The 72,089-nt window shown below is 41.4% G+C and overlaps 1 protein-coding gene and 1 non-coding gene across 2 annotated transcripts; both read left to right on the top strand.

The window, feature by feature from the left end:
• The first annotated feature begins 13,391 nt into the window (after window positions 1-13,391).
• KIF5B (kinesin family member 5B) lies at window positions 13,392-52,455 on the top strand. Its single transcript, XM_074358405.1, has 26 exons — window positions 13,392-13,940; window positions 20,386-20,473; window positions 27,516-27,589; window positions 28,580-28,684; window positions 29,160-29,208; window positions 29,718-29,773; window positions 29,858-29,945; window positions 30,112-30,236; window positions 31,188-31,292; window positions 31,579-31,724; window positions 32,402-32,550; window positions 32,992-33,185; window positions 33,996-34,064; window positions 35,131-35,337; window positions 37,183-37,326; window positions 40,861-41,049; window positions 41,693-41,810; window positions 42,327-42,388; window positions 42,482-42,591; window positions 43,462-43,563; window positions 44,567-44,627; window positions 44,736-44,807; window positions 44,980-45,084; window positions 45,949-46,165; window positions 46,684-46,834; window positions 49,984-52,455. The coding sequence occupies exons 1-25, from the start codon at window positions 13,815-13,817 to the stop codon at window positions 46,812-46,814; spliced, it is 2,892 nt and encodes a 963-aa protein (XP_074214506.1). The 5' UTR covers window positions 13,392-13,814; the 3' UTR covers window positions 46,815-46,834; window positions 49,984-52,455.
• Window positions 52,456-59,485: 7,030 nt separating this feature from the next.
• LOC123618003 (U6 spliceosomal RNA) lies at window positions 59,486-59,593 on the top strand. Its single transcript, XR_006726343.1, has one exon. It is a non-coding gene; the product is annotated as a U6 spliceosomal RNA (small nuclear RNA).
• Window positions 59,594-72,089: the final 12,496 nt, after the last annotated feature.

A 72,089-nucleotide genomic window follows, 5' to 3' on the forward strand; every position in this document is an offset into this window, starting at 1 on the left:
ATATATATATATATACACATATATATATATATTCTTTTTCATTATAGGTTATTACAAGCTATTGAGTATAGTTCCCTGTGCTATAAGGTTTTGTTGTTTATCTATTTTACATACAGTAGTTTATATCTGCTAATCCTAAACTCCTAATCTATCCATCCTCCAATTCCTTTCTCCTTTGGTAAGTTTGTTTTCTACGACTGTCAGTCTCTTGTTTTGTAAATAAGTTCATTTGTATCATTTTTATAGATTCCACATACAAGTGATATCATATGGTATTTGTCTTTGTCTGACTTACTTCACTTATTATGATGATCTCCAGGTCCATCCATTTTGCTGCAAATGGCATTTTTCATTCTTTTTTATGGCTGAGTAGTATTCCATTGTATATATACTAAGTGTTTTAAAGCATGCACTCCTGACTTGATGGAAAAGTCTCATTTACCATCATTCCTGGCACGTTTAAAAACCAATAACCAGCTGTTGATTGAGTGTGCTTGGTGCTACCTAACAAGGCCAACGTTTTGTGTGTGATCTCACTGAACTCTCTAAATGGCCCAAAGGGTACGAATCATTCTCATTAGACAGATGAGTAAACTAGAGAGTTTCAGTGACTTGAGTAAACTAGAGAGCTTCGCTGACTTACTCAAGATCCTACAGCAAGTAATAAGCTTCATTCAATAGGCTTTTGAAACCAGCGCTAGGAAGACCTGGAGACCCAGGCTCTTTCCTTTGAATAAGAGCAGAAGCCCCCCAGGAAGCACATGTGGACCTGGAGACACCACTAAATGCTCTGCTCTTCCTACTCTCCCCTCTACCCCCCTAAAAAGAAAGACCCACATCCATACCATTTGCAAACACCAACTGGATACTAATTGTAATTTCACATTTAGATTTTCTTTGATGTGTGACTTACAAACCAGTAGGCTAGAAACTGAAACTGGATCAGCGACTTATTTTGTTTAGCATGGTGATTTTTTTTATATGGAGTTTGAGATTTTACCCAGCTTCCACCAGACCCTTTGGTCTTGGACTGGGCTGTTTTTCTCATGTATGTTCCCTGTTAGATAACTAATCTAAATTAAAACTGAATACCAATTAAAATGATAATATCCCTGGAAGAGGCTAACAGCTCAAACTGTTAATAGTATTGTGACCAAGTTTAAAATCCTCTACTGAGCAGAGGTTTTGAAGGAGGAGAGGACAGCTGGGTGAGGAGAGGAGACAGAGGAGCTGGGACGGGGCAATCTCAGTCTTTCCATACCTTTATTCCAGTTTTTCCTGACTCCCTCATTCTCTCCATCTCTCAAAGCTTCTCAAGCAGGAATCTGTAGCCAGTAGTTTCCCACTAGTTAGCATTCATTTCTTTGGAAAATTAACAACAATAACTAGATGATAAGGAAATAATGTTCCACAAGAGTCTATAACTCAGATATGCTGAATGCCTCAGCCTCGTAAGAGTTCATTCCTGTTATGCTGAGACACGTGGGGTCTGAGCCTCCATTCTGTGTAATCAGTGGAAGTGCAGCACTCTTATTATTAATAATAATTAACTTTCATTGTGTACCTACTATGAGCTGGATACTTTGATCTTAGTTTAAACTGGAACAAACAGATGCACCAGTACGTCTGCATCAATGATCATTTTCAAGGACAGAAAAGAGTAAAACCACATGCAAGAAAGAAACTGAAATGAATCCAGGCAACCTTATTTTAAATGCAGCAGCACTATGCACAATAGGCAAGACATGGAAGCACCTAAATGTCTATCCAGATGACTGGATAAAGAAGCTGTGGTATATAAATACAAAACAGAAACACACATAGACATAGAATACAAACTTGTGGTTGCCAAGGGGGAGGGGGTGGGAAGGGATAGACTGGGAGTTCAAAAGTTGTAGATACTGACAGGCATATATAGAATAGATAAACAAGATTATACTATATAGCACAGAGAAATAAATACAAGATATATATTGTGGTAGCTCACAGCAAAAAAAAATGTGACAATGAATATACGTATGTTCATGTATAACTGAAAAATTGTGCCCTACACTGGAATTTGACACAACATTGTAAAATGACTATAACTCCATTTAAAAAATGTAAAAAAAAAAAGTTGTGGTATATTTCTACAATGGAATACTACTCAGTCATGAAAAAGAATAAAATAATGCCATTTGCAGCAACGTGGATGGACCTCGAGATTGTCACACTAAGTGAATTAAGCCAGAAAGAGAAAGAAAAATACCATATGATATCACTTTTATGTGGAATCTAAAAAAAAAGAAAAAAAGAGTACACTAATGAACTCACCTACAGAGCAGAAACAGACTCACAGACAGTAAACAATCTTATGGTTACTGGGGAAAGAGGGTGGGAAGGGACAAATTTGGGAGTTTGAGATTTACAAATGTTAGCTACTATATATAAAAACAGATTTTTAAAAAAGTTTCTTCTGTATAGCACAGGGAACTATGTTCAATATCTTGTAATAACCGTTAATGAAAAAGAATATGAAAATGAATATATGTATGTATATGCATGACCGGGACATTTTGCTGTACACCAGAAATTGATGCATTCTAACTGACTGTACTTCAATTTAAAAAGTAAAAATAAAAATAAATGCAGTCAGGAAGCCCTGAAGGGGAGATCTCACTCACTGCAGCTTACAGACCCCAGCCTTCTGACCCAATCACAAGCTGCCCACTGCCCACAGCCAAGGAAGACCCAGCACACCTGCCCCCATCTCCTCCTTTCCTCTCTAAGAACAAGCCCCTCCTGTGTTCTCCCTACTTCACCACTAGTTTACTTGTCCCAAATTGCAATTCTCGGCTGTGCCTGAATAAACTCGTTTTGCTGATTATTTTACCGGCATGGCTCTTCTGGTCAACATTACATTATCCTAGAGAAATCATATTTCTTTATAGAAAAAAATTGAAGGACTCAGATTTACAGGGACATAGCTCCCACAGTGAAGACAAATGTTGGAAATACTACTCAGAACAGTGTATCTCCTCCTTTTCTTGGATATTTCTATTACAAAATAGGCCCTTTCTTTACCAAAAAACCCATTGACATGTTTTTCCAAGAACAGGGAACAAGAGAACAGTCTGCCCTCAGAGATAAGTTCAAGCCACCTCCTCCTCCTACAGCAACAAGAAACTGAATCACTGAAATTATAAGTATCTCACAGTTTAAAAGATCCCAGTGACCCAGATAATCAGGGTAAAGTTATCTGAGCTCCTTGCCCTCTATTTGGTCTGAAGTCTAGAGCCCAGGCTTGAGAGGAGCCCAAGCTCCATTTACCCAGACCAAGCATTCAACTATCCTGTTTGTCATGGTCTTAAGAGATCACTTTAAATACCAACATTTCTGAGACATAGAATTGAAAAATTCAGTTGTGATAACAGAGAAACTAGAAACTTACTATAAAATTATACTAATTATAAAAGCATAGCATTGTATTTACAGAAAAGCTTGTGGATGTCTGAAATTTTGGGGGAAGTGTACCAAAAAGAAGAGGGATCAATGGATGGATGGAGTAATGGACAGCTGGATGGATACGTGACAAAGAAAGGAAAGTGTGAGTGCACATAGAATCTGCCCAGCAGCTGCTCAGCTGTTTGCGATGAAATTCTTTTGACTTTGCTACAGCAAAGTAAATAAATTTAATTTTTATTTTTTTAAAATGTGCTTTAAATTTGAAAATTAAAAGTGAAGGGTGGGGAAGAGAAATCACTGAGTGGTAGGGCATGTGCTTAGCGTGCACGAGGTTCTGGGTTCAATCCTCGGTACCTCCATTAACCGCAAATTTAAAGGTGAAGAATTGTGCTAATATATTAATAGTATCTTTAATCATAGAGAGCCCAGATACACCAGAAATTCACACAACACTGTAAACTGGCTATACTTCAATAAAAAAATAAATAATTTTTTAAAAGATACAGAGCCCAGAAAACAAACCTATGCGTATGTCGGATCTCAGTGTACGACAATGGCGATGTAAATTAGTGGAGAATGATTACTTAACAAATGGAGGTGTGAAAAGTTGTCCATACAAAAAATTGCTCCGTCTCAATTAGGCCCCGAGTCTAGTCTTTTGCATGGAACTGCTCCAGGCCTGTTTTTCCTCTCTGCTGTAGCCCCAGTGGCTGGTGCCCACCAGGTGGTCAGTAACTGTTGGATGAAGACCTCAGTCCTGGGACATACGCTGTGGGTTGGGGGATTCCTATGATCCAGGCTGTTGCCAAGGGTTGGAGGTGAGAGCCGGGGAGCTGAGTCCTGAATCCACCCTCTTTAATGTTCCTCCTCAGCTGAGTTAAACCAGCTGCTGCACTGACTCCTGATGGCAAATAAACAGACTCAGTGATGAGTGACCTGATGTTGTCCTACCATCATTCAGGGGCTGGCAGAGCCCCCTGGAAGAGCTGCAGGAACAGAATTTGTGACTGTTCGCTATTCCTCAGGTTACTCATTACAGGTGGGACAGGTGAGTAGGATTTGAGGTCGGCAAGGAGGAAATAATAATGTAGAAACAAATAATGGACCCCAAGTTACAGATTGCATGTACATAAAAGAAATACCACGGATACGTGTATTACAGACATATGCATCTATGTCACATACATACATGTGTGCGAGTGTGTATGTGTGTAAAGAGACAGCAAAGAATTCTATTATCAGCCCAACTTGGTCTTGCACACGTTTTCCTTATGGGCCTGGAAAAGGAAAGTAAGCAATTTCACAGAGTCAAATTTGGCAAAAGATACTTCGAACTACTTTCGCGTATTGATTCAAAGATTCTGTAGTCAGGACACACACTGTACTCTGATGCTGATAAGTCATGTGCTTTTTCTCAGCACACCAATGATAAAGCAGAAGTAAATTATAGATACTCTATTACGGTTCCCATTTTGACCTGCTAAATCAATTAAAGTGTGTTTTGTTCCGTTTTACCGTAAACATTAGTAGTTTTATTTTGGTATAGTCTAACATTGTTGTAAGTCTTCTAAATCTTAAAAATCAAAGGAATAACCCGAATAAAAGTGCTTTATAGATCTTTTGGTCTTCCTCAGGTATAACATAAGGGAAGATGGAAACTTGGCAAATATTCTATGTATTACTGTGTGTGACATAGACGGTATGTGACATAGATAACTAACATGAAAAATGTGTGCTTCCATCAAAAGAATGGAGGCACTTTGTCTTTGCTACATCAATCAAATATGTTAGCATAGTAACTCTTCCCTTTATTTTAATGCCTAAATCCAAATAACCTTTAGAGTAAATCGAAGAAGATGAAGTTTTAAAAAATGTTAAATACCAGAGATTCCTCCTATCAAAAATCTTTGTTTTTATTGTTGATTTCAATGAAATGACACACTTTCCTTCTAGTGGTTTCCTCATTCATCAATAGTAAAGTCAGCTCTTTAGTCCCATGAGCATGAGAACTACCAGCTGCAAACGAGCTGAGTCCAATCACCTTTAAAAACTTCGAAGAATCACATCCATTTCAATGCTGTGAACATAAGATTTGGTGCCCTAAAATAAAAAAAAAGATGTTTGGTACCTGATAGGTTCATCTAGCCAACAAGCCATTATGACACTATTTCACAGTCGGCATTATTTAATTACTACCCATACATGATCTATTTACAGTCCCAGGATCTTGAAAAAGACCACATCCCTTATAAAGACTGTTTATACAGCTTTGCTATTTGTAAGTCACTTGATTACTCTGTGTATTTGTACAACTGAAACCCACAGGTGAGGCTGCAATTGTCCTGAATAAGGGAGGGGACTCCTGCAAAAGGCTTAACTAGAATAGACATGTTATAGCATGATTAGGATTAGGGGAAGGGAACCTTCACCTTCTTGACTTAAAGATTCTCCACCTTTAATCCTGCCTCCAACTAAGATGCCTATGAGAAAATATCAGGCTTTTTATTTTTAATTCTTTTTTTTAATAGACTTTATTCTTTCAGAGCAGTTTCAGGTTCACAAAGGAATTGAGCAGAAAATACAAAGTTTGCACATAGCCCTCCCCGCCCACACATATATACTCCCCTACCCTCAACATCCCTCATCAGCGTGGCATATTTGGTACAATCAATGAACCAACATGGGCACATTATTATCAATCAAATCCATAGTTTACATGAGGATTCACTCTTGATGTGGTATATTCTATGGGTTTTGACAAATGCATAATGACATGTAGCCACTACTATGGTATCATACAGAATAATTTCATTGCCCTAAAAATCCCTTGTGCTCCATCTGTTCATTCTTCCCTCCCTCCCTCTCCCCAAACCCCTGGAAACCATGATCTTTTTTTGTTTCTGTAGCTGTGTATCAGGCTTTATTCTTGACCGTGATCATAGTTCAGGGCCTCCAGATTAAGAGCGAAAATTTCCATAACTTTCTGAATAGACTTTGTCCTGATTTCTAATCTCGTGGAGTGACAGTAATGAATAGAACTGAAAAGCAGGCAGTAGTGACATATCAAGGTTCCAGTTTCCAAAGCTTCTTCAACACTAAGAAACACACTTGGATGGAGCTCATTGTGCTGAGCAATTAGAAAAGCTGGAGGTACCGGAACTCTGCGAAGGTGTTCACTGAGAATGGATTGCCAGTTGCCTGCCTTGTAATTCAGCTACTTGGACACTTGGTGTTTGTTGTGTTTTTGATAAAGAGCAGTTGATGGAAGGGCATAGACTGATTGTTCTTACTATATTAAAATCAGGTCTTTGCAGAAATAGACACTATGAAGACAATGCCCCGGGGGAGGGTGTAGCTCCGTGGTAGAGCATGGGCTTAGCAGGCATGAGGTCCTGGGTTCAATCCCCAGTACTGCCATTAAATAAATAAATAAATAAGACAGTGCCCTGTAACACTGGTGTGGTGGACACTGTGGTGTGCCACCAAGCTCCCAAATTCCCCGTTTATGCTGAGGCTGATGGTGCCTCACACATCCCTGGGATTGCCTCCACAGAAGGTAGCTGCCTCACCTAAGACTAGGCCCCTTCCCCAGGGGCAGCCAGCATCCAGTGATTAGTCCCTTGTCTCAATCAGAACAACTCTGCCGGGCCATCTGAGCCCCAGAGCTTTCCCATAAAAGGCCTCGGTTGCAACTGCATCACAGGCCAGCTGTGCTTCAGCCCGCTCCCCTCATTCCCGTGCAGGCAGTGCTGTTGAGAACACTCCCCAGTTAACCTCCTGCAAGCAAACTTCTGCCTCACAGACTTTCCCCCATCAAACCCACCCTAAGACTTACGGCAAATTCTCTGGTAGGATTAAAGATAACCATTTTTATGTCATTGTAGTTTATTGCTTAATTAACTTGGTTTGAGTGAATGGACTGGGTGCAATTAAATTCCTGCTGGTTTTCCTGTGGGTCAGTCTGCCTAAGGCTAGGGGTACAGCGTTGGTTGTTTATATGTTCATTTGAAAAGGCATCTCAGTGGGGAGGGTTTAGCTCAGTGGTAGGGTGTGTGCCTAGCATGCTCAGGGTCTTGGGTTCAACCCCCAGTTCCTCCATTAAAGATAAATAAATAAAAACCCAATTACCTTCCCCACCCAAAAAGCACCAGGAAAAATTTAAAAACTGTAGAATATATACAAGTCTGGTTTTTTTGAAAATAGAATTAACAAGCTTGGCAAATCACAGTAAGTGTATGAATAAATAGGAAGGACTCTTCAGTTTCTACTTTCTCAATTAGGTGCATTTTCCTTATAAGGCAATTAATTGTGAATACTGAGTGACTTGCTGAATAAGAATGAAACCTTGGGCACTGCAGAAAGGATCAAGATGTACCAGGTCAAATCATTTGGCCCAACGTTCTGGTGAATTTTGTGAAAGATCTTGAGTGTCATCACTGATATCAACTTCCAAATACCCCAAAATATGCACTCTTTTGTGGCCTCATGGTGCTGCTTTTACAAAACCTATCCCTGTGACTTATGTTAACCACCCCCGCCCCCACCGCTGGACTAGGACTTCGTCTGGGGGAAGTTATTCACATTTGTACCCTCCACCTCCTAGCAGAGCACAATAATTAATAGGCACCTATTGAATTCCAGTTTCAATCAGTACAGGATTTATTAGCACTTATGAGATCCTGGGCATCAAGCTAAACACTGTTTGAGAAAATGAGTCACAGTTACCACCCTCAAGGAATTTATTATATTTCTGGGGTTATAAACACTAACAGCCAGAGACAATTTAATAGTGGCCGATTAAATATTTATATTTATCTTTGATTTCCTCTGATGCTCCACTAAAGTAACAGTACAGAAATACAAAACCCCTGAAGCCACACGTGTAAAGAAAACTTGAAGGAGGATCATCAGCAAAAAGGATATGAACAAAATGCTGTAAGTGTCTACCTGCCTGAAAAAGCCCAGAGAAGGCTAAAACCTCAGCTTGCAGGGCAGAAAGCCAGGAAGTCAGTCAATTTTCCACACAGAATACCAGAAAGCCTGAAGGACGGTAGACGCTAGGAGGCAGGGGTGCAGGGTAGAGGTGACAGTAGGGAGATTTAGGTGAGAGTTTATACACAGAGCTGCTGAAGTGCAGTTCCCCCAAGCAAAGTCCCAGAAGGTGGCCACTTCCCCAGCACAACAGAGGGAAGGCAGTCACCGGGCAGAAGTCGAACCAGAGAGGCTGTGGATTCAGGGACACCAGACTCAGCTGAAGAGAGGGGTGAGTTGCCTTACTGAAAACAGGGAGATAAAATGAAAGTCTATGAACTGAATGTTGGTATCACCCAAACCTACTCACTTCAAAGAAAAATGGCCACCAGACTTATGTTCGCCTCACAAGAAACTGGGGGATTCCTCTCTTGGGAAACTAACCAGTCCAAAAGAAATGTCCATGTAAAATGACGTTTAGAATTTTTCTGATGAAGTTGCAAGGTCCTGCCCAATCGCACGGTGGTGAAACCCATCAATCTACAAGCCCTATGCATATGTGCACAGTTTCTATGTGTTTAAGTTTCTCACACAATCTATTAGAGTAACAAGGGCCACCACATATTTGAGAAAATCATCTAACATGAGCGACAGAGACCAAAACAAACCACAGAGAAAATCAGGAAACTGAAAAACAGAACAGATCCTTAGAATGATAAGATACGCTCTATGAAGCAAGAACCAATTTCACTAAAAACATCCGTCTAGAGAATAAAAATTCAGGAAAGTATATATCTATAATAACCAACAGAAGGGTTGAAAATAAAGTTAGGAGACTCTCCCAAAAACGGCAACAAAAGCCAAGGAAACGGAAAATAGGAAAGAAAAGTATAGATAAAAAGATACTGAAAGCTGCCTGGAAGAAAAGTGCAGATCACATACAAATGATCAGGACTCAGGAGGAATTAGACTTCCCATATGCCTTCAAAATATGAAGAGTAGCTTTATACTGCTGGTGGAGATTTGGACTGTGTCAGCAGTAAACAACTGGGGGGAAGTGAGGCAATTATTAACTCCAGAAAAAAACAAAAAGTTGTACAAATGTAATCATAGTACACTATGTGGCTAAGCCGTGAATAACAATTACTTAGAATGTATACTAATTTTATTCAAGTTCTTTTTTTTAATTGAAGTATAGTCAGTTTACAGTATGTATCAATTTCTGGAGTACAGCATAATAGTTCATTCATATGTATACATATGTATATTCATTTTCATATTCTTTTTCATTCTAGGTTATTACAAGATATTGAATATACTTCCCTGTGCTATTCAGTAAGAACTTGTTTATTTTATTGTACACTAATTTTAAAATGGTGATAGAAATACATTGGGAAGATAAAGGGAAGAAAATGTATGTGTTGATTCAGATGAAGGGCAACGTAAGGGAGTTAAAACTTCACTTAATAATAATTAATAATAAGTCAAGAAGCAGCAGTAAAAGAATGTTATTTAGAAATATGGAGGGAAATACCAGAAGAGATTGTTCAAAGAGTTAAAGTGATTGCACTGAGAAATGGGGATTGGACTGAGTGGAGGAAGAACTTCTGGTTTTCATTGTTGTAGGATAATTTTACTTCTAAACTATGAACATGTGCTATTTTGATTAAAATGTTTTTTAAAATATGCCCTAAAGAATTAAACTATGATATTAAATAGAGCGTGGGGGTTTTCTGTCTGATTAACAAAAGAATTCTATGCTGAAAAACCATCTGCAGAAGGTGGGACTTGAAGATAGATGGGTAGGATTTAGATGGGCCTAAGGGATAGACATTCAGGGTTGGATCAACATGAACTTGAAATTAGCAAGTTATAAGGGGGGACAGTGAAAAAGCCAGTTGCCAGGAGCCAAGGAGCTAAGTTTTGAAACAGTGGGAAAATCCTACTTAAGAAGAGGTCAGATGATAGAAGGCCTTGGGATTTAAGCAGAGGAGTTTGAACTTATTTGAGAAAAAAGGGAGTTGTAGATTCTTGAGCAATGAAATGATGTAATAGAAGCAATCTTTTAGGAAATTTAATCTGAACCTTGTATGAGAATGAGTGGATATGGGAGGGAATTGTTTAGTTTCTTTTCATCATTCCAGCCCCTGCACCTCTTGCAGTGCCTGGCTCATAGCCGGAGCTCAACCCATATCTCCTGAATGATCAAACGTGAAAGAAACTGGGAGCTGGTTGAGGAATCTAGGCATGAAGAAGCAGAGCCACAGACTAGGAATGAGTAGTGGAAATGGAAAGGGACAGGTGTCCCCTGTACACAGTCCAAAGAGAGAAAGACTATAATTTCCATTTCTAAATGCCCTTTTTTTAAAAAAAAAAAGTCACTTCACATCAAATATGAAACAAATTTTCTATACTAATAATGATATACACAGTAGCTATATTCTTAGACTCTCTCCAACTATTTATAGTTACTCTCAAATACAGTCCAATCTAAATACATTTATTATACATAAGTAGTATTTTATAGGATGATTACCAGGAGACAAATTTTAAGTTCCAAGTTTTAGGTTATTATTTCAATTATCTACTGCCATGCAACAAATTTTCAAAATGGGATAGCTTAAACCAGTCACCATTTTATTACACCTCATGATTTCACTGGTCAGGAATTTGGGCAGGCCTCAGCTGGGTGATTCTTCTGCTCTAAGGGTGCCAGTTGGGATTACTCACTGGTACTCAACTGGTGGATGTGCTGGTCTGGACAGTTCAAGGTGGCTTCCCTCACAAGTCTGGCCCCTGGGTGGGGACGGCTGGAAGGCAGGGATCAGCTGGGTCTGTAGACGCCAGCACTGTGTTCTCTGGGTAATTGGTTTTCCTATGTGGCATTGCAGAACCCCCTGGAAGAAAAACTGAGATGAACCATTTTTTAAAACCCACCTTTTGTTTCCCTGTGAAAATTTTTCTTAAACCCTATTGCCCGATACTCGTCACTAGTGTGACAGGACCATTTTTAGAAAGATTTTGTTTTCCCCATAGCTTTCTTCTCCATCCTGGTTCTGGGCTCTTTGGGCTCCCTCACCCAGAAGAAGTGTGTATGTCAGATCTGAAAGCAGAAGGCGCTTGCAGACACTTCCTTTTCTGGATTTTGTTTTCATGAAGCCTGAGCTTCCAGGATCTGTTGTGCAGGAAGAGTGAAAAGGCAAGAATTGAAAGGCAGGAGCTTCCCTGCTTATCCCTTCCAAGCACCTCCTTCCCCTCACCACACCCGTGGAGCCTCCTGAGTCACTTTTTTGGAACCTCTACTCCAGAATATGAAAATCAGTGTTCTAGATCCATCATTCCTCAGATCTTCTGAGTTGGGGAATGGTGGGATGAAAGTTGAGGCTACAGTGTTTCTCCTCTGCATGTATAGGGGATGAGGGAAATAGTGGAGTTAGAGGTGATCGAACTTCTTAAGCCTGGGAGTATGCAAGAATGCTGATACTGGTCATCAAACTGGAGAGTTGAGTAGGTGAACTCAGTTTTGGCAGGGAGCAGCGGATAATTCATTTCATCTTTGGAATGCTAAACATGAGGTTAAGGTAGAGCATCCCAAACAAGGTGGCCTAAAGGCAGCTGGGGAGATGGGAATATCACACAGTTGAAAAGGTCAGGGCTATAGATAAGAGATTCCAACAACTGTTGAAGAAGTGGGCTCAGAGAGAAAAGGGCAGAGGGCTGAGGTCAGAGCCCTTACGCGATCCCGCTACAAAGGCTGAAAACTGGTGGTTCACTTGCCACAACAACCTCCTTCTTTGAGTGCCTACTGCTCTCTTACAGAAAACGCTATTCTCTGAAACCACAGACGGCCAGGAACTGCCATCTGAAATTACATCAGTAAGATCCTGGAGGGATATAAGACATGGATAGGTAACCCTGATTGACTTCAAAGTCAGGTGCTGAGCTTTGGAAAAGGGGTTTCTGAAGACAACATTCCACATCTATCTTAACTTTGTAGTTCCAAGGAAACAAAACCTTGGGTCCATTTGCAGTCCAGACCTGATGTTACACACAGCTCTGCTATCAAAACACAACTTCATTTAAATTTTACCTAAACTCCACACTTCCCTCCAAGCCCTGGAAAAACTCCAGCTTCTTCTTTGTTTGGTGATATGCCCCAAGGTCCCTTAGATGTGAGCTGTCTCCCTTTGCACGGGATCAATAAATCCGAATCTGGGGACTATGCGTTCATTTCCGGAGGTTTTAGGATTCCTGGGCGAGGACGGAGGACACTGAAGGCTTTCACAGTACAACCCTTCATTTTACAAGTGAAGACTGGGGACCAAGAGAAGGGTTCCTCATTGTCTCTGCAGCTGTTCTTCCGCAGCTTGGCAGAGGCTCTGTGGTATCCATCATCTAAAATAAGGAGGCGAAATCAGCTGTGGAGTGGTTTTCCTTAGACATGGAACCCACAGGTTTACCCAGGCCTTTTAAGGCCGTTCTTACAGCCGAGGTCAGTCGTTGCTCTGGTGTGGAGACTGATGAGTTCCATAACTGGGACCTCCAGCTCCCTGGGGGCCTTCTGCCTCCTCACCCTACTGTTTCCCATTTCTTCAGCACCTTCTATTCCGTAGGCGAAATTTCCCTTTTCTTTCTTAATCTGGTCCCCACTCGCTCAGGAAGGAGCAGCCTCTGGAACCAGAGAGCCACGTCCCACCCGTCATTCAAATCTTTCTTTTTCTGGCGAAGCCCTCGAAAAAGCTGGGCTAGGAATCAACTCATCTTCAGATTAAACAGAAAGCAAACACTTCGTTACGGGAATACAGTATCTGACTTGGACTGCGGCACGAGTAGTTCCGACTAAGCCCTAGCTCCCGGGAGCTCCTGGGACCGCGTCCCGGGCGCGGCGCAGCGCGGCGGCGGGAAGGGCGGTGGGATGGGCGGCGGGATGGGCGGCGGGGCCGCGGATTGGTCGCCGGGGCGCCGGCTCCGCGCGTGCGCATTGTGCTTTCCGCACAGCCCATCCTGCCGCCCACCACCCATCCGCGGCCTCAGGAGCTATCGGGCGGCAGCCGGCGAGCCGACGGTGGGCCTGGCCTGCTCTCTGGGAGGAGGAAGGAGGGGCCGCCGTGCCGGTCCCCAGAACCCCGCAGCCCCGCAGCCTGCCCTGCCGGCGAGGAGAAGCTGAGAGCCGCCGCCGCTCCGCCCGGCGCCGCCGCCATGGCTGCCATGATGGGTCGGAAGTGAGCCTGCGGGCGACGGTGCCGGCGCGGGCGCTGCCCCCGGGGTCCCCGCCGCCCCACCCGTCCCCGTCGGGGAGCCTCGGCCCCCGCGACCCCTGCGAGCCCGGCGCGGCCCGCGTCCTCCAAGCCTGAGCGGCGGGGAGTGGCTCCCGGCCTCCGGCCCCGGCGGCCAGGAAGATGGCGGACCCGGCCGAGTGCAACATCAAAGTGATGTGTCGCTTCAGACCTCTCAACGAGTCCGAGGTGACCCGAGGCGACAAGTACGTCGCCAAGTTTCAGGGAGAGGACACGGTGATGATCGCGGTGAGTGCCCGCGCCCCCGGCCGGCTGCGCCCGGAGTTAGGGGAAGTGGGGAGGGGGGCCGGGAAGGAGCAGGGGTCCCCGGCCTCCCAGGGGGTCCGGCGCCCCCCACCCCGGCCTGCAGGCGGGGGACGCAGGCGCGGGCTCGGTCCGGGGCACTCCCGCACCCGGGGCGCCGGGGGCGCCGTCCGGGAGCGCAGCCACTGGTGCGGATGCTGCCGGAGTTTAGGGCTCCCCCCAGGTTTGCCGAGCGTGAGATAGGCAAGATCAGATCCCGGCCCGGGACGTGGAGCTCTGAGGCCAGCCTTTCTGTGCCTTAAACAGTCAAGGTGCTTGGTCTTAGGGAAAGTGAGCCGTGTTGAACCCTATTGTTCCCCCCGCGGGAGGAGGAAAACTACCGAACAGCCGCAGTCGTCCCTGTACCTTCTCCCAGCCTGCCCTTTGACTTTACAATTGCAAATGGCGAATCGAGGACTGTAAAAAAGAAATGGTGAGGTTTCTTTTGAAATAGGGGCTGTCAATTTTGTTTAATCTTCCAACGGATCTAGGCTGTTCGCATCGGGCTGAGTAAGTGCTCAGGGAGACCCATTGTCTCATTCTCATTGGGTTTTAAGGGGTAACCGTCTTGGAAAGACTGTTAACTTTTTGTGTGTACATCAGAGTATTATAAAGCCAAGCTTTAAAAAAAAAAAAAGATAAAGTTTGACCAGTGGACTAGGTTTCTTGTATTAGGTTCTTACATTTACAGTTAAGATCTACCTTGAAGAAAATTGATTTTGATAATCCCGAGGACGGTGAGAGATTGTCCTTGTAGTATAAAACATAACGTGACTGGAGTTGGCTGATCATTGTCAGGGAGACCAGAAAGTAAAATTGGTGTATAAATTTTTTTTTTTTTGAGATCTGATCTCCAGTATTGAAAGGTCTCTGAAAAGGACATGCCCAGTTCAACGAGATTAAAATAGATAGTAAGATACTGCCTGCAGAACAGTGGATTGTGACTAAAAATTAAGTTCTTCTTTCTCGATAATGCCATTTGGCAGAACATGTAAGACAGCACTGAAGTTCTTTAGAGTTTATGTGAAAGTTTCCAAAGTTCAGCTCTAGAAAATGAATGTCACAGCTCCACGTTTGCTCAGTTGGATTTTGGCAAATAAGTCACTAGGTTACTAACAACTGCCAGCTACCACTGTGTGAGGACTGTCAGGCTGGTTCTTTGTTAACAAGCCCACCAAAAAACTCTTGCTGTAAATGATATTATGATGAGGCCAAAAAGTTAAACACAAAAATAGTCATCCTTCTCCTCTAGGAGGGTACATTTTACATGGAATCAGAGGAAGCATGCAAGGCCTGGGTTGTAAGTTGGCAAACAGGAGGCTACTAGTTTCTAACAGTTTTTGTGATCACTCAGCCTCAACAGTGGTGGACACATCAAAGCTGGTTTTCTTGAATAAGAGTGTCTTCTTTCTCCAGAATTTGTATGTGTGCATTTACACAAATCTATAAGCATTATCAAGATTTATTTGTTGGAATGGTACAATTTAGGATTCACAATATGTTTTACAAGATTAGGTTAGAAAGTAACCTTCTGATGCAGGCCAAATGTGACATAAAATATGAGGAAAGAGTTGATAGGAAAGAAATAATTACCACAGGAAGCACGGTTATTCTAGGTGGTTTCCTTTGGATGAAGTTATTTTAAGTTTCTTACATAATTTTCCTTAGTAATGTAAGTAAGTTTAAGTGATAATATTAGGAATCATAGAACAGTGATTGAGTCATGCATCAGTAATGAACAGGTAGTTGGCCTTTAGATAAACTGGTAAGCATTTGTCTGTTTTTTTTTTTTTCTTTTTAAGTGTAAGCAAAAATACATTACAGCTGTGATATAGCTTTAAAAAAATGTAAGGCAGCATGTTTAGTTCATTACCTCCGAAACTGATCGTTTGCGTTATAGTGTGTCATTACTCTGAGGTCTCTTTTTTTCCCCTCAGTTTTAAAAAATGCATTATTTTAATTTTTTAAAAGCTGTCTGGAAATTTTTACAGGTATCAAGGAGGAGCAGAATTAGAAAATATCTAGGTTAAAGCGTATCTAGGTTTGTTTTGTTCATTTTGCTGGATCCTGATCCTGATTCAAGGTAAATAACTTAAGAAGGAATTGCTGTGAAGCAGCATTTAAAACTGAATTGTTTTAAACAATTTTAAAACATTTTTTGTATGGCCTTCTGGTTAAATCAAAATTTAAAGAATAAATATTTTAGTTTACAGTGTTACTGAACTCTAATTAGTGCTCATGTAGAAAATAATTTTTAAGGATTCTGATTTCATCTAAGTTCAGTTTCCAGTACTTTGTCCAGATATTTTTCCTGTTACTCATTTAATGAATGATTTTAGTATAATATAACCCCATGGCAGGCAAATCTTGTAATCTTATAATGTTTCTCTGTGTTTTGCGGCCTTTGTGTAGATTTTTTTTTTTTTTGTAATTTAGTGCTTGGTGAAATGTAAATATTACATATTGAATGAAATAAGTGCTTTATTTTTTGAAGATCTTTAAATGACACAAATAGTATGTTTGCTTTGGTAAGCAAACCTGTTATCCACAAAAGAAGGGAAGACCTTTTGAAAGAAGGGAAATGCCTTATGTAGTTCAAATGAGCTTGCTGAAAACACCAGGGAAAAAAACTGAAAACATTACCCCTGTATCTGTTTATGCATCAGAAAAGTGGAACAGGCACATTTGCATCGTTAAGTATCTTTACTAATCGTCGTTCCTTATATGGTGTACACTGCGGCGGCGGCCAGAACCAAAAACAGGTCGTTGTAGTTGATTGAAATTAGACCCAGTTCCCTACCTACAACAGCACAACACAATTGCCCCTTTCAAGCGAGTGGTTTGGTGTTTTATCCTAATTACCTTAAATATAAAAACTGAAAGAGGAGCCACCATCACAGCCCTTTACACCTGTGGAACGTTAGGCCTCAGGCAGTGTCTCCACCCATGTGGTGTATGATCTGAAAATGACTATTCAGAATTCCAGAGAAAAACATATTCCTGCCAGAAGAGTGTCCTTTGTAACCAGCTTTGGATTCAGCCTGATGCATGCAGATTCAAGCAGGAATCATTTCACTTATTCCTGTTTGGTTTTGTCCCCTTGAAGCGTAAGTCAGATGTGAATACATCTTGTGACTTGGAGTGTCTTTGAAGATGTATAAGAGTAAAGGCTGTGTAATGTACATTTCAAAGCCGAGAACCAGGTTTTTAAGACATAGATGTCCAGATCGTGAGTTTTCTTTTGTTTAATTTACTTGAAGGATTATTAGTTAAGGGATGTGTCTTAGTTATAGACCATTAGAAATAGTTTTGTTTCACAAGTCTGATTTTACATCCCAGGAAGCCAGGATCAGTTAGTAACTTTATAGTTAGATCTCTACTCAAAACATTTGTCTTACCTAAGAAAATTATTTTTAGTCTTAGAATTAAAGTAAAACTAATTTGTCAACTTAACACCAAGCACTTAATTTTTTAACAGTGATATACCTTAAAAATCACTCCATCCCAGTGTAGTTATTTTTATGTTTGCATGATCATCCTCTTATCTGAATAAGGTTAATGGTATTTGCATGTTTGCTGTGAAGCGATGCTTCTGGTAAACAGCTGCAGAATGTGCTTTTGAGGAGGCCTCACTGTTACATTATTTTGGGCGTATCTCTTTCTAAACGGTTTATGAGCACTTTTTTTTAATTGATGTAAAAATGAAGGCAGATCTTCAGTAGTGTTTGTTCTTTTTATTCTTTAAATGTTTACTTTAATGAAATATTATCTGACTGACTTTGGAGGGATGCAGTGGTCATACTATTACCTATTTTTTATTGATTAACTTATTTCTTGCAAGCAAAGTTAGAGTTAATGGTGAGGCCTTTAGCGCTAGGGGCTGTCTCCATTCAGTTCAGCTGACATCCCTCGATCACGTGCATTAGATCCCAGTGTGCATCTGCTTTGCTTACTGGTCTAGACTCCACCCAGCCTTCTCCTCTGTTATTATTTGAACCCTACACTCTGTACTAATGAAGTATCATTTCTAAAACTACATTATTCATTCCCAGTATCTGATACCTTGTAGATGCTAAGTAAATGTTTGCCGGGTAGATGAAAAGGGAAAATTACTTCTTGCGTAGAAAGAGTATTAGCATGGTTTATCTCCTTTATTTTGATTACGCTTGTGTTTGTCTCCAGAATTGCTTAGCATGAACACATTTTGTACAATCTGTAAAACAAGAGATTGTCTTTTATCAGCCACACCTGTAGATTTGAATGTTAATGTCTCAGAATCTTAGCAGGAGGATCCTTTTCTGTATGTTGTAGCCAGAGAATAATCAGCCTACTTTTAATTGATGCCAAAGTGAGGTCATCTGAGTATGTCCTTCAGGAACGCTTTCAGCTGCAGAGGGAAAACAAACAACTAATAGTGGTCTAAACAAATAAGAGGTTCTTTTCTTGCCCAGAAAGCCCGGGGATGAGCCTTTAGTTCCACTTGCTGACGCTGTCACCCTCTGTCATCCTTAGCTACTGACTTTTCATGATCATATTTGTCACATTTGCAAGATGGATGCTCCCGTTCCAGACATTCATTCCAGAAAGGAGAAAGGGCATCTTCAGCTGAGATGGTCCTTTAATCAGAAGAATAAACCCTTCTCTGAACCTCCCTGCAGACCATCCCTTATGTCACAGTGTCTAGACCTGGGCCACGGGGCCGCTGGTTGCAAGGAGGCTCCGCTGGTGGGCGGTTAGCTTCCAGCCCGTCCAGTGGGAGGTGGCAGGGGCATCGGGAACACAGCCCTTTGGGGGGGTTTGCTTCGTTGTTGCTGTTGCTCCAAGCTTTGGGAGGGGAATTGTGGGGTATAGTTTCTGAAAAGTACAGTCTTTTTTCACTAAGACCTAGGAGTATTCTGGAATGTTGAGTTGTTTTGGGGCCATGATTGTATTTTATTTTAAGGGCCAGCTTCCTCCCTTTCCTTTGGAAGAGACTAGAGTGCAGGCATACGTTTGCTTTCAATATCGAGACGCCCCCTCCCCTGCTTCCCTCTCTCATCTTGAGATGTCTACATTCTCTCTTAGATTGCTAGCTTGTCCCTGCCAGCACTTAAACCTGCTTGGGTCTTGCCCATCGTAAAAAAATACCTTTCTCCCAGCCAGATTTCTGCTCTACTTGGTTACCTCCTATTCTCTTTTCAACTCTTTCCAATCGGACCTTTGTCATTGGGTACTTTTCAGTTTCGTCTTGACGTCTCAGCTGTATGTGACATAATCACTTCCTCCTTGAAAATTCTTCTTTGACTTGTGTGGACATTGTACTCTGATTTCTTTCATTTCATGCCTCTGGCTCCTTCTCAGGCTACATCAGCAGTTCTGTAAATGTGTCCCTAAAATGGAGTCCCCAAGATCTTTTAGGGGCCTGCAAAATCAAAACCTTTCAAAATAATACTGATATTATTTCACTGTGTTGGCATTTGGTCTTCGCTCCTTCATTTCAAACTTAACTCCCTTTGATTTCTTGAGTGCTGCAAGCTCCTTTCAGCCTTAGGACGTTTAAGCATGCTGTTCCCAATTCCTGGATGACTTCTCCCCACTCACCCTCCCTCTTGACTAACACGGAAGAGAGTGACAGTGAGCTGGGCACCTCTTGTTCTTCAGTTCTTTACCGGCCCTTCTCCAGAGTGTTTCTCTGGCACCCTTCCACTCCCCTACCCCGGCTCTCCTGCTGGGGGCTCTCAGCACTCCCCCAGCACAGTGCCCGAGTCGGCGTTCTCGTCACTTGGTTGCTTGTCTGACGTCCGCCCGCTATTACTTAACGCTCCACTGACAGGTGGAGTGCGTGGGCCTTGGCCCTCATTCTGGCATGGTGTCCAGCATCATGGGCACTCCGTAAATACTTGGTAAATGGGTGAAATGATTGAAAAGCTGTTGCAGTAGACTGAAAAGCTGAAGGGAATAGTGGAGGGAGCCTTGAACCAAAAGACAGGAGATTTGGCTTTGAATTTTAAATTTGTCATTAACAACTTTTGGACCTTTGGGGATTCGAGTTCCTCATCTGCAAGATGAAATTGGTTTTGAAAATAGACTCTCAATACCTGCCAGAAAAGACACCCAATAAATAAAAATTCACTCAGCAGTGCGAGTGCCTACCACAGCAGTGCTAATTGCTGTGCTTTGCCCTGGAAAGACACCAAGGACGAACACACACATTCTTGGTTTTGTGGAGTTTATTCTCGTGGATTTGTGTTTGGGCCCTAAGGTCCTTTCCGCAGAGATTCTATATGTGAAGTGATGCGTATAGTAAGTATCCTATTTTTAAGGTTCAGTGTATGATGACTTCTTTGAAGGAGCTTAGAAGTGTCTGTTCACGTTGCACTGTGTAGTTGAAACCCTTGTCTCTGTTTTTCAGTCCAAGCCTTATGCATTTGACCGGGTGTTCCAGTCAAACACGTCTCAAGAGCAAGTGTATAATGACTGTGCGAAGAAGATTGTTAAAGGTAAGCATGTTGAACCTGCTGGGTTGTCCCAGCGATAAGTAGTTTGTGGTCTTTCCAACGTCCTTTTTCATTTTACTCTCCCTTTCTTTTTAGTTAATTGTGAAAGTTGTTTAAATAATGAGAAGGTCGAATACAGTTAGTAAGCTTGCTGCTCTCATTGCATGAACTAATTTATGTGCGACACCTAGCGAAGGGTGTTAAGAAAATTGTAGTGTCACACACGTGTACTTGGAAGGTGCCAGATACTAGACGTGCCCAGCAGAGGTTCTCAGGTGGCAGTGCTAGAAATACAGCAGCAGGAGGGTGGAAACAAGATGGCCGGACGAGTTTCTGCGAAGTGGTAGGAGACGGCGGCCTGCCCTACTCCCGTTCCGCTGTGATTCCTTCCCCAGGGACTGGGCTTGTCAGTCAAATGAGAAACCTCTGAGGAATTTAACAAGGGTGAGAAAAGTGTGTACGTTCCAGTTATAAGTACTGGTAACTTATACTAATGTATTTTTCAGGTTTATATTTTCTGAAAGCCCAGAACCCTAGAGCTGAGAGGGTGTTAGTGGTTATCTGGACTTACTTCCAGTTACTCCAGAAATATCTTAAGTCAGAGGGATCTTACGATAAAATAGACATTATTTTGTGAGATGATTTATACCGCTTCTTTTGACAGTTCTAACTGCTAAAAAGTACTTCTTAGATTGAGGCAAAAATCTGTCTTGTAGTGTCCACCAGGATAGAGGGGTTGGGCTTCAGTGTGCAAGTGGAGAGGTTAGGGCTGAGTAGGAGCATGGGCACTGCATCCAGTAAGAGGAGAAAAAGTAGAGTTTATGGATACAAATAGGTCCATGCATGTGATGGAAGGAAAATGTACATGTTCTTTGGCAAGGTTGGCATGTTACAGTCTCAGTGGGGTCAGAGTCTTATTGGAGTTGGGGTACGAGAAGGAATAAACGGACGTGGGTACTTGATGTTAGGCAGGCCGTGCAGTTAGTGATGGGAAGGTCTAGAGAGTGACCGTGGAGCTGGCATCTGAAGGAGTAAAGGACAAGATTGTGGAGAGAATCAGGTCGAGGGTCTGAGGGGCCAGGGTGTCATGTAGCAGTGGGATCATCTACTGCCTGGACGTTGAAACGACCAGCATGACAACTGGAATGGAACTGGCGAGAGCGGACTGGAGGGAGAATTACACGTGATTCTGTACATGATCTCGAGAAAGGGAGGCGGGCAGTGTCGTCCTGTGTTGTGAGCCTGACGGAGCCATCCAGTGGCTCTGTGCATCCTGGAGCGTGATGGTACAACGTTCTTTGATTCATTGTGCTTTTGTCATCACTACAGGCTGAGATTACTTCAGCTTTTTTAGTAATATAAAATTACTGATTCATGAATTCGTGGGCAGTTTAAATGTACAAATCCTTTTCACATCTGCTACAGCCAGGGTTACACCCCAGTCCACACTTGACTACTGAGTGCAAGCCTTTAAAGTGCAGGTTCCATTGTGTTCCTTTTAGCTCGTGCTCATATTTTGAGTTTTGTTTTCACAGTTGTCTTACTAGGGATCTAAGTTGGCTATCAGCATGTTTTGATAAGTCTATTATGGTGTCAAGGATATTTAAGTGTCTTTTTAAGGTTTTTATTTAAGGACATTGAATAAGGTTGTTGGTGATTATTAAATCACACTGAGTATTCAGCTGACATCAGAGTCTCTTACTGTCCAGTCGTCTATACTTCTTAGCTTGTCAACATATGCACAAGAAAATGATGAAAAACTTGAATCCTTTTGTGAAATCATGGTGCATGACTCTCGTATTCCCCAAAGTACCAGTTGAGTGATCCAAGCAGGCAATGGGGTTAGCTTTCCTTAGTGAATTGGTATATTTGTCTGAGGTTCCCAGAATCCGTCATTTTTCACTTTTTGAAAACGAGTATAACATTTACAAGTTAGTCATCTTTTGTTACCTCCATTCTCTGTGGCTTCTGTGAAATTTTTATCCGTGGGATGTAATCCTCTCACAACTAGGAACTTGGGCTCATTTAGAAACGTTCTTTGGCCGTCCGGCCCACCTCAACCCCGAAGTCGGCCCATCGGTGTTTTTCCTGTTGTTCCATTTTGAGGAGAATGGTGTAGATGGTAATACATCATTAGTTAACATTTTTTGGTCTTTTCTAGGCAGTGCAGGTCTTACTCATGATTCTTTTTCTGAATATTTTTAAAGCTCTCTTTAGGGCCTTAGTTTTTGTTTATTTGTTTTTGTTTTGTTTTGTTTTGTTTTGTTTTGTTTTGTTTTTGTAAGACTTGCTGCTCCCAGGCTTTTTCTTTTCTCATGTTGTTCCAGTGGTTTTTTTTGCCTTGTTTGTACGTCCTCAGATGGTTTCTCAGCAACCACCTCACACCTTCCTTCCTCAGAACTCTGAAATCTGTTGTCCTGAAGTCCAGGGTGCTTGTTTCTACTGCCTTTTGTTCTGTTTCAGGTGACATCATTTCTAAGATGACATCATTCTTGTTGTGAAATTTCCCTCCTTTTCTCAGCAGTTTGGTCCCTTTTACTTCACCAGCAGATTCCTGTTTTACTGTTTGGAGCTGGTTCTGAGGCGCGGCTCCCTTCTGTGCAGCACGTAAGCCCAGGCTCTGGGATCAGACGGACCTAGATTGAGGTCTCGGGTCTTCCACTTTCTGGCTTTGTGACTTTTACAGTCACCTGACCTTTCTAGTCTCCATTTCCTCTTCTGCAAAATCAGGGTACTGTGAGTATTTTAAAAGATGATTCATGAAAAGGTTCTTTACCCAGGACCTGGTATGACCTAAGTATGTAACAGGTGTCAACTGCTGCTTGTGGCCTCTGTTTTCTAAGAAAGGAAATGATTTTCTTAGTTTGATCAACCATAATCGTACTTGGGATAGCTCTCAGCCTAATTTTCACTCTGCAAAATTAGACTTCGGGTGCTGTTACAGTAGAAGGTGTCCGTCTGTCTGTCTGCAGGTTCTGTGCCAGCTTTGTCATTCGTAAAAAAGTATCTGGCTGACTTTCTCCTCTTACCTTCACCCAAATGCTCTGCCGCTTTGGAGGGGCCTGGGTATAGTACCCAGCGGGACTTGCCCCGGGCAGGATGTGAGTGTGGCGGGGTTACCCATAAAGACATAGATTTAAGGAGAGTGATGGGGTGGGGGCTAGGCGATGTGTGAGGACAGAAAAGCAATTAAAACTACGTGGCAGGTTGGACTTGGGCCCCTCGTTCGCACACAGAGCAAATAGGATGTGGTTACAAACTGGTGGGCAAGGATCGGCAAGATGGTGGGTGAGCTGGTATTTCTTCTGAGATGTGGGTTTGATGAGTGAGCTGCCAGGGATGAGCTGAGAGCAGCTCGTGTGCCCGGGGCCTGCCAGGCGCTGAGGCCGCTTTGTTGCAGATTCCCATACAAGTACAGAACTTATATACAGGGCTAAGACTTCCTTTTCATAGACTGATTAGATAGATTTTTTTTTCTTTTGAACATGTTTTATCCACCTGTATTCTGTTTTGAATTCTGAACCTGAGCGGTGTCTGTAAGTTGGTTTCCCTGGTATAAAGTAGGTGTCATTTATTCAGTGTTTGCTGGATGCCAGGTGTCATACCAGGCCTCCATAGGGTCCCCAGTTTCACCATAGCTTCCTGCCTGGGACTGTCTGTCACTGTATCCACCTTAGTTTTTCCAGAGGTAGCCTGCCATACTGTGTTGAGGTTAAGAGCTTGTCTTCGGAGCCAAGACTGTCCTGGTTTGCATCCCGACTCTGTCTTCCTAGGTGTGGAGCTATAGGCAATTTATTTAACCTTTTTGTGCCTCAGTGTCCTCACCTGTAGAATGGGACTAAAATAGTACCTTGCATAGGGTCTTGTGAGGATTAGATACACTGATACATGATAAATTATCAGAGCCTGGCACATTGCACATTCTCAAATGTTAACAGTAATAATTTTATATGATGACTTCTCATTCTCACAGCCTTCCCCTAAGCAGGCATTTTCCTGATGAGGAAGCTGAAGTTCAGAGATGAAGGGACTTGTAGAAGGTGATAAGCCACTGTCTCACTTGCTCAGTATGTTTCCTTGTTTACAAAGTATGAAAGAAGTAAGATGGCCGTAGTTCCACCTCTGTTTCTCACAAGAACACCAAAAGTATGTTGTAAAAGGAGGGGGACACTTTAGAAAGATGCTGTGCGTTAGAGTAATAGTCATTCACCAAGCATTTGAGACCCTACTAAGTGCCTGGCACCACGCTGGGATTTTACAGGCTGGTGAGGAAGGCAGCCAAGTAAATTGGTGTCTGCAATACACGGTGGTAAGTATCATGGCTGAATGCAGGGGCTGTAAGACTCTCACCTTGATTCGTTTGGGGGTGGGTTGTGAAACTGGGCTGGAGGAAGAAGTGAAGCCTAAGTTAAAGGATGCACGAGAGTAGGAAGGAGAGTGAGGGGCACCCAGACGGGTACGCATGGGCTGAGGCGTCCATGTGGGAAAGTATTGCATGTGTGGGGAGAACATACATTACAGGTGACTGAACTTGAACCATATGAGATTGTCAGATTCAACCATTTTTACCAGCAAAGCCAGCAGTGTGAGGGGAAGGATGGTGGGAGATGGAGCTGGGAAGAAGGCAAACAAGAGCCAGGTCCAGAAGTGCCCGGTTTCATCTGATTACAGATGCGTGCTCTCTAGGATTTTAAAAAAGATGAGGAGTATTTTTATGTGTGTGTGTGTGTGTGTGTGTGTGTGTGTGTGTGTTTTTAAGATCTGTACTTTTAAGGTATGTGCATTTCATTCTACATAAGTTTTACCTCTGAAGACTAAAACTGCAGAATATTGAATTGTGGCTCATGGTGTAGGCATGGTGAAGTGTTTAGGTGGAAGCGTGTTGAAGTCTGCAGTTTACTCTGAAATGCATTAAATAAGAGGGATGGATAGACACATGATTAAGGCAAATAGTAAAATGATGGAATTCGTTTAATTGAAATATAGGCAGTTTACAATGTTGTGTCAGTTTCTGGTGCGCAGCGCAGTGCTTCAGTCGTACGTGAATACACGTGTGTTCACTCTCATGCTCTTTCACTGTGAGGGGCTACAAGTTACCGAATACAGTTCCCTGCGCTGTACGGTATAAACTTGTTTATCTGTTTTGTGTGTACCAGCCAGTATCTGCAAATCTCAAGCTCCCAATGATGAAATGTTAATGATAGAACCTGAGTAGTGGTTATGGGGTGTTCACTGTAAGATTCATTCAGTTTTTCTGTAGGCTTAGACTTTCTTATAATAAAGTCACCATGGGAAGCAGGAGTCAGGAATGGTTTTGAAGGTACATAAGGGATTATTTTCCTAATTGATGAAAGTGGTCTTCCTTTCATGACAACATGGCACCTCTAGAAATCACCTAATCATTGTTACCTCCCCTGCACCCAGAACCGAGAGCCTGGGTCCTAGTGCTGAGTAAATACTGGAGTGTTGAATATTCCATAACCTCTGATCGTATACAGTTTTTAAAGTTCTGCTTGAAGTCCCAGATACAAATGTGCTGCATACATTTATTATCCTGTGAGCCGTCACGTGACAGGGCTTCACCTAACACACACACAGTGTGATGTCATGTAGATTGTGCGTCAGTACGATCTCGGGAAAGTCGCTTAATCATTCACCTACCGGTATTTATTAAGTGCTTATTGTGGTAGTTGCTAGGTAACCAGATCATATCATGAATGAACATTTTATGTATAGATCTAACAAAAATTTGGAATTCATCCTTCGGTTTTGTGTGGTTGATTAAAAGATCTTAAGCAGGGTATATTACACAGACATACCGAGAACAATTATGTATAAAGAAAGTGAACTGGAGAGGGTGGTGCTTTTTTTCTCCATATAATTTCTTCTTCAGAATTACTGACAGATTATTGCAATTCTGTTTTAAATGTGATTCTTGAAATTATTTTGCTTCCTGTCATAAAACTGAAAAGATTTAGAATGAAAGTTTCAAATTTTTAGATCTCTTAAAATCTTCCCAGGGAAGTTTCTCTTTCCTATTAGTATATGTTTCTGTAGCAGATCTGTTATCTAGTTAGTTGTGCCCAATGTTGGGATCTTTTTTCTTTCTTTCTTAAAATAATCAATTAAAAGAAAAAAGAATTGTCTTGCTTGTTACAAGTTTACTTTCCACTGTTACCATCTATTTCCAGCAGTCTTCTCTTTTTACTTTGGCTTCCTCTAGACTAGAATGTAATTTTATAGTACCTTTTCACCAAAAAAAAAAAAAAAAAAAAAAACAGAACCAAAAAAAAACCCCCAAAAAACAGAACAAACTGAATCCTTGAAAACTGGAAATCAAAAGGTCACCTTGTTCACTTGTATTTAGCCCCCTTGAGCCTAAAGGAAGTTACTTTAGATCTTGGGGTATGCAAAGGACTAGAAAAACTGGTTTGTTTTGTTTTTTAATTACAGGAACGTTCTGATAATTGATTCTGAGGTAGGACTGGACTTGCTGTGTAAGGAGGGATGGTGTCTGTATGGGTTTGTGAGGCTTAACCAGCAGTTGACCACCAGTCAGCCCTACTTCTAAAAGCTGATTGATACCTATAGGTAAACTGGCAGATCATTTGTCTCTTTTGGGTCCCCTGAAGCTTTGGAGTACAGGTGTAATGACAGTGGAGATGTACGCCGACTTGAGAAATGATTACAAGCAGTGGAATTTAAAATGTGTTTCTTACAATAGAAAGTAATCTGGGCTGGAGGGGAAGGAATTGCTTAGAGGGAGCATCACAGGAAATTACTGTTAATGTATTCTTACTTCCTTTAATGCCTTTATAAATTTTTCATGTGCTCAACTTTGACTTAGATGGAATCTTTCATATTAGTGTAAAGGGAATCTGAATCTTCCTCACCATTCTTTCCACAAACATGTTAATGTGGGGATTTGATGGTGCACGGGTGAGGCACAAGGTTGATGTACGTGTGAATTATTGTAGTGTTTTTGAACATTCTGCTTAAGGAAAAAGAATCCCCTGATGTATAAAATCTCTTTATTTCCTCATAGATGTACTTGAGGGATACAACGGAACCATATTTGCGTATGGACAGACCTCCTCTGGGAAGACGCATACGATGGAGGTAACATTTGATGATCTGTGCTTGGATATGGCTCGCAGCGCACAAGGGGCATTCATCCGTTATTCCTGACAGTGTTTGACCCGCTTAACTAGCTTTACTTACTGTTTATTGCTTTGTCTCATACGAATTGTATACAAGTAACATTGTTGGCAAATGATCAGTTCCTGAGTTTAAACAGTGAAGTGTTGTATATTGAAAGTCATACCTAGCTTTGTTTTATCAGTGTAACCACAAAATTAGGAAGATTTTAGGATTAAATCAGAGTTCTCTGTATGGTAAATTTTGGAATTTTTAATGTTTATGTGTTTTCATTTCTCTTCAGAGCACTTAATTTTTCCTCAGCTCCTTGGTTGTGTCTGTGTGTCCATCCCGTACCCCGGCCCCTGGCCAAATATTTGCCACTCTTTGATAGGAAGATCTCCAGAATGAGCAGAGCTGCTATTAATAATAAATGTGGGCCTGCTCAAGCTTTGCTTCTAGGAAACAGCCTGTAATCTTCTGCCGCTGCTGCAGAGTATCTGCTTTTATCATCTGTCTGAGCATTCTGTATAAAGTAAATGGCTGCTTGTTTTAGTCTCATTCATGTTACTCATTTTCATAAAGTTACAGTCAGAGAGCAAGGACGTTCCTAGCACTTGGATGAATTTGACTTTAAGTAGAAGCTGCCGTGCCGATTTATAGGACAAGAAACTTAACTAAAAACTTTCCCTAGAGTATGTTCATTTATAAATGTGCATAATCTGAATCTAATGATAAAATTAAAGGCCAAGGTCAGTTGGTAACCCCCGTGGTTGGCGTATAGTCTTTATATGTAACTTACCAGAATATATCCTGGTTGAATTCGGTTTTTTTGGGTGTTTGTCAAGCCACTTTTTTTTTTAATCAAAAATGGCAACAATTAGAATTCCTGTCCTCTGTTGACTGTAAATTGTGGATTAAAAGTTTTTAATTTGTGCTTTATAGTTTAGCCTAATTTTGTTTTCTCTTTAGGGTAAACTTCATGATCCAGAAGGCATGGGAATTATTCCAAGAATAGTGCAAGATATTTTTAATTATATTTACTCCATGGATGAAAATTTGGAATTTCATATTAAGGTAAAATCACTGGGGAAAGACTGTAATTTATTTTATGCCTAGAATAATTCTGTTCCAAAAAATAATAAACTTTTTCTTTTAAAAGGTATTTTTTAATGTTTTAATGGACAGGTATAGTTGAAAGAACATTAGAATTAGTAAACCGAAGTCCTTCATTTGCTGTTAGTAAACAAGTAGGCTAACCTCTTTGGCCTCCTTCTCCGTAAAATAAAACAGTTTGTTTTGCTGCAGAGCTCAAAGGTTTTAGATGATTCGTTTTGGATGAAGATACGTAATGGAAAGTGCATTTTAGTTGCATGAGGATTTTAGCGCATTTAGGGCCTCCCAATAGAGTGAAAGCCGTGATTGAGTTGTCCCCGTAGTCTAGTCGATGCTTGGCACTAGGACCCCAATAAATATTCAGTGAATAAGTGAATAAACTACTTTATAATGTTAAATGGTTGGTCTTTTTCCTTTTATTTCCTCTGCCCTTTAGGTTTCATATTTTGAAATTTATTTGGATAAGATAAGGGACCTACTAGATGGTGAGTTAAATTCTTGCTGTTTGATCATTTTTGAAAGCCACATGTTACCTTCTTTAGTAGTAAATGTGAGGCCATTTCTCAGTAACCTATGCGAAATTGACTTAAATGATAGGAAACATTTTTAAATGCTTCTTACAAAGCTTTAATTGAATGCCTTTTGACACATGGAATAATCTCTTTAAAGGATATATTTATGGGTGCTTTGTAAGAAGTAATTCGAGCACTGGGCTGGAGTTAGGGAGCCTAGGTCCTGAGCTCTGGTCTTCCATCAGCTGTCAGTTGACACATCATCCTTGAGGAAACTACTGAACCACTGCGACTTAATGTTCTTATTTCCAGAATGGAGGTGGCAGAGGGGGGCCTGGACCTGAAAGTTCTATATTGCTGCATTGGTTTCTGTATACATCTATTTCTGCAGGGTCTTGCTTTAATAGTGATAATTAACTGTTTCACAGCTAGAGTTAGAGTTTAGGAAAATGTTGTTAATAGTATTTATTTTTCTTTTTCAGTTTCGAAGACCAATCTTTCAGTTCATGAAGATAAAAACCGAGTTCCCTACGTAAAGGTACTTGTGATACAGAATGTGCAGGAAAGCCCTGCAGTAACAGTTTTGAAGGATATTGACATACTCTAAAACTTCACTTCACAGGGGTGCACAGAGCGTTTTGTATGTAGTCCAGATGAAGTTATGGATACCATAGATGAAGGAAAATCCAACAGACATGTAGCAGTTACAAGTAAGCAGCATGTTTATTAACACTAGTTAAGGTACAGACTGCCTTAAAATATCTTTATCAAGTTGATTAAAATTGTAAGATTTTTCTTAGGTAAAATAATGCTTTAGAAATTGCTAGTAAGGGAAAGCTGTGTTTGTTTATAGTTGTTTCTGTGGTTTCATTGCAGATATGAATGAACATAGCTCTAGGAGTCACAGTATATTTCTTATTAATGTAAAACAAGAGAACACGCAAACAGAACAAAAGCTGAGTGGAAAACTTTATCTGGTTGATTTAGCTGGTAGTGAAAAGGTAAAAATCTTTATATTCTGATGGATATCTAAGCATTTTTATTAAACTTTAGCTCTAATATGCGTTATTCATTGTTACATCTTGAAAATGTTTATAGAATTGGATTTGGTAATATTTTTGAGAATTAACAAGCATTTGTGCCATTGCTTTATTGTTACATAAACTGAATGACTCCTTCCAAATAGTAATTTTTACTGTCATTCGGGCCATAGCCCAGTTCAGCCAACACGTGTTGTCCTTGACTTAAAGTGTATGCTTTTATTGAGAATGTGTTCAACATACGTCATTAAGAATTTTACTAGGTATCCTTTCCCTAATTTTTTGGTATCTGTTTTATCCATTCTGGCATTGGGCTCCCTGTGAAGATGGTCCATTAGTCCTCTCTGATTTGGCTGTGCTTCTTTCTTACTTTTGAATGATTGTTTATTATAGTCCTTTGCAGTCTGATTCTAGTTTATATCCAAATCGGAATAAGTTCAAATGTTTTCATGTTGATCTCTGTGACCATTTTTGCTATTCTGCTGATTTGTTTCTTCTGATGAGAATGACATACCTGTTCCCTTTTATGCAAAAGTCTTACACACATTCTTCAAAGCCAGTCTGACTTTGTGGATACTGAGAAGCCGTTTCAAGTTTCTCTTTTCTGATGCAGCAGGGGGGTTAACAAAAGTAAAGTACAAATGTATGTGTAAATTGGTTAATTTCAAGAGCACACCTACAAATGAATTTGATACCTCCTTAATCTTGTTTTTGTCATGCAGCTGGTTACTTGACCAAGTTCTCAAAAGAGTCAGACTTGAGAAATAATGATAGCTTAGAGTAAATGCTTAGCAAATAAACCCATGATGCTTTCCATTTTCTCTATTGCTGATTATAACTTTTAAGAAAATTCAAAGAAAAATCATCTTAAACTCATAATCTTGTTTCATTCTTTTGAAATCTTACGTATAGGTTAGTAAAACTGGAGCTGAAGGTGCTGTGCTGGATGAAGCTAAGAACATCAACAAGTCACTTTCTGCTCTTGGAAATGTCATCTCTGCTTTGGCGGAGGGTAGTGTGAGTACACTTGTTTTTGTTTCCCTGTTGTTATCTGCTGGTGAATTACAAATAGATATACACATATGCATGGATGTGTGAGTGAGGGCTTCACTGAACCACTCTGTGAACAAGTTGTCTTTTAGGAATTTATTTTATAGTGTTAGCATGTGTATCTTAGTTCCCATCATTTAAAATAACTGATATTACTTTGTAGTTTATTTTAAAGTAGCATATTTCTGCAACAAAATCTATTATGTAGAAACCCATTGGTCTCCTTCATGTTTTTGCTTGTGTCTGTACGCAGACGTATGTTCCATATCGAGACAGTAAAATGACAAGAATCCTTCAAGACTCCCTAGGAGGGAACTGTCGAACCACTATCGTCATTTGCTGCTCCCCGTCATCATACAATGAGTCTGAAACAAAATCCACACTCCTGTTTGGTCAGAGGTTTGTCGTTGAGAAATGTAGCTAATGTGGCTAGGCCTTTGTTTATTGAAGCTGGGAGAGTTTCAGGTGTTCACACAAGTGCATATTATTAGTGTACTGGACACAGCTTTTTAATTGAGAGGCAGATAATTCAAGCAAAGTCCATATCTTAGGCTGTTTGGGTTTTAAGTTTTGGTGCACATTAAAGTCAAACGTTAACTTTAGTCAGACTAATGTGAGAAGCTTTAATTCAGCATTAAAGAAAATAAACATTTGAGTCAGGTAAAGCCTTACAGGTATAATCCTGTATTAAGCCTGTTGACACACGTGACCTGCTCAGATAAAGAGGGAACTGTATATGAGATGGTGGGGCTGGGAAGGTCAGTAATGGCGACGTGGTCTTTGTCAGTGATGATTGCTTTTCTTCACTCAGCCTTAGAAATGAATTGGGGAAATGTGGGCCCTTGTTTTTATCCTCATCAGGTTGATTTTTTTTATTTTAAGCTACACACTGATTTACTTGGCGTTGTGAATAAGCACTGGACTGCAGCTCTCAGTATTTAGTCAAGGACGTAACTAGACAAGAATAGTTACGTTAAGTTACTCAGCCGTGTATACATGTATTACAGAGATGCAGGTACCTCTTGAAAGTCATTAATTTTAGTCACATTCTTTTTTCCCCCAACTACTTCTCTTAGGGCTAAAACAATTAAGAACACCGTTTGTGTCAATGTTGAGTTAACTGCAGAACAGTGGAAAAAGAAGTATGAAAGAGAAAAAGAAAAAAATAAGACCCTGCGAAACACCATTCAGTGGCTTGAAAATGAACTCAACCGATGGCGTAATGGTAATAACTTGTGAATTGGTTATTTTGAGTTTGATGGTACAGATTTAGAGCTTTTTTGTAAACTTGAGACTCTAATATAAATGAAAATAACAAAGTGTATCCATTTTCACTTTTTAAAAGACAATAGGAATCATCAAATAAAAATGAGTAAAATCTTCCATGTTAAATTCTGGGTTTACCTGAAATTATAAATAGATGTGCAGGGCCACCTAGGTTGCTATACAAGTCTCAAGATAGCAAGATGCTTGGATTAGAGTGAAAGCAATTAAAATAAGATTCAGTGACTGGCTTTAGAAGATGGGGAGAGTCAAAGGTAATCCCAGCTTTTTGTTTCTCAGGCACCAAGCAGGTGAAGTTGGTAAAAGCTGCTGCAATGGAGTAAAATTGAAGCTGGTTTTAGGCAGGTGGGTTTGTGTTGACCATCCTGTTGTCTTATTTTAGGAGAGACAGTTCCTGTTGATGAGCAGTTTGACAAAGAGAAAGCCAACCTGGAAGCTTTTGCAGTGGACAAGGATGTCACTATTACCAACGATAAACCAGCAGCCACGATTGGAGTCACTGGAAACTTCACTGATGCTGAAAGAAGAAAGTGTGAAGAAGAAATTGCTAAATTGTACAAACAACTGGATGACAAGGTAGGCTCATGTTCTGTTTTGCTTTAGGTGTAGGTATTTTGTCTTATAATTTCAATATTATGAATTCTCCTGACCTGTATACATCTTCCTAGATTTCTTTTAATCTTCTGAAGATACTGTATTAACAGAAAATATAAAATCAAAATTTCTACTTCTGTGCAGAAACTGTACGAGGCATATGTTTTTCGCCTTTAAGCTAAAAGAACTTTCAAAAGGAAATTCGGCATTGGGTCATTGAAGAGCTTTAATGAAATGACCTCATAGAATCAGGGGCCTGAGGGTTCTTATCATAAGAAGTGACACGAGATTTGGCAGCGGGAACGGAATCGGCTGACTGCGTCAGTGTGTGAAAATAACAAACTATGAACCACATAGAGAGGACAGGAAAAAACAACAGTAAAGAGACTGGAAGAAAATGGTCCTGGTTTTGTTTTTGTTTTTGTTACTAGGTAGTGTTTTTAATGTATTTTAAACAGAGATGGTAGGTTTGATGTGGCTACATGGCCATTATTTTCAATGATAGCTTTAAACATGTTTATTATTTTTTAGCATTGGAAGTATTTAGTGAATAGCTTTCAAAAACATAAGCCTTTTTTCTTGTTGCATGGTAAGTATGTTACAATTGTTGGTAAGTGAAAGAAATTCCATCTGTTCTAACATTTTCTTAAGGGATTAAAATAAGCCATGTTGAATTTGGAGAAAATGACTTTGAAATATTTGAGGGGCGGGGACAGTAATCTTTAATTTGTGTTAGGAAACATTTAGAACCAGGTTGTGAGCTACTTACCAATGTGTTACTAAAAATTCTAGGATGAAGAAATTAATCAGCAAAGCCAATTGGTAGAGAAACTGAAGACACAAATGTTGGATCAAGAAGAGGTAAACTGAATACTTTTCATATTGCTTCCAGAAGAGCTTTATGGTTTGTCATTATCACTTAAACATAAGATGAAGGAATCTGCAGAGCTCAGAATACACTCGAGTACATGTAACATTTTTTAGAAATGCCCACGCTTCACTGTGGCCGTCCTGAGAGAGCAGTGCATCATACAGACTGAAGCGGGGACTGGCTTCCTCTTAAGCATTTTGTTGGTTTTTTTAAATTTGAGTTCTATCTAACTGCAGGATAACTTTTTAGTATTTATTCTTTGATATACATCTACTGAGCTTTTTAACTCTGTCTTCCGTGTTCCTTGTACAGTGCTGTTTTGTCTTATTCTCCCCAAAACATTTATTAATCCTTGGGAAAGACCTTCTTCACTGAGCTGGAGTAGTAACCTTAGATTTCCCCTCCCCTTAAGAAAAGTGTTTCCACTTGGGAATGAGGGAAGGGGTATAACACACACACACAGATACATGTCTAAAGTGATTATTAAGAAAACGCTGATTTGTGAGTTGCACTGACTTTGTCTTTTAGTGACTTATAATTTGGGGTGTGGCTTTTGCTGTGGAAATGAGAATGTCAATGAGTAAGATCATTTGCTGCTCCTTCTCCATGTCTGCCCTCATCTAACCGATTGATCATTTCTGTTATCTTTGCTTTTGTCTTATTATCTTTCACTTTGGACCCTCATTTTATCTCACTTGGCAGAATGGAGGATCGTTGAAAAATGGTCCTTTGTTTAAGGTTTGTTCTGGGGGTTCAGAGGAATCCCAGATGAATTTAGAGAATCAGAGGAAGCTCAGGGGAAAGGCTGCAGTCTCAGTAAGAGATAGCCACCCTCAGTCAGATTAGTCCTGGTCGGATCATCTGTGTACTTATTTCAACTCTCTAATTGTTTCTCAAGGGGCACTGGTAACATTTGCATAATTCTTCGTTTATATTGTTCTGCCCTCAGACAGCAGCCCTGGCTCCCAGTGGTGAAGCAAATAGATTTTTTACTTAATATGCTTTTTAAAAACCTATAGTCTCTTTGAAAGTAGTTACTTCTACTTTTTCATATAGCTTCTGGCATCTACCAGAAGAGATCAAGATAATATGCAAGCTGAGCTGAATCGCCTTCAGGCAGAAAATGATGCCTCTAAAGAAGAAGTAAAGGAAGTTCTACAAGCCTTGGAGGAACTTGCTGTCAACTATGATCAGAAGTCTCAGGAAGTTGAAGACAAAACTAAGGAATATGAGTTACTTAGTGATGAACTGAATCAGAAATCGGTAGGATGTCATTCTCTTTTCTGAATACTTTAGTACAGGTGTTCTTACTGAAAAATTACCTAAGTAACTTATCTCTATAAAAGCTCAACCGGGACATTAATTCTTAAGGAACTCAAATCTCAACTCTTATTTCCTCCCACCTGTGAAGCCTTAGAGGTGGAGGAAAAGGTCTATTTTTTTTTCAGTTTCTAAAGGTCTGTTAAAGGTTTATTACTAACATGTAATTAAAACATGTTGGCTATTCCAAGTATTATTCTACTGTTAAGGGAAAAAAAAAGTAAAAGTTGGCTACTAGTTGCTCAGTAAAGTTATTAGTTGATTATTCAAACTACCAATGAAGAAATGTGCACATAAAAATAAAAGTCAGAGAATATGTAACCTGCGTTTTGTTCACTGTTACATTCCCATCACCTGGAACAGCGCCTGCCTGGGAGAGTGCAATGGGGGTCTGCCCCGTGAACCCCGGTGGACAAGGATGTTGCCATCGCTGCTCCGAGGCAGGGATGGCAGGCGTCCCGACAGGGATGGCAGGAGCAGTGCATCGTGATGACAGCTGCTGCACTGCTTTGAGCATCACTGGGGATGAGCTTTTTTTTTTTTTTCATTAAAATTTTGTTGTCATTCATGCCAGCTGCTTGTTTAGAAATCACATTTGGAGTTGGACACAGGATCAGTGCTCAGTCCTTATTTCCCCATCCGTGTTGAGTTGTCTAAAGGAAAGCAGTCAGAACTGTGAAACAGCATTTTTAAAGGGCTTCCTGCCCCTGGAGAGGTTCCTTTTCCCTTTTTAATCCCTAGAGTTACAGTTAGCTGGAAGTTATGGTTCAGTACCAAGGCATCTTTGTAACTCTTGCTGAGTTGCATTAGTAGCAAACCTAATTACTATTTGAAAGAACAATAGGAGTTTCTTGCAGCTCTGTAAACTGCAGGTTGGTCCTCGGTCACTGGTGTCAGTCTTTAAGACAGTTGTGTTTGTGTCCCCGTTGTGATGCTTGCAGTATTGCCATTCAGTTGTTAGAGAAAATGTCTGGTAATGCAGACCTGCTATTATATTGTGGATCAAACTGGGTGAGCACACACTCTGCTGATATTCAGACACTTAAGGAAATGACCAGAAAAAATGAGGAGTTGAAACAACGCCATTGTTACTAAAAGATACTGACTAAAAGTCAATAAATTACATTGCAAATGAAGTATCTGGTCTGTGATATAATGGATAGTCTGAAAGTGGCCAGATTCATTTGGATTTTCAAAATTGTGGTGACTTTATTGCTGGTAAACCAGCTATTATTTTAAATTTATAATTGTAGTGATTAAACTCAGAGTACTGATACTTCATCACTGTCTCCTAGATAACGGCTTGTGTCATAGCACAAAAGTAGCAGACATTACCAGGTGGGTTCTTACCAGAGACTAAGCAGTATATACGAAGCAGATAGAAAACCTACCAGCCGTCTGGAAAACTCAGCTCCATTCTAACATTTGTTTTCTCAGACTTGGGTTCTAAATACGTACCATACTAGGGCAATAAGTGAAAATCAAATCTGGTTAATTTGAATGTTCCATTTCTAGGTAGAAAGCATTACCCAATCTCAAAAATTAGTGAAATAATAGAAGCTGTCTGCTCTTAATGGGGTACAGTATGATTACAGTCTCCTGGGTCTAAAACATTTTTAAAGTTTGAGCTGGGAGCTGTTCCAGAGCTCAGGAGAGAATTCAAGAAAATGAAAGCGGGAAGTAAATGGCTTTGTGAGCACTAGGTGAAACCTCGAAATAGCTGTCAGTATGTGAATTGATCTCTCACTCACTGGATTTAACTGTACCTTCTGTTTTTGGTTCTGTTAGGCAACTTTAGCAAGTATCGATGCCGAGCTTCAGAAGCTTAAGGAAATGACCAACCACCAGAAGAAGCGGGCGGCCGAGATGATGGCGTCTTTGCTGAAGGACCTGGCGGAGATAGGCATTGCCGTGGGGAACAATGACGTGAAGGTAGGCCGAGCACCGGGTGCGGAGCGCAGCTGTCTGTTCACGCTCACGCTTGTCTGTCTTACGTCCTCATCCTGTCCTTGGTCTCGTCCTCACACGGCTGTTTGTAGGGGACGGTAGGGCTTCATTTCAGATGGACCAGGAACGAGGGAGAGTAAGGGGCCCTTGAGGAGACATGCTCAGTAAGTAGCATCATTTGGACCCCGTGTTTGGTTTTTTCCTGTACTATGTAAAGGTTCTGCACCTGGAGATTATGTTAATTACCACACAGGAGTGTGTAACGTGGAGCCGCAGGGAAGGTAGCTCCAGGAGTGAGCTGGGAATGAGTTGGCCTTGGTTGCTGTAAAAGTTTAAAAAGATAAAAGGGAAGCACTGCTGATTAATTCTCTTTTTAATTTTGAGAAATTTCAGACACATAGCAGTAAAGAGAACAATACCGTAACCTTAGAGTTAATTAATTATCAGCATTTTGCCACACTTACTTTTTCTTTTCTAATAATCCTTTGCAGGACACTAGTACTGAGTATGCTATCACTTGCATATGGTTAAAAAAAATAGTGATCTGTAGATTTTAAAACTTAGACCAAAAAAGCAAGTTCAGATTCTTAACTGCAGAAACACACACACAACAAGAAAGATTGTATGTTGCAGTATTTGTTTGGACTTTATTTTATTTTTTATTAAAGTCTAAAAGTAACAAAGCGAAACTCACTTGGGCTTACAGTGAGAGCCTGCTGAGAAGCCGAGTTTAACGAGAGTTGGAAACGAAGGAAGTGTTCCGTGCGGAGCACGCATGCCTTCTGTTGGTTGTTGTTCTGACTGCTGTTAGCTGGGGGAGGCGGGAACGCGTTCCTAGACGTCACTTCGTAGTGCTGGCGCGCCTCACGGAAGCGGGGAGGTGCTGGATCCAGCACTGGCTGGCTTGCCCTGCTCTCTCCTCACCCTCAGTCTGCCATCCGCCTGTCCCCAGGCAGAAGTGACAGGAGACGACAGCCGAGCGGGGTCTGCTGGGGTGAAAACGTAGGCTGTCTTCATGTTACTGAACACTAGAGAGGTGGTGTTCAGAATTTGCTTCGTAGATTTGTGACTTGTTTTTAGAAAACTCTTTCCATTTCATGTTTAAATAACCTAAGTGACAAACTGGTGAAGACTGAGGAAATGGGGAGGAGGAACAGCTTGTGTCTGGTAGCAGAGCCGGTGACAGTCACAGGGGTTCCCTGATGTCGGGACAGCTTTTTCCACTAAAACTGCAGTATTTTGAAAACAAGTCAGCCTTGCAAATAGGTTCCTTAAAGCAGCAACAAAAGATGGCTCCTCAGTATATTTGTGTTTTGCGGGTACTTGTTCTCCTGTTAAACGTCACCAGTCCGTGCTGCTGGCGCTCGGCCTGCTCCGGGCCTCCTGCGCAGTGGTCTGCGCTGTGTGTGCAGCTCTGTGGGTTTGGGTGAACACCTGCTGTGGGGCCGCTGTGAATGACAGCGTCACAGAATAGCTCCACTGCCCTGGCAGGTTGTGTGCTTTCCCTGTGCACCCCGTCCCCCGAACCGCTAGCAAACCCTGGTCTTCTTACTGGCTCTGGTGATGCTGGTCCCAAAATGTCATATAATTGGAATCACACAGTATTAGCCTTTCACATGGCTTCTTCGGCTTGGCAGCATGCGTTTAAGGTTCTTCCATGTCTTCTCATGGCTTGATAACGTGTTGCTTTTTTGTATGTATGCACCTATTAAGGGTTACCTTTGTCACTTCCAGTTTAAGCTACTATAGACGTCTGTGTGCAGGCTTTTCTGAGGACATGTTTTCAGTTCAATGGGTTAAAAATCCCTAGAAGCACAGTTGCTGGAGCGCATGTTGAGGCTGTGTTCGATTTGTCAGAAACTCCCAAGCTGTCTTCCACAGTGGCTGTGGCATTTGTGTTGTTCCCACCAGCAGTGAGTAAGAATTCTGTTGATTCACATCCTCACCAGTATTTGGTGTCATCAGTTTTTGGTTTGAGCCATTCTAACAGATGTGTAGTAGTATCTCTTTTTAATTTGCATTTGAATGGTTTGTTTCCTTACCTTGAGTTTTAAGAGCTCTCTCTGTATGTTTTGGATAATAGTCCTTTATCAGATGTTTCTCCCAGTCTGGCTTATCTTTTCATTCCTTAAAAAGTGTCTTTTGCAGAGCAGAAGCTTTTAATTTTAATGAAGTCTAGCTTACCAATTTTTTCTTTCAAGGATTGTGGTTTTGGTGCTATATCTAAAAACTCGCCTCCAAACCCAAGGTGACCTAGATTTTCTCCTAAAAGTTTTTTAGTTTTTTATTTACGGTTAGTTCTTTGATAAATTTGGAGTTAATTTTTCTGAAAGGTATTTACACATGGATTACTAGTTTCTCCAGCACAGTTTATTGAAAAGGCTGTCCTTTTTTTCGTTGAATTCCCTTTGCTCCTTTGTCAGAGATTACTTGACTATATTTGTGTATGTCTTTTCCTAGGCTTTCTGTGCTTTCTGTTCTTTTCCGGTGACCTATTTGTTCTTTTGCCAATACCACAGCATCTTGATTACTGTAGCTTTTATAGTAAGTCTTGAAGTTAGATAGTGTCAGCCCTCCAACTTTGTTCTTCAGTATTATGTTGGCTATTCAAGGAAATAAGTTAAAGGGGTTTTGATTAAGATTACAGATCGAGTTGGGAAGGACTGACATCTTAACATTGAGTCTTCTGTCCATGAATACGGACTGTCATTTATTTAGTTCTTTGATTTCTTTTGTCATCTGGATCTTACACATACTGGGTTACACTTAGACCTGCGTATTTCTTTTTTCATTTTAGTGCTGATGTAAATGACACCAAAAAGAGAGGTTTTTAATTTCAGAGTCCCTTGTTCATTGCTGATATATAAGAAAGTGATTGGCTCTTGTATAAGTTAATCTTGTATCCTGCATTGTTACTGTAATAGCTTATTAGTTCCAGGAGGTTTTCTTTAAACAGCCATGTCATCTGCAAATAAAGACAATTTTATTTCTTCCTTCTCAAGCTCCTTAATTTTGACACTGAATACTGTACTGGAATTTTGTAATGAAATCCATGACAGTTACTAAGGAATGTACACCGACCACAGTCCTCCTTGGTGACCTTTAAAGCCATCCTTCCCCTGCCACCTAAACATCTTATTTGTTAAATTTTAAACTGGACTTAATACATGATTAACAATGAATTTACTGAAGAAGTAGTTCTCACTGAAGAATTGACTATGAAAAGGAAATCCAAAAATTGGAAGAGGCAGAGTTCATTAGTTTTGTTTTTATGTTTGCATTCTTTTCTTCTTCCTTACAGGTGTGTATCAACATTAAGTTGTAGGAAGTAAGAAAGGCAGAAAATGAAGCCCTGCTTTCCTCACCCTTTACTAAAAATAATATTAAATAAAAGAAAAAATCCTACAAATGTTGAGTAAGATTAAATATACCTAGTTTTGTTTAAGCTTTTAGAGTCCGATGGGGTAAACACAAAGTAGACATTTCCCTCTTTAATTTTTGTTCCTGCCTTTCCCCCAGCAGCCCGAGGGGACCGGCATGATCGACGAGGAGTTCACTGTAGCAAGGCTGTACATCAGCAAGATGAAGTCCGAGGTGAAGACGATGGTGAAGCGCTGCAGGCAGCTGGAGAGCACGCAGACCGAGAGCAACAAAAAGATGGAAGAAAACGAGAAGGAGTTGGCAGCCTGCCAGCTGCGAATCTCTCAGGTACGTGTTACAGAACACACTTCTTTCATGTTTTGCACTGTTGTGTCTGAATTTTATTTGTGGTAAAAGTTTTAAGAAAAATGACCTTCCATAGGTTATTTTGAGTAACAAAATTAAAAGGTGGATTCAGTTAATTTTTCCTACTCTATCAGCAGTGTAAGACCATGAATGATTTTACTGGGTTGTATTGGTAATGTGGATAAGAATTTACCAGAAAGCTGTGACTGGTTTGACTGTTGAAGGATCTAGAAGAATTGCAGGGCAGACAGACCGGCAGGGCCGGTGTCCGGTTCTGGGGCCTTGGCAGCCACCTGGGTGAGACCGTTCACCGAGGCAGGGCTTAGAGGAGGGGAGAGGAGGGCAAGGTTAGTCGGAGGTAACAGCACGTTGTCTCATATGTCAGCCTTCAGCGCTTTATTTCATTAAGTGTTAAAACTGCACAGATGACCATTTCGTTGGTTAAATTCTTTATCATTGTGAATCTTGCCCCGGAACATTTTAGGTTTACATACATCTTTTTCTATAAATGTACTATATATTTAGCTGTATCGGTTTAAAGTTGCTTGCTTTCAAATATTCTGAACAACAAAATGTGTGTGTGAGACTTTATTCCCACTTCACATCAGTCTATTTTTCTCAAAAGCATGAAGCCAAGATCAAATCATTGACTGAATACCTTCAGAATGTGGAGCAAAAGAAAAGACAGCTGGAGGAGTCTGTTGATTCCCTGAGTGAAGAGCTGGTCCAGCTTCGCGCACAAGGTGCCTGTTTCCCGTTATTGATGAGTTTTATCTGTGCCATGAAGTTTTACCTTAGCATTGTCGTAGTAAACGTGTTCACGCTGATAGAGAACATAGGAATGCAGGTAACTGGAAACAGTGAACAGATAATACATTTTCATGTGGCTTTGAAACTTTTGATACTGTGTTTGAGTGTGGAAGTGGCCAACCTGGGAATTATCCACAAAGTTATGAAGTTGTGCATGTGTGTGTCCCAACTTAGGAAACTTAGAAACTTCTCTTATTTCCTTACCATGCGGTAACCCGTCTGTTCCAGGATTAGCCAAAGAAAATAAAGGAAACCGTAATATCAACACAAAGGGTGCAACTGAGGTTACTAGTCAGTGTGTCTTGAGCTTAGCAAGATTTGCTGTGGCGTTTGGACAACTTAATCAAGTGCTGTTAGGGAGCCTGCTAGCCTAAAACACATTTGCCTTAGTTTGTCAAGAACTCCGAGGCTTATTTCCTCTCTCCTGTTTTCTCTCCCTGCCCAAACAGAGAAGGTGCACGAAATGGAAAAGGAGCACTTAAATAAAGTTCAGACTGCAAATGAAGTTAAGGCAAGTTTGAAGTAACATTGGATTCTGATGGCTTTAATTCATCATTGGTGATCTTGATTAACTGACAATTTCCTTTTCCCCCAATGATTTTAGCAAGCTGTTGAACAGCAGATCCAAAGCCACAGAGAAACTCATCAAAAACAGATCAGTAGTTTGAGAGATGAAGTTGAGGCAAAAGAAAAACTCATCACTGATCTTCAAGAGTAAGTGTGCTTTTTCTCTGAGGCGGTGGGGGCTGACTTGGAGGGGTTGACTAGTTAGATGGGAGGAGGTAGCAGGTTACTGATGGGCGGGGGTATCCTTGTTAGAAACCTGAATTTTTCTTTGAAACTATAACTTTTTTAAAACTATAATTTTTGACTTGAAAATGCAGAAGCTTTTCATTTATGAGTATAACTTCTAAGTTCCATGGGGAGATTTTTGAAATTTTTCTTAGGTCTTTTGATATAAATATTTGGTAAAAAAGAAAAAAATTCCCAACTTCAGCCATTACTGCAGGTAGACACCACTGTCTCCTCCAAATCATTTCCTTAGCTTCCTTTTAAACAATAGTCCAAACTCAGGAAAACTTCGTTGGAAATTGTGGGTTTTAGAAGTTGGGCTTTTTTTTTTTTTTTTTTTTTTTAAGAGGACTTGGTTTACTGGTTTTTCTAGGACATATTTATCCTATTTCCACAACCGTATGCACATAGCATATAGCATCGATAGAAATTTGAGGTCTGCTGCCAAATCATGACTTGAGTAGGAACCAGAGGAGAGTAACCAAAAATTTGGGACATGAACTCACTGGTAAACCAAGTGGGTTTAGGGACGAGACTTCAAGGAGATGAAAGACACAGAAGAATAAAGTTATGGTGTGAAAAACAGAGTATGAGGAGGACTGTGTGGCTGAAAGTAGCCAGTTCCTCCTCCTTTCTGCCCCGCAGGGGACAGCCTCACACAGGAGGCCTGTGTGTTTCAGTGGTGAGAGTATAGAATTTAAGAGCTGGAAAATTTTTTATGACAACATTCAGAAAATGATGATGCAGGTATTACGTGGTTTTTTTGGTTGTTTTTTTTTTTTTTTTTGTCAGCCAAAACCAGAAAATGATGTTAGAGCAGGAGCGTCTGCGAGTAGAGCATGAGAAGTTGAAAGCTACAGATCAGGAAAAGAGCAGAAAGCTGCACGAGCTGACGTGAGTAGATGTTGTAGTTCATGCTTAAAAATAAAAACTAAATTAGAAAATTACCGACGTTGCTCTCGGATATGTCCAGGGGATACATTTTTCACTAGATAAGCTCAAGGATGTTTTTCTTAAACCCTCTAAGTGAGTTTGATTGATACCTAAAGACTTACAGGGCCTTCTTGCACTTTTGTGAAAAGAAGGATTTATATTTCACCAATGACCAAGATTCACATTACTTTAAGATCCATCATAAAAGTAAGCCTGAAATGTGTCATTTAGTAATTTAGAAGACTTCAGGATCTGCTGCAAAAAACTGAATTTTTGTTAGATTTGATCTTGCATAAAAGAACATTATTGTTTTAGCCTTGCGTTTTGAACAGATGTTTTCACCACTTACTTTTTCTAATTTATCAAGAGTTTAGTCAACACACAGTGTTTTAGAATCTGAGCAGGTAGAAAACCCATGACTATAACTTTCACATGTCTTAAATCCATTAGAGAATGTGTGTAAATGAACAATTTGACAGTCACACCATCAGGACTAGCTCAGAATTGGTTTTATAGAGATTCTACTGAATCTCAGCCATAACTTTATTTAGAATAATGTTAACTTAAAAATACATAAAATGTTTCAGCCTTTAATAATTTGTAATCTGTGATTCTCAGTTACTCAGAATTATTTTGGATAAGGATCAGTATGCTGTGTGATAATGCGTGAAAAGAACCACTGCTTGTTCCTTGAATTTTGCCACATTTTACTTCATCTCTTCATTGCTGTGTTAGGGGAGGTCTTTTCTCATAAACTATAGATTTAAAATACGGTAAGGCATATAGAAGTTTCTTAGAAAGACACAACATGGGTAAACTTTTTTAAAAATAAGCATCTTTCATTTATTTGAAGCTAAGAATTGATCCTTTCAGATAAAAATACTTGATTCAGTATCCGTGAGAAATAAACTGGGATTTCTGGAGTCAGAGCTGAAAGCGTGTTTGTGTGTTCGCCCCTGGCCAGGGTCATGCAGGACAGACGCGAGCAAGCAAGACAGGACCTGAAGGGCCTGGAAGAGACCGTGGTGAGAACGCGTCGGGGGAGGTGGGCTGGGGGTGTTTAACGGGCTCTTCCTTTAGGTTGTGCTGCTTTTGAAGACTGAATTCCAAAAATACTGCTTTCTTAATTCAAGGCAAAGGAACTGCAGACTTTACACAACCTGCGGAAGCTCTTTGTTCAGGACCTGGCCACCCGGGTTAAGAAGGTAATGAGGTGACACCGGGGGTGGGGGGTGCTGTGAGCGGTGCCTGCTGTGTCTGGTGGTCATGTTCATGGGTGACGTGACTGCACGTTGTCGTAACAGTTTTTGTGTAGTTAAACTTAGATCCTTTACATGCTCTCACTGCGTTCTCACAGCATTTATCCGTCTTCTCTAGAGCGCCGAGGTCGATGCTGATGACACAGGAGGCAGCGCTGCTCAGAAGCAAAAAATCTCCTTTCTTGAAAATAATCTTGAACAACTCACTAAAGTGCACAAGCAGGTAATGAAGGGCATGTTCTGTGTTCGCTGCAGCACTGTAAGAATAAAAAGCTGAGAAGCAGCAAGTGTTTCAGTCTTCAGAGTCCTGAGGGTTGTCCTGTCCTGAGCCGTCCTGTTGTTTTGTCCAGAATTATGTGAGTAAACCACTGGCAGTTTTGGGGGAGTTAGTATTTCTAACAGCCCTTTATCAAGAGGCCAATGAAAACATGTATTTCTATATTCTTCGTAGGGTTTTAGGTCCGTCTGTTTTCTTAATTTATTCATGGTAATTTTAAAATTCTGGTCTGCAGACAAGTATTTGCAGTTAAAATACACTTTCCATCTTCTTACATTTAGTGCCACAGAATGTGAAATAACAAATTAATGAAGCAGTTCATGTTTTTTAAGAAGTGATGCTTACTGTGGTGTTTTTTGCTTATTTTCTATTATAGCTTGATATGATTTAATTACTTATTTTTAAAGCTTCTTAGCGTACTTAATTGTTGTAGATCTTTGTTACTGTAAACCTGATGTCTGCACTAGAGGAAGGGTGAGGGGATTGTAGCCTTTTTTGCTTTCACCACTCATGAAGGGACTCGCTCAGTTTGTGATTACTTGTAGGTCTTAAGAGACACAGCACTGCGTTATAGCCCTGTTGCCCCGCAGGGGGAAAGAACAGTTTCCCCGAGCCCCCAAAATTGAGTGTGTGAGATGTATGGATATATGTATTCTTTGCATGTTGCTGCCTAAACTAAATCAGCTAAATGGGAAATCTTTAATATAAAATCTGGTTTTACTTTTTTTCTCAAAAGAAATTAGAAAACGTTCATGTATTTTTCAAATCGCCTTTAAAGCTGGAATCCTCGTTTTCTCTGTGTACCTTCAGCTGGTACGTGACAATGCAGATCTCCGCTGTGAGCTGCCGAAGCTGGAAAAGCGACTCAGAGCGACGGCCGAGAGGGTGAAAGCTTTGGAGTCAGCGCTGAAAGAAGCCAAAGAAAACGCGTCTCGAGACCGCAAACGCTACCAGCAGGAGGTCGACCGCATCAAGGAAGCGGTCAGGTCAAAGAATATGGCCAGACGAGTGCACTCTGCACAGATCGGTGAGTAGAACACAGCAGCCCTCTAGACCGTGCTTTGTTTTGGCTTGGGCGTTTGTGTTTACTTGAGAACATAATCTGATTGGTTCATTGTGTGTTGTCATGTGGTATTTGTATGTTCTGTTTTCCCAAAGAGTGACGTTGCTGGGAGCGAAGTGCAAATGGCGGACTAGCCACCTTAGCAGGACAAGAAAAGTCAGAACTAGGCAAGCAAACAAGAGTGGTCAGGGAGGGGAGCAACTGCATGCAGCAGTGGCAGAGTGAGGCTTGCAAGGGAAATGTCATCCACAGTGTTTTGTTTCCCTGTGTGCGCTGATACAGGAGCAAGGCTTTAGGAGGCTAAAGATCGTACAGTCCTGGAGGAAGGGATGTAACTGAAAAGAAAGAGGAATTCCCTGAGAAACAGGCAGAGAAAAACAAAACACGTGGGAATTTGTTGTAAATAAAGAGATGCGACCTAAAAAGTCATTGCAGTCACATGTTAAGATTGATTCTAAGTCAGTTTCTGTTTTTCCTGTCAGCTAAACCCATTCGTCCTGGGCAGCATCCAGCAGCTTCCCCAACCCATCCAAGTGCAATTCGAGGAGGAGGCGCGTTTGTTCAGAACAGCCAGCCAGTGGCCGTGCGAGGTGGCGGGGGCAAACAGGTGTGAGCCTCGCTCATCACCCCCAGGTTCGTGGTCTCCCTCTGGCTTTTGGATCAGGGCTGTCCATGGAAACGTTCAGGTTGTTAGACACGTTTTTGGATTCTCATGTTAGTATCATGATTTCTTTTAAATGTATGGGATTATAAAAGTAATTTGGCATGATTTCTTCTAGTTTTTTCATAGTTTAGATCAGACTATATATATTTGCAGATTTGTATTCTTCATGTTTTTAATCTAACATGGGATCATTTTAAAAGCTCTTAGTATTCTGTCTAGTGGATATACCGTGGTTTATAACTCTTCTCTTTTCCTGGACATTTAATTATGTTAATTTTTCTATGCTTGAAATTTTCCAAGATTGAAATTTCCATGTATGAAATTCGAAGTATGAAACATCTTTTTTATACCTCCTCACTTTTAGATTATTTCCAGAAGATTCTCAGAAGTGGAATGACAAAGTGTGAACATTTTTAAGGCTCTTGACACACACTAACACTGCTCTCCAGGAAGACTGCGCCAGATGGTGTCTTAGCTGAGGACACTGTCCGTTTTGTTGCATGTTTGCCAGTCTTGGGTATTAATAGTTGTGAAGATCCTAGTTTAGTAGGCCACAATCAGCATCTCATTGATTTATTAGTGAATCTGAATTTTTTCATATATTTATTGGCCCGTCTCTATATTTTTTACAAGTTATTTCTATGTCCTTTCCCATTTACCTATTGTGAGTATTTTTCTGATTTATGACTTCTTTCTTGTTTGTTTCTAAACACAGGTAATTGATATCTGTTTTCTGTGGGGAGATAAAGCATTAACACAAGGTGGAGGATAAACACCATCCAGCAATACTGCCCAATATGTTGTGTACATCTTTCTGGAGCTTTCTTTACACATTTAAACTTTTAAGTAAAAAGTTTAAACTGTTGATAAATACTCTAATAATATATTACTAGCATACTGGCTGTTCTAATAAATATGCTACTTTGTATCTTGCTTTTTTATTTTGGCAGTATATTCTGAACATTCTCTTCTACAACGTGATTGATTATAGCTGCCTAATATTCCTACTGTTTTATTAGATGGCAGGAACTCAGATTTAATTCTTTAGGAGAGGTACCAGATGTGTAGGGGGTTTGGAAACTAGATAATTGTAGGATAGTTAACTGTTTTTGTTACTGACAAATGCTAAAGTTACTTTATTTTAATCTTGTTTTTATTTTGACATTTTGCATAATGTTGGCTCTCAATTTTAGCAGAAAATTCAGCAATATTCTGGAGGAGTCACATTTCCAAAAATTTAATGTGTTTTTTTTGTTCATACAATAGAGGATTTAGGAGAGAGTGATACAGTGAAGCGAGTATGAACATCAGAGTCCCATCTAAGTTTGGATCCTGATTTTTCTACTTTTATGAACTTGAAAAAGTTACCTTTTAACAGTTAATTTCTTTCTCGTTTTGACTTTTAAAATTCTTAACGGAAAAAATAATTATGGGTTCATGATCTATTTAATATGTCTCTAAAACAAAACATTTTTCTGTGACCACAATAACATCACACCTGACAAAACATTTTTAATACTATAGAATACCAATCCATATTCAGATTTCTCTAGTTGTTTATTTGCTTTTAAATTTTTTAAGCTGGTTTGTCTAAACAGGGAATAATCCAGGACCACTGTTTACATCAGGTTATTCCCCTTAAGTCTCTTCTAATCTAGAATAACACACGCTGCCCCCCCTTTTTAAATGACACTGACTTGCTGCCTAGACTAGGCCAGTTACCTTGAGCGCAGCCACCTCAGGGCATGTGTGGTTGTCTCTGTGTGTAGTTGCCTTGTTCCTCTATTGCCTGCTTATTGAAAGCATTTATTGGATTCAGTGTAAACATTTTTACAAGACTACATAGTGGATAACGTGTATCATGTCAGCAGACACGACAATAGATAGTGTTCCTGCCAGTTAAGAGAGGGCCTCTGTTTTTCCCCCTTTGGATTAATGACTTGTTGAGCCCATTTATTAATGAAAGGAAAGTCACTCTTGAGAATCATACAAGTTAAGATGTGCGTAGTACAGGGTGGGTGTGGAGTAGATACAGGCCGCCTTTTCTGGAAGTGGAGGTAGGCAAGAGGATTTTCGAAGCGTAAATATAGACAGAGGTAAAAGTTTGTCCTTTTTGGATACTGTCCTCACATTGAAGTGCACACGTGGGCTCGGACTGTCTCATTTGCAGACCATCACTAGGTTTTAGATTGAACGGGGAAGCCGACCCCAGTGCAGTGACGGCAGCTCGGCACACGAGGGAGCCAGCTAGCCTAGCCGAGCTGGGCGCCCAGGCCCAGAAGCAGCTGTGACCGGCTCATCGCGGCCAGCTGTATTTCCCTGCTGGGCCAAAGGGCGGTGGTTGTTCCTTTCTAAAGTCTTCCATCAGTCGTAAGCCATCCTTGCGGGGTGTATGGTCTTTGTGATACGCTGTTGGAAAGGTAAATGCCTTGTAGAGATTATTAAGTTATTTTTTAATTATTAAGAAAAACATTTCAAAACACTGGGTTTATTCTGGGGGAGAGACGGCAGTGTGTTTATAGCACCGGTACTCTTAGTGCCCAGTTCTGCATGGCTGGCTCTCGCGCCTCGCGCAGTGCTTTGGGCAGGCTGGGGTTCTCCACACGCGCAGGTCAGGGGCCACTGAACACGGATGCCTCCAGGTAGCGGCTGCTGGGGTGGTTTATTTTACTGTCACTTTCCCGACCACATGGGCCTCTTGCTGACCCCTCCCACCCCCTTTTGTCTTTCACAGCTGTCATGTAAGTCACATTGCTAGTTAGCGGGCCTTGGCTTAATGTCACAGACTGTCTACTAGGCTTCTGTTTTATTACCTTTTTTTTCTTTTTTAAAGGCACATCATTCATAGCTCACTCAGCTCTTGGGGAGAAAACACAAGTGCAGGGCTGACCTCCTTTCAGTGTCGCACTGTCCTTACACAGCTCTGTTAGGAGGCAAATAAAAGGGAAAGAAATCATTTAGTGTTGCCGTCTTTTTGATGTGGGGGAAAGTGGTCGAAGCTGTTGGCTAAATGTTTTTAAACTAACGTATATTTTATTTCATTCTTTTCATGATTATCTCAAATACAGGTTTTATATAAATAAAAATATTTTCTCTCTGTGCTCTCTTCTGTCTTCAGGTGTTGAAAGTAATTGAAGTATGAAGACATACGATCGCACAGTCACTCAGTGGCTGTAGCCTCTACCCCTGGGAACTAGAGAATAGAACTTCTCCTTAGTGTGTAAATGGCACCTGGCCTGTGCAGCTGTCTCCTACCCACTCTTCTTGTAAGCTCTGCTGCTTCCCGACACAACTAGAGTGCACTTTTGGCATCTTAGGAGGGAGAACGACAGTTTACAACTGTGGCCCTATTTATTACACAGTTTGTCCTTCATGTCTTAAATTTAGTCCTCACTGTGCCAAGCTGACTGTACCACATAGGACTGTGCTTTTTGTACTTGGTTTTTTGTGTGTTTATTTTTTAATCTCAGTTTAAGTTACCTAGCTGCTACTTACTCCTTGTTTTTCTTTTCTTATTAAAATAATATCTTCCTTATTTGGGGGAAAATGGAACACTTAGATTAAATGTCTTAAATTTTACCACTTAACACTATATCCCAACAAATTGTACCAGGTCAGTACTGTACTTTCAGATCCCTTGAAATGATTTCACAGTTAAAATTATCTGTATCATCTCTGAGTTTGCTTCTGAAAACTACCCTTTGAGCACTGAAAAGTTCAAAACTGCCTAACTAGACATTTAAAAGTGAGCAAGGCTACTTAATTATCTCATGAAATTCCTGTTGCTGAATTGTCTTGAATAGAAATATTTTACAGAATCAAAAGCAAATTTCTTGCTTTTGTTTAAGAAAGACTTTGGAAAAGAAATTTATTTCTCTTCTTCCCAGTGCTGTAATCCACATAGTTTGATGGCGTGAGATCACCCTGCTTCGTTCTGATCAGCCTGCTAATTAAGATATGACTGGATGGATATTAATTTGTCACCTTAATATAGTGAAATGAACTAAGATGTTATAGGATTAAACAGTTTTATATTGTTGGTACTATATTGGTTGGTCTAAATTTATAGCCTATGGAACTTGAGAAAAAATGTTGGAAGGACAGGACAGACACATGGTGAATCTATAAATACATAGGTAAATTTTGTTCTGAAATCCATGAGGTGTTTTTAACCTGCTACACTAAGTCATACACTATAATTTATTTCTTATTTAGTCTAGAAATAGTAAATTGTTTGCAAGTCACTAATAATCCTCAAATTACTTACTTGGCGGTAGCCCATAATTTTGTAGTTAAGTGTACCTGTTTTTGCCACTTCTTCCTCAGATGATTAAACTAAGTCAACAGTTTATTTTAGAAGCTATGAAAGTAATAAGGAAAGATTTCAATATTTGTTTCATCAACTAGGGGGCGGGGGGTAACTGCAACCATGTCAGAGAAGTTTGCAGAGAATAGGGATTTAAAGTTACTCAGCAGAGAAAGTTGGAAAGTGCTGTGTTAGGATATGAGTGGCAGAATTAACTTTTTTGAAAAAGTTTTATATACAGATGTTTGTATTAAATTTGGAGCCATAGTCAGAAGACTCGGATCATAATTGGCTTATTTTTCTATTTCCTTATCTATTGTAATTTCCACTTTTATAATAATTTTGATTTAAAAGATAAACTTATTTATTTTTTTAACAGTCAAAAATCCTTGCTGTTAGTCTGTAACCTTTAAAATGATCATATTGTTTTTAGGATTGATCAAAAGAAACACTCCAGAAATTGAGCTGAAACTGTGTTGTGCGGGAAGATTGGAATAACGCAGTTAACTAAAAAGTGCTACCGCCTGTTTCTGATGATAGTTTTCTAAATGGAGAAGTATTTGGCTGCATTCACACAGATATTTATATTTTGTTTTCAAATGAAAGCTTTCTTCTTTGGCAATACCCTTAAGTGAATCAGAAATGTTTTCTCGTCTGAATGTGACAGTTTCATTCTTCTGAGATTTACCACGGGTATCGGTGCTGTGTAACTGCAGATTGTAACAAGCATGTGGCCCAGAATACACATGTTAGGGTTTTTTAAATATCTCAATGGTTCTTTTCTATCTTTAATTTCAAACTTTCACAAAATGTACAAAGAATTCCATAAATTTGTTTTCCTTAAACTACTTTTGCTATGGTAGGTCATTAAACACAGCATTTACTCTTATAAATGAAAATTTCTGATCATCTGGAACGTTGACACTTATTTCAGTTTGCAGTGTCCTTTTTTTTTTTTTTTTTTGACTGAATATATTAATGTTCCTCTAAATGGTATGGATAAATGGTTCAGAAGAGAAACTCAGTGAAATAAAAGTAATATTTATTCATGGTGATCAATTAAATTATTTGCCTAATTTAAGAGAACTACTGCGCATAACTCTCAATTTGACATGAGGTGATGGGAAAGGGTCTGAGTCTGCCTGTGGAATATGTTGGTTTCTTTTCAGTGCTTGAAGATACATTCACAGACAACTGGTTTGGGAAGACACCATATAATTTTAAGTTAACCTGCATGCTGTAAATGTGTTTTATGTTTAAATAAAGAGGAAATGTTTTTTGAAATGTAATGACTTTCTTAAAACGTACTCAGCAAAGAGTTGGGTTGAGTCTGACTCGGTGGCCTTCTGTCTTGACAGAAGGGTGACTAGTCTGCCATGCTCATGTGTGCTTTGTCTCCTCGTGTACTGCGTGCTCTTTGCATGTCAAGTATGACGTGCGCAGGGTGAAGAGTTAAGAGTCAGATATGAGTTGCCAGTCTCACTCACGTAATTTCACTTTAGTCTAATGGTTCTGTTCATCTGAGTCTGATTGTTTTATTAATCTGTACAAGAAGTGTTCAGGCTTGTTTTTCGATTCTTCCTCAGTGGTCATGCAGGTCTAGCTGGAGAAAACTAAAAATCTCTTCTAAATTCTAGCAATGATTGGCTTTTTAATCATACGTAAAAGCATTTTTTTAATTATGTGTATATATACATATTTTTAATTGAAGTATACTCAGTTTACAACATTGTGTCAATTTCTGGTGTACAGCACAATGCTTCAGTCATACACGAACATAGATATATTCATTTTCATATTCTTTTTCACCATAAGGTACTACAGAATATTAAATACAGTTCCCTGTACTGCACAATATAAATTTGTTTATCTATTTTATATACAGTAGTTAGTATCTGCAAATCTCAAACTCCCAATTTATTGCTCCCCCACCTTATAACCATAAGTTTGTTTTCTATGTGAGTCTCTGTTTTATAAATAAGTTTGTCTTTTTTTTTTTTATAGATTCCACATATGAGTGATACATGGTATTTGTCTTTCTCTTTCTGACTTACTTCACTTAACATGATCATCTCCAGGTCCATCCATGTTGCTGCAAATGGCTTTATTTTATTCTTTTTTATGGCTGAGCAGTATTCCATTGTATAAATATACCACAACTCCTTTATCAAGTCATCTGTCGATGGACATTTAGGTTGTCTCCATGTCTTGGCTATTGTAAATAGGGCTGCTATGAACATTGGGGTGCATGTATCTTTTTGAATTAAGCTTCCCTCTGGATATATGCCTAGGAGTGGGATTAGTGGGTCATATGGTAAGTCTGTTTTTAGTTTTTTAAGGAATCTCTATACTGTCCTTTGTAGTGACTGCACCAAACTGCATTCCCACCAACAGTGTACGAGGGTTCCCTGTTCTCCACACCCTCTCCAGCATTTATCATTTGCAGACTTTTGAATGATGGCCATTCTGACTGGTGTGAGGTGATACCTCATTGTAGTTTTGATTTGTGTTTCTCTGATAATTAGCTATATTGAGCATCCAAAAGAGTGAAGAGGAGGGAATATATAAATGCATTAAAATTTTTTTATTGAAGTACGGTCAGTTTACAATGTTGTGAAAGCATTTTTAATCATATATACAAGCAGATGGAGTAAACAGTGAAGATCTGAGAAACTGCCCCTTGGTTTCCTCGGTCACCGCCTCGAGGCTCACTAACCTCCCCTCACCCTGAGTTCGGCCTCTGCCCGCCCTGCTCCTTCTGCAGCAGTCCCAGATAGCAGATGCTTCTGTTCCTATTTCAGTGTGTATTTTTAAATACATCTTAAAACACATATCAAATACCATTATTACACCCCCCAAAATTTTGTACACAACATTTCCATTTTATTAAATAATTTGAATCAAAACTTGACTAAAAACCATATGTTGCAATAGAACCTCCTTTGTCTTTCTCAGTCAGTTTTTCCCTGTAATTAATTTATGAAGAAGGTGGGTTGTTGTACCTACAGAGTTTCCCATGTTTTGCTGATTGTATCCCTTTGGTGACATTTAACATGATCCTTTGTAAAGTTTGTTTGGGGTCCACAGACTTGATCAGATGCAGGTTTTTGTTCTGTTTTGGCAGAGGGGGCAATTTGCCTCAGGATGGTGGTGAATTTCCCCCATCACGAGGCACCAGTGTCTGGTCGTCTCACCAGGTAATAAAAGCCACCGCTGATGATCAGTGCTTAGGTCCATCAATTTATTAGGGGTTACAGACAGGCAGGCAGTGTTCTAATTTGATTATTCTGTTTGTCAGAGAAACACGCCTTCGTCTGTGTGGTCACTCGGTGGTGTTTACTCTGTATGGGAAAGACAGGATAAGTGACTGTTTCTTCCTTTTTATTTGCAGGTTTCAAAATGAGTTTGCCTGCCTTCTATCTTCCCGTGATGACCAGTTACTTGTTTTTTTTATTATTATTATCGGATTATCTTCTAATTGTGTTCTATAAGCCTCCAAACCATTTTTTCCTGGAGAAGTTTAATGGAAATGAAGAAAGTTTTTGTAATTGAGGTGTCGTTGATTTACAGTGCTGTGTTAGCAGAGTGATTCAGTTACATACTCTTTTTCATTATTGGTTATTATAGGCTATTGAATATAGTGTGCTGTGCTAGGGTGGGACCTAACTGTTGGAAACAAAATCCTAAGGATTATCTCCCGCAGCGCGGGGAAGTGTGTCCTACCGGGGCCCCCTGCGTGCTGGCCGCTTCCAGCTTCCTGCGAGCCCAGCTCATTAGCTTAGCAGCGGCCGCGGGGCGTCCTGAGGGAGGGCCGGACATGCAGGTGTCTTCAGGCTATTGGGACAGGTCAGGAGAGCTAACATGGCCCCAGGGCAGAATTGTGGAGGGGTGTTGTTTGCTGCGTGTGATTGCGAGCCTCTTTGGTCCTCTTATAATCCAGGAAGAGCACGTTGTTACCATTTCAGCTGGTGGACGTGGGAAGGGGGCACGGCAGCTTCAGAGGCTCCCGTCTGGCCTCTGGGACGGCCCGGGTCCCACGAGGCAGACATGGCAGCTACTGAGGATGCCGGGTTTTACACAGAGACAGAAGAATGCCCACCGCGTGGGCACAGAGCACGTGGAGTTGTACTGTGAGCACTTACATACACGTGTACACGTGGCCGGCACCCGGTCTGGAACCGCGCCCCTGTGTGCTCCCCACCTGGTGATGCTCCCGGTCTCCTGGAGTCAGTGCCAGATCCCTGTCCGGCAGCCCTCTCTCAGGATACTTGGGTCTTCCCTTACCCCAGGCACCTGAGTAAATGGGGGACTTGTACCGTCTGACTTGCCGTGTTGTCCCAGGGTGCCCCCTCCTGGAGACCCAGCCTCCCCACTCAGTGTGTTTGGGGTTGGCAAACTGACTCAGTACCTGGGCAAGGGCTCGTGACCTCATTGGAGCAGCTGCCCTCGGCTTCCTTCTTCCATCGGTGATGCTCCGATGGGAAGGGCAGAATGGTGTTCTTGTTGGCTACCCACCTGTGTCACCCCTCCTAGACGAGCTGTGTTCTGTTGGCCGTGTCTGTAACCCCTGGGTCCAGTCCCCCGGCTGCCATCCCAGCCCTGCTGCACATTATGTCGTTGCGCCCTGTCTCCTGGTAGCTGGGCCTCACCACCTGCCTGTACTGTTGGTGGGTGGGATTTTGTTATTTCTGTTGCTGTCAACTACTGGGTTCTGGAACAGCCTCATCTGCCATCAGCCCTGCCTTACAGAGGAGGGCCACCCGCTGAACTTCGTGCCCTGACCCAGTGATCAGTGACATGGTGGTTGTCATGCCCCCAGTGTGTGATGAAGATGCTTCACTGTTTTCTTCCCCCAGAACCGTGACCCCAGTCTGGTCATGAGAAAAACATGAGACCAGATGAACAGTCTGCAGCATGACTGACAGCACTCGTCCCAAGTGTAAGGTCGTGGGAAACCGGGAAAGACCAACCTGCGAACACTCGGAGACTTGGGAGACTTGGGAGACTAAATGCAGCGTGTCCTGGGTTGGACCCTGGAGCAGTCAAAGCCAATCGGTGGGAAAGCTGGTGAAGCCTTAACAGGAGGGGCCGGTTAGCTTCTTAGTTGTGATGAAGGTACGGTGGTGATGTGAGGTGGTACCGTTGGGGGAGACTGGGTAGAGGGTCTAAGGTGATTCTCTTATCTTTGCCACTTTCCCATAAGTTAAAATTATTCCAAAATAGAAGGTTTATGTACTCATTTGACAGAGGACACACCAGCAGTAACATTTTGGGAACTGGAGAGCAAAGCTCAGCAGACCCCAGACTCCTCAGCCAGCAGTGGGGAACGCTGAGGAGCGGCCCGGAGGCCCCCCACGTGGTCATGAGTGTGACCTCCGGTTCCTCTGGACGTAGGAGTGGGAGTGGGTGGAAGCAGGATTAGCTGAAAGTCCATCTTGGCCTTTCGGTTTGAGCCACAGGTACCCTCTCCAGCATCCAGCATGAGCCTGTTTATTGTCTAGAAAGCGTGAAATGGGGTCAGTTGAGGGTGGGGTGACAAACTAGAAGTGTGCCAAGTACCAATTTGTTGCCTCTCCAGATCTGCCCTTCATTGCTGTTAGGGTTGAACTGTGTACCCCGCAAAAGTCGTGTTGAAGTCCTAACCCCCAATACGCAGAGAGTGACCTTACTTGGAAATGGTCTTTTCAGAGATGGTCAAGTGAAAGGTCATCAGGGTGGCTCCTGCCAGTGGGACTGGGGTCCTTATGAAGGAGACACTTGACAGAGGGAAGGTGGTGGGAGCAGACACAGGGAGGAGACGGACCTGCCTGCAAGCCAAGGAGAGGGGCTGCGGCAGATCCTTCCCTCTCAGTCCTCTGAAGGAGCCGGCCCTGACAACAGCCTGGTTTTGGACTTGCAGCCTCCAGAGCTGTGAGACCATCCATTTCTGTCACGTCACCTAGTCTGTGGCGCTGGGTTCAGCAGCCCCAGCAGACTAATAGGACTGCTGACGCGCAATGAGCTGGACCCCCTAAGCATTTCTCCTTTTTTCTGAGCTCTGGCGTGCTTCAGTTTGCCTCTTCTTGATAATACCATCCAGTTGTCAGCGGCAGGGTGGTGGCCAGCATACACAGTCCCTTAGTGGGTGTGCAGCCCTGGCCACGTGACCGCCTCTCACAGGAGGTGGGCTCCCAAACTCCTGACTCCTGCTGTGAGGTGCCCTCCATCCTGGGAGAGGCATTTCCTGCCCACCTGTCCTGTGGTGGGGGGCAGAGGACAGCCTTTGTCCACTTGGATCCTGAGGCATTTCCTTCTTCCCAGCTGCAGCCATGGCCTTGACTTGGCCTGACTGCAGCCCCGAGGGATGCTTCCCGCTTGCCTGGAGACCAGTCCAGCTCTAGCCTGGGAGCCCCAGCAGGCCTCCCCACCATCCAGTGGGCTGCAGCCACACCCTCTGCAGCGAGATGTGAGTCCCAGACTCAGGAGGCCCCTCCGAGTCTGCTCCTGCCCGGGCGCTCGCCCACAGCCCTGCAGTGTGCTGTGAAGGGCTCTGTGCTCATTTATAGCTGATCTCCTTGGACCTTGATGATACAGAGGCTATGTGAACGTTTATAATTTATTATAATATTAGAATATTTAGAACCTCAAAACTTTTTATTTGGTTACCTGAATGCTGGCAACCAGGCTTATGCCTTCCAGCCAGGAGATTAGAAGATTCTTCTGTGAAAAGTTTGACAGCTGATACAGGCAGTACCCAAGGAAGCGCAGTTTCAGGAATGCCACAGTCAACAGTCCTACTTGTAGGAACCAGCTGCCTCCAGTCAGCCTCATCATGTCCCCATCTTAAACATGTGCAGACAGGCAGAGATCTAACAATTTATATCCTCAATATAATCAATAATAATATATCCTCAATATAAGAAACTATCACATATTCTCAAAGTTTTGAAATAGTAAAAAAAAAAAAAAGTTTGTCTCCACTAAAAAATAAAACAACCCAAAGGAGACATGAGAAAGAAATATTCAAAAAACCAAGTCTTGAAAATAGAAATGAAAAACTTGATAGGTTAGAAGATGAAGTTCAGAAAATTGCCCACAAAGTCATGTACATAAAAGTTGGAAAATAGGAAAGAAGAAATTAGAAGACCAGAACACCAGGCCTCAGATCTGAATAATAAGCATCTCATAAAGAGAGACAGAGAAAGTCATCAATGAAATAATTCAAGAAAATGTAACTGAAGTTCATCAGTTTCCAATGCCCAGAACAGTGGATAAAAGCAAACTGATGCTAAGGTACATAATTGTGAAATTTCGGTACAAAGAAGACCCAAAAAACCCAACAGGAGTCCTATAATCCGAAGGTATCAAACAACACTGCAAATTAGAAGAGATGGATCAGTACCTTCAAAATTCGGAAAGAAAATGGTCTCAAACCTCAACTGGTATAAATGCAGGTAAAATTAAAAGGTTTCCAGACATGCAAGTTCTCAAAAAATCTGCCTATGTTTCCTTTATTGGGAAGCTCTTGCTTAACCAAATGAGGAATTTACCTCAGAGAGAGGAAGGTGGGGGAATCACCAAGGTGACTGCGTTGGGAACCACTGGGCCAGATGGAGGCGACCAGAGGTGTGTTTCCAAGACGAAGCAGAGTGACTGATGTGTTTGAAGACTTTGAGGGAAAAGTTACGTAACTGAAGAGGAGTTCAGCACTGACTAAATGATTGTACAGGGGAAAAGGGCATACTGATTCGAAAAAGAATCCTAAGATGAGCAAGAAAGGAAAAGTCCCTATGTGGCTCAGCTGTGATTGGCACGTTTCATCATCCTAGTCATGGAAATGTGGATTAGTCACTAAATACACTGTGTGACCATATGAGAGGCAGAGGAGTTGGGGTGGAGGGTGTTGATGGTAGTGAAAGAGGGTTCAGTCAGCGTCTTCCACAGTGATAAGACAACGGGTAACACTTCACCATGACTGATGAACAAGTAGCAGAGATTTGGAGATGGGGGCAAAAATCAAGGTCACTGCTTCTTGCAAGTGGGAAGGAGATAAAGTGGGGCTGGAGACCACTGTGTGGTTTTCTTCTGGGTGGGGAGGACCACTGTTTTTGAAACAAGTTTCCCAGAGCGTGTTCGTTTTCAGGGCTCAGTTTGTTTTCTATCATCAGTGGCTCTGAGGAAGGCTTCGGAAGCTAGTCCCAGTTTCCTGACCTAACCTAGGATTCAGCCTGCTCACTTATAGAACAAACATTTGAAAACCTCGAAGTGACTCTTAGATCTCTTGTTCTGTGATTCTGTGATGTCAAGTAATCTTGAGTTATAAATGTAACATCTGGTGCTCACTTCAGCAACACACATGCTAAAAATTGGAGCAGTACAGAAAAGGTGAACACGGCCCCTGCACAAGAGTGACGTGCAGATTCACAAAGTGTTTAATACTTTTTAGTAAAATGTTCCTCTGAGTTGATGTATCATCTGAAGGGTTTGTTTATTTTAAATTAAGCCTTCATGAACCCTAATTCAAAAAGACACCAGCACCCCAATGTTCATAGCAGCACTATTTACAATAGCCAAGTCATGGAAACAGCCTAAATGTCCATTGACAGATGATTGGATAAAGAAGCTGTGGTATATTTATACAATGGAATACTATTCAGCCATAAAAACGACAACATAACGCCATTTGCAGCAACATGGATGTCCCTGGAGAATGTCATTCTAAGTGAAGTAAGCCAAAAAGAGAAAGAAAAATACCATATGAGATTGCTCATATGTAGAATCTAAAAAAAAAAAAAGACAAATGAACATAAATATAAAACAGAAAGAGACTCACAGACATAGAATACTAATTTGTGGTTGCCAAGGGGGTGGCAGGTGGGAAGGCACAGACTGAGAGTTCAAAATTTGTAGATACTGACAGGTATATACAGAATAGATAAACAAGATTATACTGTACAGCACAGGGAAATATATACAAGATCTTGTAATAGCTTGTGGTGAAAAAGAATGTGAAAATGAGTATGTGTATATTCATGTATGGCTGGAAATTGATGCAACATTGTAAACTGACTGTAACTCAATAAAATACAAAAAATAATTAATAAATTAAGCCTTCATGATCACTGACTACATGAAAACAAATTGAGTTCTCTCAAACTGAAATAAGGAGTTATTGAAAGTACTTCTTCATTAAATGAATGCTTCTGAATTTTGAAGATTTAGAAGTGGGTTTTTTCATTGTGGTAAAATACACATAAAATTTTCCACCTTAACCATTTTTAAATGTACAGTTCAGTAGTGCTGGAAGAAAAGGTTTTTGGTTTTTGGTTTTTTTTTTTTTTGAAGTAAAGTCAGTTACATTGTGTCGGTCCTGGTGTACAACGTACTGTTTCAGTCATACATCCCTATATTCGTTTTCATATGTTTTGGGGTTTTTTCAAATGTACACAGAAATTAGCTGAGGACTGGAAGTATTTGTGCCATGATCTACACTGAAACATTTCATGTTCTTCAGTTCCTATTAGCTTAATGGAATGATGTTATAAACTTGGAACTGTTTCCACTCCAGGTAAAATCAGAACCGATGACAACTATTTAAGATATTTAAGAAATTCACTCATTTTCTTCACCCGCTTTACAGCTGAGAGCATTGGAAATGAAAAATGAAAAGTACTGCAACTAAATCCGAGAGATCCCTAATAAGTGCCCACTGTTTCCTGAGAGATGGACAAGACATCGCCAGTACGAGCTGCAGAAAACACCCACGTTAACATCTTGGATATATTATTTTCTTGCTGAATAAAAGTGAGGCGCATGGCTTTTCTGTACAATAACTGGAATTGTGCACGGCCCCCTCCATGCTGCTCTGAAAATGAACTTTTGTTTTATGCAGATGTAGGCGAATTAGAATGAACAAAAGGCGCACATTTTTTTAAGGCTGAGAACATTCAACTGGGAATGAAAAACGGATTTTTCTCCCAGTGGACCGGAGACCAGATGTAAAGGTTTCGCAGTGGGCCGACTGGAAGCCGACCTGAGGCCTTTCTGCTGCCCCCTCTTTGGAAGCAACTGCCCACCGGCAGGAACTTTCTAAATGCCCCTGACAGGGTCCCGACACTGCCCCTCTGGAGGAGTAAATGGGAGAAGCCAGCTCGGCTCTCTAGTCCCTCCGGCCCCGTCTGGGTGGTGAGGGCCAGCCTCTCCCACCCCAAGGTCGGAGCCCCTGCTGGAGGAGGAGACCCAGGCTCAGGACGGCCGATGAGAAGATGCTTGGGGATTCAGGAATGCTGAGGTCCAGATTCCTGAGCCTGGACACAGGCTACCATCAGAGTCTTCCTACCCCCACCCCAAACACACCCCAGAGCCTGAATTCACTCCGAGGTCCGACAAGGGCTCCACTGAGAACTCCAGCCAGCACCCCGACTATGCCTTCAGTGGCCACGGGTGTTGGTCACAGCGCAGAAGTGTCGCACCTCTGCCCTGTCCAGTTCCCACTTTGTTCTCCACTCTGACCTGCGTCACTTCCCTACCCCGGCCCCCTGCCCCGGACTCCTTTCTCCGTCCCTTAAACTTGGATGTCCCCACGGCTCTTCCTGCAGTGCCTGCCTTCTGACGTGCACTCCTATGGTTTTAATTGAACTCCAAAATCTGCTTCTCATCCTCATCTCTCCCATAAACTTCTAACTTATGTATCCAGCTGCTCACAACCACGTACACTTGAAGGCCTACAGACACCTGCAGTTCAACACGTCCAGAAGTGAACTGAAAAAAACCCAGACGTGTGTGAATAAAGTCCACAGTTTCTGACTTGAAATCCTTGGGGACAAATGTTTTATGGAATTTGGAGTTTTTCAGAATTTAGAAAAGGTAATACACAGTAAATAAATAACAGCGCCAGGGAGGTCTAGCCAGTACCTTGTAACCAAACATGGTTTTTCTCTTCAAAATGCACCATTATTCACATTGTGAGCACACAAAGGCTAAAAAAAGTCTCATGTCAGTCGAAGTCATGTTTTGTTACCCAAAGAGTTGCCCCATACTTAGAAAAAACTTAGTTTCCAGAGCTTTTTAGATCTTGGGATTGCGAATAAGTGATTATTGAACTTCATCACAATGACATTAAAGGGCTAATACCCCAATATACGTGGAGCTCTTTGAAATTAGTAAGAAAAAGAAAGATGAAAACCTAGAAGGAAAATGGACCCAGGACACTAATAGACCTTCAAAGAGCATTTTCAGTGTCCAGCCACATTAACTGGGAGTTGCAAAGAAATGCATCTTGAAATAGTAAGGTATTTTCTGCTTATCAGACAAGCAGGGATGAAAATGAAGTTTGCAAAGGTGTAAGGAAATTGGCATTCACGTGAAATTAGTGAGTTGCTATTTGTGAAAACCTTAGGACACTTGCCCGGTAAGAACACAATAAGCTTTATATCAGCGTCTGTTAAATAAATATTAGTGGAAGTTTTCATGGATATAAACTTTTTCAAGACGACTTAGCAATAATCTGGGCCCAACCTTTATTAAGATTTTAAATGTGTATATCCTGTTAGGCGGCATTTTCAGTTCCAAGAACGTATTCTATCAAAATACAACCAACGTGCAAACGTATATTGTGTAGAAAGATGTTCACAGAATCCCTGCGGTGATGAAATCTGGAAACAACACTGCCATCTTTGATGGTGTGTTTCTGCTCAGGCCAGGCTGGTAGGAAGACGGCTCCTACAATTTTAGCATCACTTTCAGACACGTCAGTACCCAGAGGAGGAAGAGTGTCTTCCTGCAGCTGTCTTTTAGGAGCAGAGAAGCTTTTCCCAGAAGCCTCCCTGCAGACTTTCTCCTGTCCGTTAGGCAGACCCAGGGTCCATGAACATTCCCAAACCAGTTCCCGGCAAAGGGAATGGCGTTACTCTATCTTGGGACCATTAAGATGCTTAAAAATTACTGAGGATCCCAAAGAGCTTTTGTTAATGGGTTTTTTTAATCGATCAGGAGAATGTCTAAATCATTATAATTTTAAAATGGCAACAATAAACCCATGACATGTTAGCCTAAGCTAACATAGCAGTATTTTCTAAAGCAAAAACACTTTTTAAATAAAAATGGATATATTTAAAGTGCACAACGTGAAGACTGGATGACCGTATACCCAGTGAAGTACGACTGCAGCCAAGCTAACTTGCATGTCTGCTCACACAGTCCCTTTGACGGAGTCATGAGGGCACCTGGCATCTATGCTCCTGGCTTCAGTGCAGGGTTATTACCTGCAGTCACCACGCCATGCGCTGATCCCCAGACTCACTCACCCTGCACAGCTGCGACTCTGTACCCTCCCCACTGCCGCCACCTCCCGTTCCTGGGAACCGCCACTCTACTCTCTGCTTCTGTGTGTTTGACTTTTTTAGATTCCACACAGAAGTGAGATCACATGGTTCTTTTCTCTCTGTGTCTGGCTTATTTCACTCAGCATAACGTCCTCCAGGATCATCCGTGTTGTCGCAAATGGCAGGATCCCTTCTCTCTCGCTCTTTTTTTTGTTTTTTAATTTATTGAAGTTCAGTCAGTTTACACATGTCAATTTCTGGTGCACAACATAATGCTTCAGTCATCCATATATGTACATATATTTCTTTTCATTATAGGTCACTACAAAGTACTGAATATAGTTCCCTGTGCTATACAGTAGAAACTTGGTTTATTTTATATATAGTAGTTTGTATCTGCAAATCTCGAACTCCCAGTTTAGCCCTTCCCACTCCCTTCCCTCCTGGTAGCCATAAGTCTGTTTTCTATGTCTGTGAATCTGTCTGTTTTGTAAATAAGTTCATGTGTGCCATTTTTTTTGGATTCCACATATGAGTGATATCATGGTATTTTTCTTTCTCTGTCTGGCTTACTTCACTTAGAATGACGATCGCCAGGTTCATCTATGTTGCTGCAAATGGCATTATGTTGTCTTTTTATGGCTGAGTAGTATTCCATTGTATAAATATACCACATCTTCTTTATCCAGTCATCTGTTGATGGACATTTAGGTTGTTTCCCCCTCCTTTTTTATGCATGAGTAACATTCCACTGCCTGGACTACCACTCAGCCATAGAAAGAAGGCCCTATTGACTGGGCCCTGCCCTCCGCTCCACCCTCATCTCCCACTCTCTGCCCTTGCTCACTGCCCTGCAGTGCACAGACCTTTCTGTTTTCAAACATGCCTGGCAGTTTCCCCTCTGAGCCTTTGCGCTTCCCTCCTCTCTGCCTGCAACCCACGTGGGGCTTCTCAAGGCTGACTCTCCCCTCACTCAGCTCCCAGCTTAAATGCAGGTGTTTCCCAAGTGCCCGTCCCAATCACTGTCGCATCTTATTTCAGACTTTTGAGCCCCTACTGCATGACAGGCCATGTGCCAAGTGCTGGGGATACAGCGGTGACCAAGGCAGACTAGCACCCCTGCTTCCACGGGGCTCACACACTCGTGGTTGTCTTCACAGCACTAACCACTCCGGCGATGACCTTGTTCATCTTCTCATTGCTTATTTCATAGGCTCGTCCCTTCAGCTCTGTGTATCAAGTAAAAGAGTTAGAAATCACCCAAATGCCCAAGAGTAGGAGTTAGTTATTAAAAGTGACCCTTCATCTTTACAGGGCCATACTTCTCTTTGGAAGGATGAGCTAGACCTGTGTGTACTGCCATGGAAAGACGACCCAAGAATACAGGCCATCCCAGCGCCCTTGGTAGCACCCCCCAACCCCCGCCCAGACCCTTGGCTCCACCACAGCATGTGGTTCGACCGTCTGGGCCCAACGTGTCTCTGGGCTCGGGAGAGCTAGGCCGTCCCCTCCCGCTGTCACTACATAGACAGGCCGGCCACATGCCCCGAGTTTTACCTCCTCCTGCTCCTTCTGGACTTGGATAAAGCCACACGGCAGGGAAGGGGTTCTGGCCTCGCACCAGGCCGCACAAGAGGACAGGTGATGCAGTTTGGAAGTGTGGGGGGTTAACGCCCTGTGGGAGATTCCGGCCCTCGTTGCTTCAAAAGGCTCTTCTTGGTGCGGTTTGTGTCTATTCATATTTGTCCAATTAGAAATTAATAGAAAAATTCAAAGTATGTTTTCACTGGTTTTAAACATCAGTACAAACTCATTATATGGAAACATGCATAGCATATTTTATATGAAAACAAAGATGGCTTTGCTTGACGCTTTGCAGGTCTCTCTAATATCTGGTTGAACAGAAAGCTCTTTTCTCACATCTGCTGCTGCATTCACTCTGCTGTGATGTCTTGTTTTGGTTTAAGTTTATGAAGACAGTCTGGCCCCATACAGCTGTGTAGTTGCAAAAGGGAGACAAAGCTTTTTCAGGTAACTGGGTGCTCCTTTCTGATACCAGACTTGACAAGTAGCGGCTTCTGAAAGGGTCACTGCCGTGTTGAAGCTGAAACCGTGACAATGAACTCTGTGTACTTCACTATGTGAAAACCCAGCATTCATTCACACTCTGGGGAGATATTTCACCCATTCATGAAACCGATCTTGCAGACCCTGAAAGGGTCGTGGGGATCCCCACAGGTCCATGGACCACACTTTGTGAAGTGATGATTTATTTATTTACTTGTTTACAGTTGGCTTCTCCTACCCCTACCCTTTAGCAAGTAAGCTTCACAGAAATCTTGTTTATCTTGTATCCCACGCACTTTCTTTTTAATTTTTTTTTATTTTTTGTATATGTATATTTTTATTGACGTATAATCAGTACAATGTTGGGTCAATTGCTGGCAAACAGCACAGCGCTTCAGTCATACATGGACATACATAGAGTCGTTTTCATATTTTTTCACCATAAGTTACTACAAGATACTGAGTATAGTTCCCTGTGCTGTACAGTATGAACTTGTTTATCTATTTTATATATAGTAGTACCTGCAAATCTCGAACTCCCAATTTATCCCTCCCCACCCCCTCCCTTGCACTTAGAACAATGTCTAGCTCATCGTGGGTACTCGGTAACCACTAGCTCAGTGAATGAACCTCAGCTGGTCTGTTAGAGGCGGCCCATAAAGTTTTCTCACCACTTCCCAGGGCTGGTTCCTGGTGCTACCGGACCTTGAGATTACATTAACTTACTTCCCTAGGATTTTAAAAATCAATGTCATAAAAATAAATTAATTTAAAACTAGCTGTCAGATGCACAAAGTTTGCCCCCAAAAAACAGATGGTAACTTTCAATAATAAATATTTCCATAAACACTCAAGTGTTTATGCACATCACACTGTGAGCAGCATTGGTTTGAGTAAATTTGTGTAACACTGATTTTCCTACTGCCCTCAACAGCACAGATCGCAAATTACAGAACACTGCACAGTGAGTGAAAATCGTATCTAAATATGTGACTGTTCCCGGAAAGCTGGATCATTGTTTTCTGTTAATTTTGTTGTGTTCTATAGATGTTGGACAGTGCCCAAATCTGGGTCAGACTCACAGTGGGCAGGTGTCTTCTCCATAAGAGAGGAAAAACTGGTAAAATAAGTGAGGCCAGCCAAGAGATTTTGGGACCCGACAGTCCTGGCATGTTGTACAGATGAGAGCTGAGGGTGCATGACTCATATCTAGGCACTGGTATCAAGGGCGGTAATCATTTTAACAGCGGATGGCTTTAGAAACTTCTGAAAACAAATAGTGTCATGCTGCCAAAATTAAGTGCAGATGAATATATGCAGGTGTTCACTATTATTAAATAGTGTTTACTATTATTCACATAACAGCGAAGCTGTGATTCACATCGCTCCCCTGGGATTGAGTTTGAAAGCATATTATCTTCAGGTTCGTGGTTTCACTGCACGGTACACAGGAGTCTCTCTCGTACCTACTAGTCTATGTGCTCGGTTAGTATCCTGCTTAAGGTCTTTGTTCATTGTGGTTCCGTTTACTGTTCTAAATTCCAAATCAGCCCGAATCACAAAGATGAATGAATAACAATTGTCAGCTGCCACTGGAAGTCAAACCACTGGAGGTTTGGGAACATGTAAATTTTTTCATGAATCTTTCCAGTTTCCAACCAGATGTTTGGCATCCAGTGGCCACAGCCAGATCATTTCACGTTTCTTCCTTACCCTACCTCAGCCTCACCTCGGTTTAGACTATTCCTGCAAAGAATGGTCCTGGAGCTGCCACTTCATTAAGTGCAGCTTGCTTTGTTCATTTTCCCAGTTATTAAAAATAACTTATTTGTAAGAGTTCTTGGTTGCAAGCAACAGAAATAGATTCTGGCTAACAAGCAGAATAGAAGGCTATTAGGGGCTCAGGAACACAAGAGGAGGAGGAAGACCAGACTTGGGAAAGGGCAGGGATCAAGGAAGTCCCAGCCCCCCCACAGGGCCACCACCATGCTGAGACTGTCCTCCCAAAGGTCCGCTAGTCCTGTGGCGGTGCCTGCAGGGCTGAGTCCTCCTGGCTCCGTCAGTGAGGGGCGATGAAGGAGCCCCACCCTCCTGCCACGACTCCTCCCGGAGGGACAGCGATGATTCCCCATAAGAAAACTGGGATATTACAAGGAAGTGCGGTGATGCTGGACATCCAAAACCCCGCATATGTCTGCTATCAATAACATGCAGAGTTTGTTCAAATTAGAAAATAAGGCGTCTTTATTGTGGAAAAATCATATTTGTCTTTCTGCACGTTTTCCCTAAAATTGGGATTATATGGGACATACTGTTTATAACCAACTTTTTTCACCTGAAAATGTATTGTGATTATTTTCCTTGCCATTAACTGTTCATCTGCAACATGATTTTCAAGGCCAGTGTGGTCTTTCTTCTCTATACTTATTTTAAGTCACTTAGGCAATTTCTGTTTTCCTTTTCACCATCGTAAATAATGCCAGGCTGAGCGCACGCTGCTTTCCCCCGTTTGGCTTACGCAGGTGGATGCCTCCCCACACATCCAGCCCTGTGCCAGGTGCCTCCTGTGCGTTTTCTCATTTCCTCCTCACTGCGTCCCGTGGTGAATCCTGGTATGACAGCCGTTTTACAGATGAGGCCATGCTGCCTAGAGGCTGTAAATACCTCACCCAAGGTCCCACAGCCGCTGGCGGTCACCACTTAACCTGCGGGTCACATGGGGCAGGTGCAGAACCACCCTGTCAACCCAGGCTTGCCTGACTCCACGGCTCAGGCTCAAACCTCTTACCTTCCTTCTCGGGTGGAAGTCATTGGGTAATCCTCAGATATTTCCTTAGGATAATAAATCAGGAGATGTGGGTCTGAGGGAGGAAACGCTTTTGATACCTTCTGTCAACTACTGTCCTGAAAGTTTACACCAACACATACTGTCCCCCTTCCCTCACCCCCCCAAAATAGACTAAAGTGCCTATTTTCTCACACCCTTGGCCCAAACCTCATGGGTATCATCTTCATTAGAGAACCTTTGCCAATGTAGCTTATGGACCATAAGGTATCTTGGTTTTTATTTGTTAATTTTTTATTGAGGTATAGTTGATATATAATATATGTTACAGGTGTACAATGTAGTGATTCACAATTTATCTTGTTTTGTTTTGTTTTGCTTTTAAAGGTTAGACTCCATTTATAGTTATAAAATAGTCCCCATGTTGTACAGTACAACCTGGTAGTTTATTTTATACCTAATAGTTTGTACCTCTTAATCCTCTTCCCTGATATTGCCCCTCCCTCCTTCCCTCTTCCCACTGGTAACCACTAGTTTGTTCTCCATATCTGTGAGTCCATTTCTTTTTGTTATATTCACTACTTTGTTGTATTTTTTAGATTCCATATGTAAGTGACATCATGAAGTGTTTGTCTTTCTCTGTCTGGCTTATTTCACCTCACATAATGCCCCCCAGGTCCATCCATGTTGCTGCAAATGGCATGAGTTCATTCTTTTTCATGGCTGCGTAGTATTCCATTGTATATAAATACACACATCTTCTTTATCCAGTCATCTGTCAATGGACATATAGGTTGTTTCCATGTCTTGGCTATTGTAAATAGTGTTCTTTGAACACTGGAGTGCATGTATCTTTTCAAGTTAGAGTTCCCTCCAAATATAGGCCCAGAAGTGGGATTGCTGGATCGTATGGTAAGTCTGTTTCTTAGTTTTTGAGGAATCTCCATAGTGTTTTCCATAATGGCTGCACCAAACTACATTCCCACCAACAGTGTAGGAGGATTCCCTTTTCTCCACACCCTCTCCAGCATTTATCACTTGTGGACTTTTGAATGATGGCCATTCTGACTGGTGTGAGGTGATAACTTATTGTAGTTTTGATTTGCATTTCTCTGATAATTAGCAATATTGAGCATTTATTGGCCGTTTGTATATCTTCATTGGAGAATTGCTTGTTTAGGTGTTCTGTCCATTTTTGGATTGGGTTGTTTGGGTTTTTTTGTTATTAAGTTGTATGAGCTGTTTATGTATTCAGGTAATTAAGCCCTTGTCAGTCTCATCATTTGCGAATATTTTCTCCCATTCTGTAGGGGTTTTTTTTTTTTGTTTTGTTTTGCTTATAGTTTCCTTTGCTGCACAAAAGCTTGTTAATTAGGTCCAATTTGTTAATTTTTGCTTTCATTTCTATTGCCCGGGTAGACTGCCCTAGGAGAACACTGCTAAGATTTATATCAGAGAGCGTTTTGCCCATGTTTTCTTCTGGGAGGTTTCTCATGTCTTGTCTTCATAAGTCTTTAAGCCATTTTGAGTTTATTTTTGTGCATGATGTGAGGGAGTGTTCTAACTTCACTGATTTACATGCGGCCGTCCAGTTTTCCGCACTCGCTACATTTTATAGTTGTGTACCAATTACTCTGCTAGGAGCCGGGGACACAGCAGTGAACAAAACAGATGCCAGTCCACCAATCACCAGCCATTACCTTTTCAGGGCTTACATTCCACTGACACAGAGTAAACAACCATAAAACATAGCTACCATTGTAACATCCAGTCCTGACGACTCTCTCTAGAGTTTCCCTAGTGTAAATACCATGCCAACAAGCGTGTCTGCCCAACGGGCCCCCCAAGAGCGTTGCTCTGAACTTCAGTTTCAGCTGCCTAAGCAGGGCTGCCCGCCTCCCTGGGTTTTCCCCAGGTCCCCCCAGATGGATTCCTGGTCTCACACATAGGCTATGTTGAAAGTCAGATCACCCCAAATATATCCCTAGATTTGGTGAAAATAGTCCCATCTGCTTTCCCAGGAGTTAATTTTTTTTCTAGCCTTTTGCTTTTTAAAAAATTGTGAGGGGAGGGTATAGCTCAGTGGTAGTGTGTATGTTTAGCATGTGGGAGGTCCTGGGCTCAATCCCCAGTGCCTCCATTAAAAAATAAATAAATAAATAAACCTAATTACCTCCCCCTGCAAAAATAAAACTAAAGTGCAGCAAAAAACATAAATAAATAAATAAAATCACAAATGAAAAAAAACTTTTAAAAAAATTGTGACTCCAGTGGAGAGGGTATAGGTCAGTGGTAGACTGTATGCTTAGCATGCACGAGGTCCTGGGTTCAAACCCTGGTACCTCCATTTAAAATAAATAAATAAATAATATAAATAAATAAATAATATAAATAAATAAATTAATTAAATTAAATTAAATAAACTGAATTACCCCCCCCCCAGTTGTGATTCCAAAAATCTCCATTTGTCTGTGCCTTCAATACTTTTCTGACAATTTTCTGCTCCTCGGTAGGAAGAGCACACTTGATCTGGTCACAGGCACACTTGGCAGGCCCAGGGCCGGCAGGTGTGGGGCTCCATTCCAGGTGCTCCCACGAGAAGGGTCAGTCGCAGGGCACAAGCCCCTGGAAGTGGACCTGAGCACACGCCGCATGTGGGTTCTGGCGCTGCCCCACTTCTGGCTATAAAAGTAAACAAATCCAATCCCAGGGGCTCAGGGTAGCCTGGTCTTATGTCCTGTGGCTGTGTGGTAAGCTGGCCTAGGGCGGTGTGCCACATGCTAGACCGTTTTGACTGTCTCTATCCTCAGAAGAGGAAAAGAAACAGAAACTTAATTTTATTTATGGAGATTGGGAAGAACTCTCTCTGTGTTAAAAACATCGGCCCTTCTCACTGCAGTTCTTTGAGCTCCATATTTTCCCTACCCCCCTCCAGGGTTAGCTGGATTGCAAAGTTAAGTAAATGATTATGAAATAAAAACCAAACAAAATTGGCCCTAATCCTTTGTCATACATTTTGCAAATACCTTCCATTATTTTCATTTTCCTGTTAGTTTTATTTATGATATTAAAAAAAAAAATTTAGGGGGAGTGAGGAGGTAATTAGGTTTATTTTATTTTTATTTTTTATTTTTTTAATGGAGGGACTGGGGATTGAATCCAGGACCTTGTGCATGCTAAGCATGCACTCTACCACTCAGCCATACCCTCCCCCCACTTTTTTTTTTTAACTTGCAGATGGTTTTCCCTTTTTTGTCCCAAAATCTATCAGTCATTCCCATTATGGTTGTTTCCTTTGCTATTATATATAGAAATCCTTTCTACTTTAAGTAGGCTGATGATCACACATAATAATCACTTCTCTGTGAACTATCTGGTGGGATAAAAATCTTAGCTTTCCAATGTAAAGTCAAGGTGGTGGTGCACAGAATTCCTCCACAGTGGTGCTCTAATGGCACCAGATTAGCTCTGCAGTGATTCCAGGGCATTGTAAAGACTTACGGGTTGGGGCATCAAAGTTCTTGACTCTGAGAGACAAGATGAGATCATCAGTCCTGTTTCTTTTCCAGGTCCTACAGACTGCAAAGCATCCATCAACACAAATGTTACTCCAGGTTGGGCTGGGAGCGGTGGCTCAGCAGTAGAGCGTGTGCTTACCTTGCACAGGTCCTAGGTTCAATCCCCAGTACCTCCACCAAGGGGAAAAAATAGGATAAAGTTTTTACAACTTAAAAAACAAACAGATACTACCTCAGTCCCTTGGG

This window comes from Camelus bactrianus, chromosome 35, assembly GCF_048773025.1.
Source record: "Camelus bactrianus isolate YW-2024 breed Bactrian camel chromosome 35, ASM4877302v1, whole genome shotgun sequence".
NCBI classification, from domain to species: domain Eukaryota; kingdom Metazoa; phylum Chordata; class Mammalia; order Artiodactyla; family Camelidae; genus Camelus; species Camelus bactrianus.

Bases quoted from the DNA above. Each gene is read 5' to 3' on its own strand.
- KIF5B (XM_074358405.1), top strand. From the start codon at position 13,815: ATGGCGGACCCGGCCGAGTGCAACATCAAAGTGATGTGTCGCTTCAGA. The intron at 29,946-30,111 runs GTAAGCAGCATG...GTTTCATTGCAG, and splicing joins CAGACATGTAGCAGTTACAA to ATATGAATGAACATAGCTCT. The intron at 42,592-43,461 runs GTAAGTGTGCTT...TTTTTTTGTCAG, and splicing joins CTCATCACTGATCTTCAAGA to CCAAAACCAGAAAATGATGT.